The sequence below is a fragment of the Equus asinus genome, chromosome 6 (genome assembly GCF_041296235.1).
Source record: "Equus asinus isolate D_3611 breed Donkey chromosome 6, EquAss-T2T_v2, whole genome shotgun sequence".
Taxonomy (NCBI): domain Eukaryota; kingdom Metazoa; phylum Chordata; class Mammalia; order Perissodactyla; family Equidae; genus Equus; species Equus asinus.
The window spans coordinates 99752295-99820516 of record NC_091795.1 but is presented as its reverse complement, the minus strand read 5'-3'; the positions used below and the strand labels follow the sequence as shown (position 1 = coordinate 99820516).

Here is a 68222-nt window from a genome sequence, read left to right as displayed (position 1 = left end):
TCTTTCTTGAACAAGCTTTGATTCTTAATGTTCCAAGGAGATAGTCGCTTTTACATTAGAAAAGCACATTTAGCTTTAAGAATCTGAGATGCAATCTTAGCTTAGTAAATGTGGCTGGAAATCTTAGAGATCATGTGTTGTAATATCTTCAGCATTTTTTACAGTGCCTGGCCCACAGTAGATAATAACTGTTAGATTTGACACATGAGGAACCTGAGGCTCAAGTGGAATAAATTACCTGACCACAGCCAGATAATTTGTTGCCTGTGTGTGGAACGCTCCCCTCCCCCCCCCCACCCCCCCCTCCCCCCCATATTTCTGGTTAATTCCATCTCCTCCAAAGGCTTTGCTGACTTCCTAAGGCGTGAATCTCACCCTCCACATCCCTTACTTATTTACATATGGTGTCAATGCAAGTAATCCACAACCAATCTATAATCAAAATTGGGGTGAGTTGATCATGAGCCACATCTGAGGACCACATAGCCCAGGAGAGTCCTTTCACAAAGGAAGGGAGCACTCCAAAGAAGCGGAGTGTACAGAGCAGCTATATATCATCAAAGAGCACATATCACATGTGATTGGAATGTCTCTTATCCAACAGTCACAAGACTGCCCTGTTGGAACAGCAATTGATGGACAAAGCAGGCAGCAGGTCTGCCGTCTCGAACTGAGTGGTCACAGCGTGAACCATGAAATCAAATCCTAGCTTAGGGAGACATGCTTATCCTCAAGGAAATGCCGACATGGGGGGACTGACATCTTTATCTCAAGGGCATTTGTCCTTGTCTTTGGGGCACAGCAACTGCTTAAAGCAGATGTACAATGCATGCTCAACAGCCACGTCAGCCCGAATCAGTCGGATTCCTCAACTACCCCAATACACCCTATTGCTTGCCATTTATTTATCAATGTTATTACAGCTTGTCACTATATATTTGCCATACTATTTATGGGGAGTCTTCCCTAAGCTGCACTCTCCCTGCGGGCGAGGATGCAGGGGGTGTCCGCGATAGCTGGCACCCAGTGCGGTATCAGCACAGAGCGCAGGCATCCTAAGCCACTCGTGAACTAAGTTTCCAGTCCCTCTAGGGCAGGGCCGTCTTCTTCACACGAACGGGAAGCGGAGGCAGGCAGAACCACGCGCTTTGTCAATAAACGCTCCCGAGCGCTCTCTCCGCGGGACCGCGGCCGGCAGGACCGGGGTCTGCAGACGTCTCAGGACCGCCCGCCGCACCCCCAGTCCACAGGGGAGGCACGTTTGTGGCGCGAAGACCCGCGGACGCACTCGCGCAGCACTGGCTTCCGCAGAACTCTGACGGAGGGGCGCTGGCATCCAAGTCTCTGATCCTTTTCATCGCTTCGGCGGGAAGTCAGCTTCCCCGGGCTCAGGCCGCCTTCTTTAGACGTCCTAGCTTCGCGGGAAGCCGAGGGTGCTTTTCTTTGGCCCAGACCTCTCGCCCTGATCCCGGCCCGGCCGCCTAGCTCCCGTCTCGAACCTCAGAAGCCGGCAGAAAAACTCCCACGAACCGCGCCGGAAAAGAGACGCCCAGGGCGGAACAGCGTAACCGACGGACTGGTCCCCCGGAGCCTCTTCCTGGGACTCTCTAGGCTTCCACCCTTTCTTAGCGGTTCTTCCGGTTTCTCTCCTTACACTGTTCCCGCCTCTTCCCTTCTGCCGCCGGGATTTGACGGGTTCTCGCGATACCTTGGCCTCTTCCCAGGCCGGCGCTCACCAAGGTAGGTCTGGGGCCTCCCGTCTGCCAGCACTTTTCTGCCGACTTTGAGGAAAACGCGCTTCGGAGTCAGCCCTGGAGCGGCGGGCACTGCTCAGCGGGCGGGGATACGGCCGATTATCCGGCCTGTGATCCCCGATGGCTTCTGCGGGGTGGGCCGGGAGGGGGGTCGGGGCCGGCCCGGGGGCGCGGAGACCCGCTCAGCGTGGAGCGCCCTGTGCTTGCAGGAGAAGGCCATGTTCAGTTCGAGCGCGAAGATCGTGAAGCCCAATGGCGAGAAGCCGGACGAGTTCGAGTCCGGCATTTCCCAGGTGAGGGCCGGGGCAGCGCCGGGCCCCCGTCGCCTGTCCCTCGGTCGCGTGTTCCGGGCGGGGGGCGGCGGCGTGTGTGGGGGCCCGGGGTGCCCGCACGTGGGTGCCCGCGAGGCTCGGGGCGGGCGCTGACGTCGGCCCTGCTCCCTCTGCTGCAGGCGCTCCTGGAGCTGGAGATGAACTCGGACCTCAAGGCCCAGCTGCGGGAGCTGAACATCACGGCAGCCAAGGTAAACTGAGTCCCGGTCGGGCCGGGCCGGCCGGGAGCGGCGTGAGCGCGGCGGAGCCCTCAGCCCGGCTCCTTAGCGACCTCCGAGGCCCTGGGGCCGTGGCCGGGCGGAGGCGCGGGGCGCGGGGTCTCCGGGATGGAGCCGGGGGAGGAGGGGGTCAAGCCCCAGGTGGCTCCGCAGGGGCTGCCAGTCTGTGTCCCTTTTTGTCCCTGGAACAAGAAAAGGTGGCAGAGGTGAAATTCTCCCAGGCTTGCTTTTGCCACTAACTTGCAAAAAATTTGCATAAAAAACTCACGCTCCAGGTTAGACTTTTCTTTTGATTTGACTGCAGCGTTTTCTTTCGTAGTAGTTGTCCTGATTCGATGTCTGCTTAGTGTGCAGGTTATTGGGAGTTAATTCTTTAAATTCGTGTGTTTAATTTAGAAGTTACAGCGTATTTGTATAGCACTAGGGTTTGCGAAGAGGCCCGTGCGTAGGAGAGCCAACCTCATTTTTGGTTGCAAACAACTTAAATTTGCTTGCCGTCGTTGTAAAATGTTACCCACCTGTGCCTGGTTTTCAACACGTTCACAAGCTGAAAGTTGTGTGTCAGATTTGTGGGGCGGGAGAAGGACGCACAGTGGAGTTGTACGCGGCAATGAGGGATGAGCTGGAAGATGCTGTAGGATCGCTCTGGGATTCAGGTGTCACAGTTACGAGTGTTCACGTGGAATCTTGTCAGTTACTGTTGTACTTGCGTGGGAAGAATGGGGATTGTGAAATTAAAATAGTGTGGTTTTCTCTTTTTCCTTTAGGAAATTGAAGTTGGCGGTGGTCGGAAAGCTATCATCATCTTTGTTCCTGTTCCTCAACTGAAGTCTTTCCAGAAAATCCAAGTCCGGCTAGTACGTGAATTGGAGAAAAAGTTCAGTGGGAAGCACGTTGTCTTTATTGCTCAGGTAGCTGTCGTGCTGTTAAATGTTTGTTTTGTGAGTTTTGTTAAAGTCACTGTGTTTAGACTTTGTGTGGTAGGCAGGATAATTAAAATAACCCCTTTGTGAACACCAGGAAACTTCTGGGGGGGTGGGGTGCCGACAAGGTTGTGCTTCAGTGGGCTGAACAGTGCAGTTGCTGTTAATACTGAAATGGTTTTCTGTGTCGACAATGCAATAAATGTAGCTGAGTGCTTACACAAACTAAGGTGTGTGGCTGGCCTGAGCCGTGATTTTTCTGTGGGACAGAATTGCCTGTCTGAGGTTCATACTGGTTAGGTTAGTCAAATGTAGACTTTGGGAGGAAAAGAGATGCTAAAGAATAGTTTTTAGGAAAAGGAGAAAATAGTCAAGAAAGGTTTTTTTTTTAAAGTTCAGGTGCCTTGGTGCAAACAGAAGTCTGGGAATTAAGTGCCAGACTGATGAGGACTAAAAGGAACGGTATTCTGTCTCAGTAAGCACATTAGTATCTGGTGGGTAGTGGGCCTGCCTAGATGTGGAAAGGTGTGTAATATTTGGGAGATCAGGCAAATCTTGAAGCAACTGGCTTCTTGCAATAACATTTTAATGCAAGCTGTGGGTTCTGAATGAATTACTGAGAAATCAGGAAGTACTTCATTGAATTTCTCTGTGGGTTGTTTGATGTTCCTGGTTAGGCTTTTCAGACTTTGAATTTATTCCCTTACTACGTCTGTCTGCTTTTACAGCAGTGTGACTGTTCTTTGCTTTCTGCCAACTTAAGGTCCTTTTTTAAAAAGTTTTGTTGCATGATGCTTTTTACCTTACAGAGGAGAATTCTGCCTAAGCCAACTCGAAAAAGCCGTACAAAAAATAAGCAAAAGCGTCCCAGGAGGTGAGTATTCAGCATCAGAAATGTGTGCACCATGCTCAGTAACCACTCTTGACTTGTGTGGGTTGTTTATGGTAAGAGTTGCAGGAGGTGTCTAACACAGATACCGCTCGTTTAGGAAAGCCGTTCACATGGGCATTTGTATAGTAACTTTTGGTTTTCTCTCTAGTTAGATGTAAAGTGTTTTAAAATTCATTCTGAAGGTGAGAATTACGTGTATTCACATAGATGTTGTAATAGGTCACTGCTGTCACAGAAGATGAGACTCTTGGCTCCGGTTCTTGGGGCGAAGGAGAGGAGGGGGAGGAAGCTTGGTTCAGTGCTGCGGGATGAAGCGTGCCATGCAGTGGGGTGGGCGGGATGTGTCGTCCTCACTGTTTGCTGTGAATTAGGGTTAAAAAATGGGGCAGATTTTCTGTTGCTGATGTCACAGGTGCGGAGTGTCGTTGCGGGTAGGTGCCGATGGACGCTGGATGCTATTGTGTGAGCTTGATTCACTCACAGCCTGTGGGTGAGAACTCAGATGTTGCTGGTTCTAGGCCTTCGGGTGTTTTGTGCAAGTCTGGTTTCACAGACTTGGATTATTGGATCCCTGCAGACCCTGCCCTAGGGACCGGTTTGAGAAAAAATGTTCTAGTATCACCAAGTGGCACATAGGCAACAACCTTATGAAGTGTGTAATTTGTAGCATTATCCCTCAATGCATGAGGAAGCTGACCCAGAGCTTGGAGAACTTGCTCAAACAGCCGCTGATAGTATTGCTGGGATTTAAAAAGCTCAGTCTTGTTTCTGAAACCATTAGAAATAGGAAGTGATGGGACGCCCTTATTGTGGGCAGATCTTGTCATCTCACTGGTGGGTAGGAAGGAAGGGAGCAGAGGCTGAGGCTGCGAAGGCCGGTGCCCTGTTTTCTGGAACTGGAGTGACACAGGCTCAGCACCTGCAGCTTGTTTTATGGGCAGTGGGAGTACCATAAGAATTCAGAGATTTTTTTATATTCTAGGTAATTTGTAGGAGGTTAAGTACAGGAGATAATGAAGAACACTTAGTTTGTTAATCATGATACTTTAAAAAGTGTCTTGGTAATCTCATTTCTGAAAACCTGCACTGGCACTAGAGTATAAAAATAGGTCCTTTGCTTTGCACCCAACTATGGGACTCACTCCCAAATTTATAGCCTTAATTCTCCCTCTTCCCAAACCTGCATTTCCCACGCTTTCTCAGGTACTGACGCCCCTGCTCCTAGTGCCCTGGCGTGGACATGTGGGGCCTTCCATTCCCCCTCGCGCGGAGATCTGGGGTGCGGGCCTAGTGGTTCTGCACTGTCCAGTCTGGTTTCCTGCCTTCAGGTTTGTTTTCCTTCAGTAGTTACTCTTTCTCCTACAGGCTGAATGCTGAGATTGACGTTTTCTTTGGCTTCTAATCTGTAGCAGGGTTTCAATTATTTTTCTTGTGAAGCAGTTCAGTCCCTGTGGTTTATGATTAGTAAAGCTACATTTCCATTGCTCCCGCTTTTGAAAGACTGTAGACAATGTTGGAATGTGAGAGATGAGTCTAGGACTAGCTTTGATTCTATTCTAGTTTCTCTTTTATTTATTTTTTTTTGTTTTGTTTTGTTTTTGTTTTTTTTTTTTTTTGGAGGAAGATTAGCCCTCAGCTAACTACTGCCAGTCCTCCTCTTTTTGCTGAGGAAGCCTGGCTCTGAGCTAACATCCGTGCCCATCTTCCTCTAGTTTATACGTGGGATGCCTACCACAGCATGGCTGCCAAGCAGTGCCATGTCCGCACCCGGGATCCGAACCAGCGAACCCCGGGCCGCCGAGAAGCGGAACGTGCGAACTTAACCGCTGCGCCACCGGGCCGGCCCCCTAGTTTGTGTTTTAAAGGAAAAATTGAACAAAGTTCTGTATTTGTTGTCTTAGTACTGTGAGAATAGATGCTTGGTTAATGGGTACCAGTGGTCAGTTGGGCTGTCTGTCTGGTTTGCTATCTGACAGGTGATGAAGGCTTTAGGAAGTGGGTTTTCCTCGAGCTTGCTCTCTGGCCGTGGGACAGTAAACCGTGGCAGTCATTTGAGAGCCCCGAGGAAACGTTTATTGTGTGTATGGGAACTGCCAGATAGGAATACACATGAGTGGAATGCAGTGTCTGACCTGCTGAGGGGTGAATGAGGCGTAGATAGACGTGTTCGGATATCAAGGTAGCTCCGTAAACCCTGGAAATAAGAACTGTCTCCTCGTCCGCTCATTCCTGACCCCTCGTGGTGCATAGCAGGTGCCCTACAGTTGGGAATTAATTGGACCTTCTTGTCGTTGGCAGCCAGATGGGTTGTGAACTTGAAGTGATATTTAGGAGAGGAGCAAGAGTCCATTTGCAGTTTGTGTGATGGAATGAGTTGAAAATGGGGGACCCTCCTAGGAGGGGCCACTGTCGTAGAGCTGGTGGTAGGACGGGATCTTTCAGGATGGAATATTGGCTCATTCGATCGTAGAGAACAAGGAGTTTTGGTATTTTGGAGGCCAAGGAGAGCTCTTGAAGGATCTTTAGGAGGTAAACTATGTGATCACATCAGTAGTTTAGATTAATTTGACAGCATTGGAGGGGATGGTTTTGGAGATGAGCAAGACTAGTCAAGAGGTTGCTGCAGGGGCCGGCCCTGAGGCCTAGTGGTTAAGTTCGCTCGCTTGGCTTCGGCGGCCCAGGGTTTCGCTGGTTCAGATCCTGGGCGCGGACATGGCACTGCTCATCAGGCTATGCTGAGGTGGCATCCCATGTGCCACAACTAGAAGGACCCACAACTAAAATATACAACTGTGTACCGGGGGGATTTGGGGAGGAAAAAAACAGCAGAAAAAAAGATTGGCAACAGTTGTTAGCTCAGGTGCCAATCTTTAAAAAAAAAAAGCTTACTACAGTGATTTAGTTGACGAATCATACAAGTAAAGACAAACCTAAAGATACATATAAAAATAAAAGTCCTCATCACTCCCTCCTTCCCTGGAGATAATCACTCATAATGGCTTCGTGTATGTGTGGTTTGTAAGGACCACCTTTAAAATACATGAGGTTTTTGAGATAAATTAATGGGGTGTTACCTGGTTCTGGTTTGGCAACAGCTCTGGTGTGATAGGAACGTAAGTAGCCTGTTTGAACTTCAGCTAGTGTTAATTTGATTTCAGGAACCTGGAATTTATCATTTATGCTTTTGACTACAAGAGGGCAGGCGGTCGTGGGTTTCTCACTTTTGTCACTATGTTCTTTAAGCCGTACTCTCACAGCTGTGCATGATGCGATCCTGGAGGACTTGGTTTTCCCAAGTGAAATTGTGGGCAAGAGGATCCGCGTGAAACTGGATGGCAGCCGGCTCATAAAGGTCCATCTGGATAAAGCACAGCAGAACAATGTGGAACACAAGGTACTGGTTAGCTCTATCGTGGAAGGGCCCAGACACAGAGGAGGATAGAATGCAGCATGATGTGCTCTATGTACCACCAGAGCAATCATTGCAAACTCACAGCCAGCTTTTTTTCATCTCTATCTTGGCCGGTTTTAAATTGGGGGATTTTTAAAAATTGGAATTCTCTACCTTTTGGGTTAGGGAAAACAGAAGCAGAGTAGTTGCACGGTTTGACTTCTGTTAAGGCTGTGTACTCTTTAGGGGCAGGGTGGTGGTGCTGATAGAATCTGGGAGAACTGTCGCTTTCCTTCATCCGGGTAAAGCGTAACTATGGACGACCCCTGGGGGCCCCCAGGGGCTCCACCCGTGGGGCCCAGAGGAGCGCAGCTCAGGTGCAGTGCTGTAGCGTCCTGACCCACGACGTTGGAGATGAGCTGTCTCAGTCTTGGGACTGCGGAGGACATGTCCTGTATATTCCTTGTCTTGTCAGTACCTGCTTGCTGAGGAGAAAAAACATGTAGGGCACAGTTGCAAAATCATTAGGCTTTAAGGTGAATATGTGTATTTAAAAGTTTGGTGATGAATTTTTTTTTTTTCTTTTAGGTTGAAACTTTTTCTGGTGTTTATAAGAAGCTCACGGGCAAGGATGTTAATTTTGAATTCCCAGAGTTTCAGTTGTAAACAAAAATGACTAAATAAAATACATTCACAGTATTCTGTCTTCGGCCTGTTTTTCGGAATTTCAGACATGGATGCATAGCTCTACGTTCTAAGTAGCTTCCTGCACAGGCTGGAAGATTCTGAATAGAGGGTTCCTGAAATTTGTGCCAGAAAGTGAGATGCGTTTGAGGGTATACTTGTATACAGTTATGTTGTAATAGTTGTAATCGTGTGGAATTACCAAGAATGGCCAAATATTGGCACTTTTCACGTGGTCCAACCTAAAAATACACACGTGTCAGCGATGTGGATAAAGGAGTAACTTAAGCCTTTGTCTCAGCTCCCAGCACAGTGCCGTAACCTGGCAGGAACCCTGTGTCTTCTGGGAAGCCGCGCTTAGAAGTAGTTCAGGTGAGAGGAGGAGGACAGGTTTCAGAAGGACCTGAGAATAGGCCAAGGAGAGTTCCTTGAGAGAAAGTTTTTTTCCAAGAGCAAAATCTGATGAGAAAGTAGTGTTTTATTCATTGAATTTGTTCTACTGTGATAAAGAACATAGAAAATTTACCGTCTTACTTGTTTTTAAGTGTACAGTTCAGTAAGTAGCCTAAAGTATACTTAAGGTTGTGGAACTTACCTCCAGAACTTTTCGTCTTGTAGAACTGAAACTATGCCCATTAAACAACTCCCTTTTTCCCTTCCCCCCGGAATCATTGAGTTTGCATACGTAATTTTGTGTTAGGCCTTAAGTGGACTTTGGAAGGTCAGGTGTCAGAGTATGATTAGGTAGATTTTGCTAGACTAAGTGGAGTGTAAACTTGGGGTGGGTAGCCTGTGAAGGCTTTGCGATGAGAAGGGAAGCGAGGCCCTGGAGCGGCAGTAGGTGGCCACTGCAGAGTGGGGCAGAGGTCTTCAGTTTTGTTAGTGCCAAGTGGCTTTCAAGGATTGCTAGACCTTAGGGTTTCCTTGAAGACCTGCTTGCTTGTTTGTATAGGGTGAAGGAACTTTTTTAAGGAAGGCAACCCCAAATAACGTTGTACGTCAATTTAGCCCTGTGTGTAAAGTAGCTTGTTAGTCCCGGTAAGCCTGTGAGGGGAAGCGGTGCTAGTTTCTCATCTTGCAGATGAGACCAGGCCTCGTGAGAGTTGAGCCTGATCTCGGACTCCTGACGCTGTTTGAGAGGCGAAGGTGCGGGCACCCCGGGTGTTTTAAGCCTTCAGTAAGGGCTCTTGATGCTGTCCCTGTTTGGTGGCTGAGGCCTTCGTGGGTGAATGAGGAAGGCCCCCCTCTTAAGCAGTCACCAAAAGCTTTGCTTTTTATCCTTAAAGAAGCCCGTTCGCCCCTTCCTCCGTCCTAGTACCTGTCCCCTACTAGTCCCTGTCAGGTCAAGCTCGGTGGCTCTGAGGTTGGCATGTATGATTTTCTGAGGCCCTGGAGGATGTGCTGCACGCCCACCTCACCCTTCCCCAGCACGAAGCTGGCTGTTTCCTGGGCTTTGCCTGTGGTACCTTTGCAGTAGCCGCCTCTGCCTTAACGATTGTCATCCCCAACAATGTCTAGCGTATATTTGGTCTTCAGAAAATACCAGATGAACGTAACGGAGGAAATTCAGTTTTTGTGGCCATAATCTAGAAACTGATCTGATGAGTTATAGGGAAGATGGGTATTTTTGCTTTATGGAGCATATCCTAAGACTCTAGTATTATGGTGTCACTATTCTGAGCCTGTTTTCTCATCTGTAAAATGAGATTTTATTACTTTAAAACACTAGTGAATTTCTTTTCTTTGTTGACGAAGCTTTGCCCTGAGCTAACGTGCTGCCAGTCTTCCTCTGTGTAGTGAGCTGCTGCCACAGCATGGCCGCTAACAGACAAGTGCCGTAGGTGCATGCCCGTGAACCAGGCCCAGGCCCCCGAAGCAGAGCGCGCTGAACCTAGCCACTAGGCCACTGGGGCTGGCCCCGTACGGAATCTTCAAATAAACTAGCTAAGCAGTGCCAGGGATTTTAAGTGTGTGCTTCATCAAACCGCACTTGTTAGGCCTTTGGGGTCAGCAGCCTGGGGGTGTCGGGGTCTGGAGCTGCTCTCCCAGAGTGGCATCTAGGATGAGCCTGAGGGGTGGGAACGGGAAACGAATTCGCTTTAAATTACAGAAGGTGACGGGAATTAAACAGTATGGAGGAGCTGATGAGCAAATTCAGTCTTGTTTTCAGCTTATAAAGTACTGCTGTTACAGGTACCCGGTTACGGGGTTCTATGGGTTACGTGCAGTGGTTGAATCTTTGAGTAAGATGGGCAGTGGTTGTGAAACTTGCTAGTATTCGCAGGTTCATTGGTCGGTCTATGGGAAATGATTTACAAGCTGCTCTGGAATGTTGGGCATTTTTCTTTTAAACATTATTCTGATTTTGTTGATTTCTCTGTACTGCCAAGTAGCTATCAGTAGTATACCTAGTAAACAGAACAAAAATTTGTCTCCAAGAAAAGAAATTTTAACATGTGAGAAAACAGTTGTTTTTGAAATTAGTTTGCAGTAAGCATATTTAAGATGGCCATTGGGGAGCGTTTCCATTTTAGGTACAAGTAATGTGTCGCTTGTAAGATATCTGCATCCTATAAAACCTTGGATATAGAGTATTCCAGCCCGTTGAAAACTTACAGAGAGTGTCAGTTGACTTTGAATTCATTTGTTAGAAATTTAAATATGTGATACCTTCCAGTTGCTTTACAGCAACAAAGATTACCATAATATCAGGAAAGAGAAAATTTTGGTTGTTTTCAACAAAGGCATTTGCACAATTCGTGAGTAGGAAGTATAGCCAATGATATGCTTCCTTTTGTATCTTTTAAAAGGTCTTAAAAAACCCATTTGTAGTGGAAATCTTGCATCATGTACCCCAAAGCAGAACAGAACAGCGTCGTGAGCTGTGCGCCCGTCATCAGCCTCACCTGTCCGTATTTCTCTAAGTTGTTTTGTCCAGTCCCACTCCTTTCTCAGCTGGAGGTTGTTGAGGCAAATTCTAGACATAGTACTTAGGAGTCTTTTAAAGCTGTGATAATTGTTAACATCCAGTATCAAAATAAACTAAACTTAGAACCAGTTTTTAAGTTGCTATATCACAAACTATTAAACCAAGATTTTAAAAATTGAGTCAATTGCATTCTTTCACTAAAATTAGTATTTTGGTGAACAAAAAGGTTTTGTACCCTTCCTATTTCTATCCATTTAGAATTTCCTGTTTTTATGACAACATCTGTACCCTTTTAGTGTTGTTGTGCATTCTATAATATGTCAATAACTATGCATGTATTGGAGATAACGTGCTCAAAAATTTTACATGAGGTTCACAACAGAATGGTTTGGGGACTCGTGTGCTAAACGATGTTACCACAGTTTTCCTCAGCAAACTTGCTGTCAAAAGAAACTAAAATATAGAATATTTTTGAAAGGGTAGGTCCAAACCTGCAAGAATGAATGTGTTTGCATTTCTTAGGGAAAATGCTTGTTTTAAAATCTCTTTCCTTTCTAGTGATGTATAGTCCAATCTTCTCGATTTGTGCAATATAGTAAAAGAACTGAGGTTACACATGGTTGCACATTCCTTAGTACTAGAACTCTGAGTTTTTGAGTCATTGAGATGCATAATGTTAGATTTCTAAAGTAGGTGTTTGACTTGATATTTACAAAAATTTATAATAGTACAATACAAGCACAGTCTGATGAAAATAGAGACATTTCTTACCAGAGATGGGGCCTGGTTACTAAGATGATGATTGCTGGAGAAGCTGTTAATGCTTTTAACTCAGTTGAATTATTCTCATTACAATCAATAGCAGCAGCAACAGTGGGTGAGTGATTATAACGAAGTTTATTCTGAATGCCTCTTTGGCAGTTTCTTTTTAGTCACAATTCCTCACAGATAAAATCAGGTTTGTGCTCTGTAAGAACATAGTTAAGTGAGGCTGCCATTTCACCTAGTGTGCTCTTGTGCGCCTGAAGCATCCGGGCCGCCCCCTGACACTGGAACATCACTCCCTATTCCGTCTTTCATCATTTGACAGAACCCAGCGCGCCCCGTGAACAGTTAGCATCCTGCTAATTTTGTTCATCACTGCACTTATTTGGCGTTTTGCAAGCCTGGAGTACCTGAGATGTTATGTTCCAACTAGGGCCTTAAAGCCATGCTGACGGCCAGTCAGTGTTTTAATCTCCGCTGTTAGGGTCTGTGCTTAGAGCTCGTCATGGAGGTCCACTGGTGGGTGGGCTCGCTCCTTCCTGCGAGCTGTGGGCTTAGATGAGTTGCCTCATTTCTCTGGACCTCACTTTTCTCATTTGTAAAATGAGGGGTTAGAGATCACTTGAGTCTAATAGTCCCTTTAATTCCAGAAGTCGTTGACTTTAAGTAATAAAAAGTCAATGCAGGGGCTGGCCCTGTGGTCTACTGGTTAAGCTTGCATGCTCTACTGTGGCGGCCCAGGGTTTCACCAGTTCAGATTCTAGGCATGGAGCTGGCACCGCTCATCAAGCCACGCTGAGGCGGCGTCCCACATAGACAAACTAGAAGGGCCCACATCTAAAATATACAGCCATGTACTGCGGGACACTGGGGAGAAGGAAAAATTTAAAAAAAAAAGTCACTGCAGACTACTTCCAGCACCTGGCAAAGAGGTGTATGTGCCTGGCACGTCGTAAAAACTTAATGTTTGTTGGAGAATGAGTGAGCTTCCCTGTCCTAGAAAACCAAATCCATTGTAGAATCTTTGAAAGGAATGAGAATCAGTGAATGATGAACAGTGACTGTGAATGCCTGAGAATTATCTCAAAGACACTGGAAAACCAGATGACGAAGAGCCAAGCCTGCAACTCTTACATCAGTGAGTGGAGCAAAGGAGGAAGTTCTCAATTTTATTTGTGTTTTCTTCCCCCCGGCCCCCACACACCCTTGCGACCTCCCGGTGGGTTGAGTGGACTTCCCACCTCCCCACATTGGGCATGACCGTGTGACTTGTCCTGGCCAATGGCATGAGGGTATGAGTGACCAAGTGCTGCTTGGGAACCTGGGTCTTAAGAGACCTCATCCATCTCCACTCTCCCTCTTAAGCCTCTAGCAACATTGTGTTTTCATTTGGTTGCTTTTCCACTTCACGCTTTGTGGCTTTCCTGGAGTCTTGTAACTTCCCTGCGCCTCAGTGCCCTCTCGATAACATGAGGGGATTGAATAAGTTATGCTCTTAAAATCCCAATTGCTCCAAAGTTAGGTGGCTCTATGAGGTGGCTGGGAGATCCTCTGCTCTTAGCTGAGGGTCTTAGATCGAGGACTTCTTAGGGGAAGCAAAGAGATTAGATTGTTGTGTGTGTCTGTGATGGATGTATTTCAGAAAAGATGTTACTTTTTTTTCTCTTGTGAGGGAGATTGCTAACATCTGTTGCCAATCTCCCTATTTTTGCCTGAGGAAGATTGTCCCTGAGCCAACATCTGTGCCAATCTTCCTCTACTCTGTATGTGGGATGCTTCCACAGCATCGCTTGATGGGTCATGTGTAGGTCTGTACCTGGGATCCAAACCTGCAAACCCAGGGCCAAAGTGGAGCATGCAAACTTAACCATACACCACCAGGCAGGCCCCAAGATGTTACTTTTGATAAAGCCTTTTAGCTGAAATATCCCTTCCTTAGTTCCAGGTTTTTCCTGGGATGTATTTAGTGGTCAGTATGTATTGATGACTTTGGTGTGAGGATTATTGACTTCACAGCTGGCCTGCTCAGTCTCCACTTGTAGTCTTCACTATCAGATTCAGACTCACAGTCAGATTTGATGCAACCGCAGCATCTAATGAAGACGAGGGTACAATTCACCCACTGTCAGGTTGTGGGGAGGCGTGCTTTCAGGGCTTACTACATGCCAGATCCCGTGGTAGACCCTGGGGACGGGAAGATGAACTAAGTGACACCCTCTGCCTACAGGGTCTCAGTGCCCAGTAGATGAGATGGATACAAAAGTGATAATTATAAAACAATACAGCATAGACTTCTAAATTACTAAAGTGTGCTGTAAGAAGGCTTATTTTCCTTGTGGTTTGCAAATCCCATTTCTTTGACTTAGCTTTACCCCATGCGTGGTGCACAGGCCTGTCTTGGGAGATGGCTTGGGAGGGACCGAGAAGAGACTAAGGACGCCCTCCCCCCCGATACACACACAGGAGTCCCTTATGTGATGTTACCAGTTTTTACATCTGCCCTTGCTGTTCATTTTCATCCTGTTTTCCCCACTGAATGAGGAAACCTCACTGGGGCACTCACCTTGGGCCTGTTGATGGGCGTGATCTTGTGGTTATGCACTTCTTTTTTTTAATTGAGGTCACATTGGTTTATAACATTGTGTAAATTTCAGGTGTACATCATTATACTTTAGCTTCTGTATAGACTGCATCGTGATCACCACTAATAGTCTAGTTTTTATCTATCACTGTACATATGTGCCCCTTTACCCCTTTTACCCACTGGTAACCACCAATCTGTTCTCCTTAACTATGTGTTTGTCTGTTTATCTTCCACATTTGAGTGTAATCATATGGTATTTGTCTTTCTCTGACTTATTTTGCTTAGCATAAAACCCTCAAGGTCCATCTATGTTGTTGCAAATGGGATGATTTCACCTTTTTTATGGCTAAGTAGTATTCCATTGTATATATATACCACATCTTTCTTACCCATTCATTTGCTGATGGGCACTGAGGTTGCTTCCAAGTCTTGGCTATTGTGAATAATGCTGCAATGAACATAGGAGTGCATATAGCTTTTCAAATTAGTGTTTTCATGTTCTTTGGATAAATGCCAGAAGTGGAATAGCTGGATCATATGGTATTTCTATTTTTAATTTTTTGAGAAATCTCCATACTCTTTTTCTTTTTTTTTTTTTTTTTTTTTAAAGATTTTATTTTTTTCCTTTTTCCTCCCCAAAGCCCCCCAGTACATAGTTGTATATTCTTCATTGTGAGTCCTTCTAGTTGTGGTATGTGGGACGCCGCCTCAGCGTGGCTTGATGAGCAGTGCCATGTCCGCGCCCAGGATTCGAACCAACGAAACACTGGGCGGCCTGCAGCAGAGCGCACAAACTTAACCACTCAGCCACGGGGCCAGCCCCCTCCATACTCTTTTTCCATAGTGGCTGCACCAATTTGTATTCCAGCAGTGTATGAGGGTTCCCTTTTCTCCACATGCTCTCCAACACTTGTTGTTTCTTGTGTTTTTACTAATAGCCATTCTGAGAGGTGTGCGGTGATATCTCATTGTAGTTTTGATTTGAAATTAGGGAGTGCGATGCCTCCAGCTGTGTTCTTTTTTTCTCAGCATTGCTTTGGCAGGCCCTTCTTCACTGCTCCCAGGTGGCTGCTGACTGGGATGGTTCCACATCCAACAGGGCCTTCCCTTCAGCCAGGGGTTAATTCATTGATTTGCAGTTTCAAGTTCTGTGCTGGAGCAGGAACGTGCAGTCTCGTGGGGAAAACAAGCTGGGGGCAGGGCAGCAAAGGGGAGGACTCTGAGCAGTCAGGCGCCGGGGTAGACTGCTGAATGTGTTAACGAGGCCCGACCGTCACCCTGTGACGGAGGCAGCGGTTCTGACTGTGTCCCTCGACCAGCAGCAGCAACATCGCTTGGAAACTTGTTAGAAGTGGAAACACTGGGGTCCCACCACCAGCCTTCTGAGTCAGAAACGTTAGGGGCGGCCCCAGTGGTCTGTGTCTTCAGACGTCCTCTGGATGATCTGTTGCACGCTCAAGTCTGAGATCCTCTGGTGTTAGGTTCTCAGTGATTCTGATGACATGATGTCATCAGGTGTTGTAGTGTGTCATCCTATCTCCGACGGGGTTCTGTCGTCCGTCTTGCTGGTGAACTTGGGTGTGAAGCCAGAACTGGAGCTGTCGACACCATGGGGCGCTGTGTCTCCAGATTTCGAGTGCTGTGGCAGCGATGCCTGTACTCTGGGGCCATCTGGGTGTGTGTCCACGAATGACCAGGCAGAGAGAAGTGTCCTTGGAGAGGATGGGATAAGTCAGTCCCGCAGTGTTGGGGAGGGGGAGCTAGGGTTGCTCTGCACTTCCAGGGAACTCTGGAGAAATGAAGGCTTCAGTCACGGGGAGGGAGGGGTGCCCACGGTTAATGTCCTTACGGACAAAGTGTCCCAGAGATACGGCTACATGACTGTGCGACCTCCAGTGAACATTCCCATCCAGAGACAAACGGGCTGGATCTGGCTCTTGTGTCCAGATTTCTCAGTTATCTCTGAGAAATGTAAATATTAATTGGGAGGGGTGCCAGATTCTCGTCCCGACCCACTGGATGTGGCCAGGCTATTTGAGAGGGTCAGAGTTCATGAGGGAAAAGGTTGTTCCCAAGGGCCGTGACTTCAGTGCTTCAAGAAAAAGCTGAAGGGAAGGAGAAAAAGTGGGAAGAAGGGACGACAGAGAAGGCCTCAGAGGAGAAGAACCCAGTGATTTCTGATGACTTTTTGGTGTAAACATGATATATAATCTAAAAATGGCTCTAGGGGCTGGCCTGGTGGCTCAGTGGTTAAGTGCGCACATTCTGCTTCGGCGGCCCCAGGGTTCGCCGGTTCGGATCCCGGGTGCGGACATGGCACCACTTGGCAAGCCATGTGTGGTAGGCGTCCCACATATAAAGTGGAGGAAGATGGGCACAGATGTTAGCTCAGGGCCAGTCTTCCTCAGCAAAAAGAGGAGGATTGGCGGCAGATGTTAGCTCAGGGCTAATCTTCCTCAGGAAAAAAAAAAACTCTCTAATTTACAACCTACCTGAAATAGGCAAGTTTAATATTATCACTTATTTTTGTAACTGAGAGTAATTCTCAGATTGTTGGTACTTTTCCAAAAAAAGCCCTTAACATTTCAGGACACAAAACAAAAGGAAAGTGCCCCGTGTCAGTTGTGCAACAGCAGCGAGGCGGGTAGGAGGGAGGTGTGGCCGTGGGACGGGCTCCTTGAGTGCTGGCTGCCTTCCCACGTGGTCTGCAAAGCACGGCTGTGGTGAGACAGCTTACCTAGGTGGACTGCGGCCGGCACGACCCCAGCGATGTGTGGCCTGGCGCAAGTGCTCCCATTCTCTGCCCCGTCTCTTGAGCTCTGAGTGGAGCAGTAATGCCTTGCTCCCAGGGGTAGTGGAGAGGACCTCGTTAGTGAAGGGCAGTGATCCTAGCTGACACCTGGGTGCTGGACCTTCATCCCAGTTTGCATTAAGTTCATGCGAAGGGGCTGCGTGGGCATGACGTGGCTGCGCTGTCGCTGTCCTCCTGTCCAGGGGTGCTGGAGTCGCAATGGGCATCTCTGGCATCCGGCTAAGGGCTCCCACCTCAGCACTCTTGGCATCTGGGTCTTGATTATTCTCTGTGGTGGGGACTGTCCTGTGCTTTGTAGGATGTTTAGTGGCATCCCTGCCCCCGCCACCCGCCCACAGTGTGACAACTCAGAATATCTCCAGAACACTGCCAGATGTCCCCCGAGCAGGAGCGGGGGCAAGGCTGAGTTCAGCGGGGATCGTACTGTCTTGGATTTAAGTTGGTTCAGTGGTTTGCAGTGATTTCCTTGTCTAAAGAGGTCATCGATTACAGACTGGACAGTGGTGTCGTCGATTCAAAGAGTCCGATTGCTCTCTGCACGAAACAAACAAGCTTAAAATGCCGGAAACTGAACACCTCGTATGTGAAAGAAGTCTGATGGAGGTGCTTCCAAATGTGACCACCATCCTGAAAACACACGTGGCATGGCAACAGTGGCTTATGGAGCTGAAATAAACGTTTGTAAAGCTACCAATGAAGAATTCAAATAACCATGCTAGGGAAAATACTGAGTTATCGTCTATTCTTTCTATAGAAAATTATTTTCATGGGAGGAGCCAAATAATATAAAACAAAAGAAAGAAATATGAGGGAGTGTCAGGCAGCTGTTTTTAAATTAAGCTTCTTATTTTGAGATAATTGTAGGTTCACATGCAGTTGTGCGAAATCGTAGAGAGCGAGCCTGGGTACCTGGTTTCCCCAATGATGACGTCTTAGGAAACTGCAGTACAGCGTCCTCACTAGGATAGTGACTTTTTGTGCCAAGTTACAGGATGTTGTCCTTTATGGTCCTCTCATCGCCACACCCACTTCCCTCGCCCACTTCTCCTCAACCCCTGGCGACACTAGTCTGTTCATTTTGTGGTTTTGTCGTTGCAGTAACATTGTGAAAATGGAGGCAGACAGTCAGGAGCCTTTGTGGGATTGGCTACTTTCGCTCAAAGTCCCTGGAGGGCCGTCCAGTTGTGGCCGTGTCATGGCTTGTTCCTTTGGTTGCTGAGTAGTGTCTGTGGTGTTCGTGTGACCATTCACGCATCGAAAGACACCTGAGCTGTTTTCCGTTTGGGGCTGTTATGAACACAGCCGCTAGAAACATTCACGCGTGTTCAGGTTTCTGTGTGAATCTAAGTTTTCGTTTTCTAGGGATAAATGCCCAGGAGCGAATTGCTGGGTCACATGGTAGTTACATGTTTCGTTTTTAAAGAAACTGCCAAACTGTTTTCCGGAGCAGCTATCCCGTTTTACATGCCCACCAGCAGTGTACGTGAGGGATCCAGTTTCTCCGCATCCTCGCCAGCAGTTGGTAATGTCACTATTTTTAATTTCAGCCGTTCTGATAGGTGTGTGGTGATAGCTCATTGTGGGTTTAATTTGTGTTTCCCTAATGGCTAACGATGTGGAACATCTTTTTTTTGAGGAAGATTAGCCCTGAGCTAACTAATGCCAGTCCTCCTCTTTTTGCTGGCGGAGACTGGCCCTGAGCTAACATCCGTGCCCATCTTCCTCTACTTTATACGTGGGACGCCTGCCACAGCATAGTGTGCCAAGTGGTGCCGTGTCCGCACCTGGGATCCGAACCAGTGAACTCCGGGCCACCGAGAAGCGGAATGTGCGCACTTAACCGCTGCACCACTGGGCCGGCCCCTGTAACATCTTTTCATGTGCTTATTTGCCATCTGTACATCCTCCTAGTTGAAATATCTCTTCTTGTTTATGCCCATTTTCTAATGGATTGTTATTTTACTGTTGAGTTTTGAGAGTTCTTTGTATATTCTTGATAAAAGACCTTTGACAGATAGATGGTTCGTGAATGTTTTCTCCCCTCTTATGGCTTATTTTTGCATATTAATAGGGCTTTCACAGCAAACTTTTTTTTTTTCCCTGAGGAATATTAGCCTTGAGCTAACATCTGTGCCAATCTTCCTCCACTTTGTGTGTGGGGCACCGTCTCAGCACAACTGAGAAGTGGCGCAGGTCCGTGCCTGGGATTCAAACCCATGAACCCGGGCCGCAGAAGCAGAGAGCACCGAACTCAACCATGATCCCACAGGGCCGGCGCCACAGCCAACGCTTTTAATATTGATGAAGTCCAGTTTATCAGTTTTTGCATTTGTGGATTGTACTTGTGGTGCTATATCTGTTTGTCTAGCCCTAGACCCTGAAGATTTTTCTCCTAAAAGTTTTATAATTTTATGTTTTCGTTTACGTCCGTGATCTGTTTTGAGTCACTATTTGTATCAGGTGTGAGACTTGGGTCAGGGCTCATCTCGCTGCCTCTGGATGTCCACTTGCGGCAGCACCAGATGTTGAAAGGCTGTCTTCCCTCCACTGAGTTGCTTTTGCACCTTTGTCAAAAATCGGCTGTAGGCCAGCAAACCCATGAGAAGATGCTCAACATTGCTGATCATTAGGGAAATGCAAATTAAAACCACTGTCAGATACCACCTCACACCCCTTAGGATGGCTACTATCAAAAAACCCCAGAAAATAACAAGTGCTGGGGAGGATGTGGAGAAATTGGGACCCTTGTGCCCTGTTGGAGGGAAAGTGAAATGGTACAGCCACTATGGAAAACAGTGTGGCAATTCCTCAAAAAGTTAACAATAGAATGAATTACTATATGGTCCAGCAATTCTGCTTCTGGTGTATACCAAGAACTGAAATATTTGTACACTCATGTTCATAGCAGTATTCTTTTTTTTTTTTTTTTTTTTTTATTTCCCAAACTGCGCCCCCCCCGCCCCGGTACATAATTGTATATCTTAGTTGCAGGTCCTTCTAGTTGTGGGATGTGGGACCCTTCCTCAACGTGGCCTAACGAGCAGTGCCATGTCCGCGCCCAGGATCCGAACCCTGGGCTGCTGCAGTGGAGTGCGCAAACTTAACCACTCAGCCACGGAGCTGGCCCCCATAGCAGTATTCTTAATAGCAAAAGGGTGGAAGCAACCCAAGTGTCCATCAACAGAGGAATGGATAAACAAAATGGGATGTATCCACACAATAGACTATTATTCGGCTTTAGAAAGGAATGAAATCCTGTCACATGCTACAACGTGGGTGAAACTTGAAGACATTAATGGAAGACATTGTGCTAAGTGAGGGCTGGCCCTGTGTTGTAGTGCTTAAGTTCAGTGTGCTCTGCTTCAGTGGCCCGGGTTCAGATCCTGGGCACGGACCTACACCAATCATCAGCCATGCTATGATGGTGACCCACATACAAAGTAGAGGAAGATTGGCACATATGTTAGCTCAGGGTGAATCTTCCTCAGCAAACAAAGACATTATGCCAAGTGAAATAAGCTAGTCACAAAAAGACAAATACTATATGGTTCCACTTACATGAGATACATAGAGTAGTCAAAGTCATAGAGACAGGAGGTCGAATGGCAGTTGCCAGGGGCTGAGGTGGGGGCTGATGGGGAGTTAGCCTTTTATTTTTTCTAATTTTTAAATTTTTTTTTCTTTTTCTCCCCAAAGCCCCCTGGTACATAGTTGCATATTCTTCGTTGTGGGTCCTTCTAGTTGTGGCATGTGGGACGCTGCCTCAGCGTGGTTTGATGAGCAGTGCCATGTCCGCGCCCAGGATTCGAACCAGTGAAACACTGGGCCGCCTGCAGTGGAGCATGTGAACTTAACCACTCGGCCATGGGGCCAGCCCCGGGAGTTAGCCTTTAACGAGGACAGAGGTTCAGTTTTACAAAATGGAAAGAATCATGGAGACAGATGGTAGTGATGGTCACATGATATTATCAATGCATTTAATACCACTTAAGTGTATACTTAAAGATGATTAAGATGGGGCTCGCCTGGTGGTGTAGTGGTTAACTTTGTGTGCTCCCCTTCGGTGGCCTGGGGTTCACAAGTTTGGATCCTGGGTGAGGACCTATGCACTGCTCATCAAGCTATGCTGTGGCTGTGTCCCACATACAAAATAGAGGGAGACTGGCACAGATGTTAGCTCAGCAACAATCTTCCTCAACAAAGAGGAAGATTGGCAACAGATATTAGCTCAGCGCCAATCTTCCTCAACAAAAAAGAAAAAAAGCTCCCTCCACACAAAGATGATTAAGATGGTGAATTTCATGTTATGTGTATTTTACCGCAATAAAAAGACTTTTAAAAAATTTGTTGGGTATATTTGTGTGAGTTCCCTGTTCTGTTTGTTGTGTAATAAATAAATCTTGAAATTGGGTGGTTTCAGTCTTCCTACTTTATTCTTTTTCAAAATTGTTTTAGCTATTCTGTTTCCTTTGCCTTTTCATATAAAGTTTAGAATAATCTTATCTATATCTACAAAAATTCTTGCTGCGATTTTAACAGGAATTGTGTTAAGCTTGCAGATCAATTTGGGAGGAACTGACGTCTTCACTATGTTGAGCCTTCCAATCCGTGAACACATGTCTCTCGAATTGCTTAGATCTGGGCTTTTCTCATCAGTGTTTTGTGTTCCAGCACATAGGCCCTATGCATGTTTGTTAGATTTACACCCAAGTATTCCACTTTTTTGAGGGGTTGTGAATGGTAATTGTTTTGAATGTCAATGTTTCCATGTTCATTGCCAGCTTATAGAAATACAATTGAGTTTTGTATGTTTAACCTGTATTCTGAGGCCTTGCTGAATTCGTTTAATAGTTCTAGGAGTTTTTTGTAGACTCCTGGGATTTTGTAAGCAGACAGTCATGTCCTCTGCGACAGGCACTCTTGCATTTTCTCCTTTCTGATCTATGTGCCCTTTGCACGGGCTGGACCATGCAGCGTGATGGTGAGTAAGAGTGGTGAGAGTGGACGTCCTGCCTTGTCCTTATCCTGGGAGGAAGACCATCAGTCTTGCCCCTAAGCATGATGTTAGTGTAGGTTTTTAAAAATCAAGTTGAGGAAGTTCCCCCTCTATTTCTATTTTTCTGAGAGTTTTTATCATGAAAGGGGGTTGAATTATGTCAAATGCCTTTTCTGCATCAGTTGATATGATCATGTGATTTTTCTCTGTTAGCTCGTTAGTATGGTGGATAACGTTGATTGTTTTTGAATATTGACCCATCCTTGCATTCCTGAAATACACCACTCGGTGACAGTTTATAAATCTTTTTACATATTACTGAATTCTATTTTGCTAACATTTTGTTAAAGATTTTTGCATCTGTATTCATGAGGGTTATTGGTCTATAGTTTTCCTTTTTTCGTACTGTCTTTGTCTGGTTCTGGTATCAGGGTAACACCAGCTTCATAAAATGAATTGGTAAGTACTCCTCCTCTTCTGTTTTCTGGGAGAAGTGTGTGAGAATTGGTGTTAATTTTTCTTTAAACGTTTGGTAAAGTTCTCCTGTGAAACCATCTGGCCTGGAGATTTCCTTTTTGGGAGTTTTTAAATCACACATTCAAGTCCCTTAACTGTTACGGGGCTGTTCAATTCTCTATTTCATGTTGGGTCCATTGTGGTAGTTTGTGTTTCCCCAGGAAGTGGTCCATTTCGTCTAAGTTGTCAAATTTATTTATGCGGTCAGACAGTTTAATAAACAATCCATTCTTTTTCATGGATTTTGTGATGTGTGTGGAATTTGTCAGTTTTTACACATGTGATTTGTTATGACTTCTCTTTTCAGTCTAAATAAATATTCACCTTTGAACCTAACTTTTTATGATCATAATTTTATATATATCTTTTTCTTAAAGAAGTCCTGTTCCACCCCCCCCCCCCCAATTGTATCAGAGTTGGGCTCCTCAGAGGCTGGATCCACCCAGCCCATCACAGAGATGTGTTTGGGCGTGTGTTGTCTTTGAATGAAACTTCAGTGAGTGGCGTGAGTTTGGGGTCTCACCGTGGGTTGGGTCTCCACAGGCATTGGACATGCACTCAACGCTTTTGAACTGAAACCCCGGACGGAAGAAATGAAGAGACATGTCAGCCGTATTTAGCACCAACTGGTGTGATTCCAGGTGATAATTATCACTCTTCTTTATACTTTCCTGACTTTCTACAATACTCATGCTTATTTTTTCAAAAAAAGAAAAAGAGAAGAACAGAAAAGATATAAAGAAGAGACAGGATGAAAAGGAGATGGAATTGGGGTGTTGGGGGTGAGGAGTTAGAAGGGGCCTCTTGAGGAGGGCCCCACACGCCTCCCTTCCTGGGAGAGCCCTGACATCACGGATGTTTCCAGCGTTCCCACACTCTCCCACCACCCTCTCAGGACAGCTGAGGATTTCAAACAGGAAGTGGTTTGCAGATAACACAGCAGCCTCCCGGCCTGATTTGCTGGGCCGTCTGATGGCCCAGGCCCATGCCTGCTCGTGTGTGCGCTGCGTCCGTCTCTGTAAATAGCAGCCATGAGGCTCCCGGGTGCAGTGTCCCCACGGGCTCCCGACGGTCAGGACGCCCCCCGTGCCTAGTGTGCACTGCAGGTCAGGGACACTGCCGTTGGCTGCAGCCCTGGAGAGCAGGACGGCGGTTCCCCAGCGGGAAGACACTGAGACAGGAAGGCGAGATTCCAGACAGAGCCAGAGGTAGGAACTGGGTTGAAGCGGAGCTGGGAATCTGTTCCTAGATTGGCCAGAGTCTCGAGTCTGTCAAGTAAATCAGGCACCAGAATTCCAAGGTTTGGTTAAGTCAGTAGTTCATGGTGGAAACTTCCTGGAGTCGACTGAGGAGCAGGCTTAGATCTGTCAGTTACTAGACGATTGAGTCAAGCCCTCTGCGGTTTACACAGATTCACAGAGGTGAAGCAATTCCTTTCCTAATTCCCAGTCCTAGTGTAAGAAGAGGCCACAGAACCAACCAACTGTCTGAGCAGCCAGGGCAGGGTCAGGTCGGCTTGTTGACCACCTGCAGATGGGCCACATGGACGACAGCGGTGATCTGTCCTCATTGATCACCTGCAGATGGGCCACGTGGACGACAACAGTGATCTGTGGTCAGTGACCAGTCGCTCTGTTTTGGGCTCAGTGCTGGGAATGTCAGGTGTGGGGGAAGGTGGGACTTGAGAAGACAACTTTCAAGGGCAAATGGGGTCATCTTACACAGAGTAGGGGCATCTAGTCTCCCAAACTGGATGAGACAGAAGTGTCACAGGGCGACCCTTCCTGCCTTGATCCCTGGCCCTTAGAACTGGCTGCCCTGCTGGGCTGAAGTTAGGTAGTAGCTCTGAGTTTAAAAGATAAAGTGTTAAAGCCGTTTCATGGTATAACTGGATTTCTGATTTGGTGGGAAACACTTTGCCTGGTGGAGGCGAGCAGTGCCCCCAACTTTCACAGCTATTTGATTTCATTTACAATTTTGAAAAGTCTATGTACTAAATAAGAGAGCAGACAGATGATTTGCATCAAGCTAGGACAAAATAACAAGGAAAAGGCCTTTTCTTACTTTGTGGTCTTGATAAAAAGAAGGAAAAATGTGTGCCATTGGGGTGGAAATCTGTCAGTGCTGTGGCCACTGGGGAGGCCCACAGTCACTGTAGGAAGCCACACAGCGGGGGGGGGGGGAGTAGCGGGGGGTGTTGGCCAGTGAGCCCCGGACTCCCTCATGCTTCTGGGGTGCGGCTCTCTCCAGTTATTCGCGGTGGCTGTGAGATGCTGGGCCCCACTCTAGATATTTAATGAAAATGTACAGTTGTATGTTTGGCAAATTAAGCCACATTTTTCTTCATTTGCTATTGTATTCTTATAATGTATCTCTGCTAAGAATTCCAAATTGAATCCCTTTTCCCCTCTGAAAAGCCAACCTCCTTGACGGAGAGGGCTCCGAGCCTCCTGGGCCCTGGCCCAGAGATAAGGATGTTGTTCTTTAAGAGGTCTGGGGGGCTGTGGCTTCTTCGTTTATGAAATGAAATTCCTCTTCTAAGAGGGCAGGAAAGAGCCGGGGCTCTGGGACGAGGAGGCTGTCACCCAGGGCCTGGCGCCCTGATTTCTGCAGCCAGGACCCATTGAGCTGGACTGGGAGCGGGCGCCTCAGGGCGGGCCGAGAGGGGCCTGGGCAGGGGGTGGGCATAGGTGTGCGAATGGGTGGCCGAGTCAGAGAACCAGTGAAGGAGTGAGTGAGGAACAGCAGCTTCGGCTTATTCTGGGTTTTCCTCTCTCTGTCGCCTCCTCTTGTAACTGATCCTCCTGAAGCTGCTCTTGAGGCTTCCGCAGTGTGAGAGTGTTAAGTCTTGCTAAGCGACACAGTGGTTTCTAGCTAGAGAGGAGTTCCCTTGTTAGCTTCTGACACCTGAGACATTTAAAAATCCAGTCAGTTTGCGTCCAACAAATACCAAAAAGCAAGTATCCATTTGCCTGAGCACAAAAGTAGGTGTTTGTTGTGACTTTTAAAATTGAGATGTAATTGACATACAACATTATCATTGCTTTTAAGAGCTATATCCTGGAAAGAACCAAAATATTTCCTGCTAAAGCAGCAGCTAAGTTCATTAGGGTTAAGAACACAAGACAGTGATCAGTTTAGTGGCTGCAAACTTTGAGGTGCCCCTTTGTTCCAAAACCTAGGGATTCCAGGACAGCGACAGGGGCACACTAATCCCATTGCAGGGCCCTCTGCGTGTGCCCCTCCCCCGTGGATCTGCACAGGTCACGTGTCGACGAGCTGGCCCTGGGAATGCCGTGTGGACATCAGGCATGGCAAACACTCTAGAACATGGAAGAACGATGAGCAGGAGAAGAGCATCGAATGCCGCCTGCGGCATGTTGTGGCCCTCGGTCCATTCATTCCTTCACTAGTTCCCTTTTCTTTTTCTTCTTCTCCCCAAAGACCCCCAGTACATAGTTGTATATCCTAGTTTTAGGTCTAGTGTTATGTGGGACACCACCTCAGCATGGCTCGATGAGTGGCACCATGTCCACAGCCAGGATCCTAACCGGCGAAACCCTGGGCCACTGAACCGGAGCACGTGAACCTAACCACTTGGCCAGGGGCCGGCCCCTCGCTCGTTCTTTTGTTCGCTCAGTCAGTTTAGTGCCGCCAAACTCCAGGCCCTGAGTGCTCGGGGCTCTGTGCGATGTATGGACTGTGGCGCATACATCTGCCTGCTTCCAGTACAGATTACTCGCACGTGGACCCACAGCGGAGACGACAAAGGAGAATAAAAGGGGCACAGCTCCTCCCTGGGGCCCTGGAATGTGGGCAAATTTGCGCGTCCTTTTCCTTTTCCTTATAGTTCTAATATTTGTGTGAGCGCCGGCAGGCAGGGGTGGGGAGAGGCAGCGGCGGTGTGAAGAGGTGGGTTGGCGCCAGAGCGTGTTTAACGGTCCAGCTGTGCTGTGTGGCTGGCCATGCAACCTCTTGCTGCTTCATTTCATCATCTTTACATGAGGGACCATATATTTCACAAGGGGTTTGGGGAATTACATATAAGTGTCCACATTTGTGATGCGGTAAATATTGGCTGCTTTTCTCTCCACCAAACATACAATAATACAAAATAAAATAAAAGCCCATTACCATTGTGATTTAAGGAGGAGGATGAGCCCTTGCTTTGATGCATGAGAAACTGACAGTTGGGCAGAACGAAGAAAGAAGTCAACAGCAGTAGGAGACCCAGGTTTCAAGCCCATCGTCACCACTTACTAGTTGTAAATGCTGGGCAATTACTTAATTTCTCTTACCTTTGGTTTCCTGGTCTCTGCCATGAGAGATGTGCTATCTCTGTGGGGTATCATATGGGTGTTGTATTTTTCCCAAGTCCAGTGGACATTTGTCTTCATCCCTCGCCCTTCACAGTGTCTGTTCCATGACCACACATCGGGAAGCCAGGTCCTCACTACAGGATGTCACAGAATGCAAATGGTTTTCACCTGTGCCCGTTTCATGGCCGACTTGGCTAAAGCACAGGCACTTTACAGGGAGTACAGAACACTCTCAGTTTAGAAACTCCAACTCCCGCTCTTTCCTTTGTCTGGGAGCTGTTGCTGGCCGTGGGGCCACCCCACAATGTGTGATAACAGTAACATGAAAGCTGTCATTGAGTGAGTACTTGCCACGAGCCAGGCACTGTGCCCAGCTCTGTGCATCAGCACTGTTCTTCCTCAGAATAACCCTAGGGGTCTCACCTCCACTTTAAGATAAGGAAACAGGCTGATAAAGGAGACGCGATTTGGCCAGGACATTGGTACAGCCAGATGAACAGCTGTCCCCAAACTCTATGCCATCCACTATGCCATAGACAGACATCTAAGTCCCATGTGGCAGGGCTCTGCGTGCTGCTGCCAAGACTCCCTCACTGGCCCGTGGGGGGAGAATCAGCGTGCCTGCTCCCCACTGTGATGTAGGACTGGCTGTGTCCTCCTGTCCCTTCCAACTCCTACCCCATCCCACACTGGTGCTCTCTGTATTAATGGAATTAGATAATCAATAAGCTACAGCAGCACGTAGCAGTGTGGGTGGCTCCTGGAGCAGAAGGTAAGTCACAGAAGACTATACACAGTGTGATATACTCTCTTATGAGGTTTAAGAATACATCCATGTGTCGTGATGCTATTTCAGAAACAGTGAGAGAATGGTAAGTTCACAGTTGGGAGAGCGGATCCTCCTGGGGAGGGGGGGGTGGGGTGGGAACGGCCCCCCGGGACTGCAGCACTGGGCAAGGCCTGACTTGTGAAGCTGTCTGGCTCTCCAACATGTGTTTTGTGGCTGAGCATCACAGTTTTCCTATAACTATAAACACGCCTTTGTGTGTATTAAACACTAGTGATAAAGCAGTAGAAGAGAATCTGGACTAACACTTCACGAGGTGGTGGTCATCGTCTCAGCCGGCCACAGAAACTTCTCGGGGCAGGTTTAAGTCGGCACACGAGTGAGTGAGGGAGAAAGAGTGAGAGAGACACCAAATTGATGGGAGAGGTTCCACAATGCTACCAAGAGCCCCGGCCCCACAGAGGGGTGGCCGTGAGCCCAGCTGTGGCCTGCACACTGTCACTCGCTGTCGCCAGTTTTGGAATTCCCGTCACTGTTTATTCCTTCCTTCATTCAGGAGTCAGTGTCCTGCGAGTGCTCATTATGAAGAGAGGTCTGGCTCTCATTAGCCTGGCCTTCCTGTCTCTGCTCCCAGCTGGATGTCCTCAGCAGCCGGCGGACGACGCCTGCTCTGTGCAGATCCTCGTTCCAGGCCTCAAAGGTAACCTCCTACTCGGGCCTCCTTGGCCAGGGCCTCCCAGCAGTGGCCGGCGGGTGGGCGGGGAGCCCGTGTGTGGCTGACACAGGGGTGGTCCCAAGTCCCGAGTCCCAGTGCCAGCTCAGGGTCTGACCTGGGGCAAAGCTGCCTCCTCGGCGGGCCTCAGTTTCCCCATCTGTACAATCAAGGGTTGGACTACATGGTGTGTACACTCCCTTTGGCAGAGGAATCCTGTAATCCTGAAGCTAGCCATTCGTTTACAGCTCATCCTCTCTGCTAGGACCCTGTAAAGGCAACTGACATTTGTTCCAGCACTGACTGGGTCACCTCGAGTGACCCACAGGATGAGGCGATCTCATCTGGTCCATTTGCAGATGAGGACATTCGAGGCTCAGGGAAACTTAGCAGTTTGCAAATTAGGTCACACAGCTCTGAAGACTGCACTCCTGTGCTGGTTCCTGAAAGTTCTTTATTCCTTCTTCTAAAACCCAAAGTACCTTTTCTCTTGTTGCTTCGTCTATAATTTACTTCCAGAAGAGCTGGCTCTACACCAGCACAGGGGAAGTGTCTGAGCGCTCAGAGTGGGTTCTTCACCTGAGAAAGTCATTGGTTCTATAAATCACAGGCAAGAGATTCCAGATCTTATGATTTCTAAGCAGGACCAGCTCCGTTAGTCCAGGGGCCCAGTGCAAAATGAAATGTGGGCCCCTTGTTCAAAGTTATAAAGAATTTCAAGACAGGGATGGGGCACCTCCACCATGTGCTCCTAAGAGCAGGAAGGCAGGGATGCAGAGGGGCCAGCCCAGGACTCAGCATACATTGCCTCCTGCATCCCCAAAGTCCATTCTGTCCTTCCCCTCCCCATGTGGGCTGCCCCTCCAGCCTGGACTCTGCCAAGTGGGCCTTTTGTGAGAAGCTGCAGGCTGTCCTTATGGAGATGTTGGAGAAAAGCAGACTCACATTTAGGCGCTGTTGACCATGGTGAGAATGACTTCTGCCAATGACAGAGCCGGTCATCTGGGGATCAGGCCCTTGTGGGCACAGAGGCAGCAGGCTTCAGCCAAGGGCAGCCGAGGCCAGTGTCCTTGGTGAGCAGGAGCACAGGGCGGCCAGCGCTATCTCAGGGGCGCGCTGGTCCCTGCAGGCCACCTCTGGGGTGATCAGGGCAGCCAGCGTTAGGACTGTCATCAGGAAAGTCAGTGCTGATGGCCAGGAGAGTCTTCAAGAGGGCAGCCCTACTGGGGAAGGTCTTTTGGGACTGCTGTCACTCTGCTGTGTGGAAGCCAAGAACACAATCCTGCAGCCCAAACGGCCTCCTGGCTGCGTGGTTTTAATTATGAGAAGTGTGTTGACCCTCTTTAAAAACTTTTAATTATGTTGGAAGAAGCTCAAACTGTCTGACTTGTGCCACTCGCTCAAAGTTTTGATGAAAGAGGGATGCTGGCCCCGGGCTTTGTAGTGATCTGCTGTGGGTTTGTGAGCGGGGCCTTGAGTTTTGAATTTGAAAATGTGGCTGTGGGAGAGAGAGCAGGACTTTCCACTGTGGAATTTGCTTCCCCACCTGGACGTGGGTGGACCCCCTGGGGTCCTGAACATTGCCTTCCACTCTGGCATCCGGGAGGGGACACCCTGAAGTGTCTGTGGCCCCCGCGTGATGGGGGCACTGGGGTGGGCCCAGGCTTCCGTGCATAGTTCTCGTCTATTCTGTCAGTGAAAATCTCTCTAGATGCTTTTCAGAAGTGCTGGATGGGGAACCGCCCGTCTGTCCTGGGCCCAGGGATGTTGTTCTGCCTTCGTGTGCCTGTGCGGCCCCTCTTTCTAAGGTGATGCAGGTAGTGCAAAGGTGCAGCCTTTGAGGTACAGTGGTCTGAGTTCAGCACGTGCAAGCCACTTGTGTGACAAGTTGCCTGTCCTCCCCAACCTCGGTCTCTCCATCCGTCAACGTGGGAAATGACACAGCCTCAGCGTTCTGTGAGGATTAAATGGCGGCTATGTTTCTGGAGCACATGCTTGCAGGTTAAGAAGGTTGGTCGTTCAGTCCAGACAGCCATTCGTTTGCTGCTCCTAAAATCACGTGGGCGTCCTAAGCACACAGCTCCTGACTCTAGAAATCTCCCATAACCTGGGAAGCACACGGAGGGAGGAGATATCAGAGAGCGGTTTAAATGTATATTTGTCGTTACAGAAAGATTCAGTATGTTCTAAAGCTAATACAAAACTTCAGTCTCTGTAATTCCGTTAAAAACATACAAATACATAGAAACAGAGAAAAAAACTAGAAGGAAATATACTAACAATGGTGGTTATCTCTGAGTGTATAGTTGTGTCTAAAAAAGCTCAGAGAGGCAACTGTCCAGGTTTTCTACCGTTTGGCATATTCACAGTTTAAATATAAAATTAGGACAGTATGGATATTCAGCTATCTCTGGGTTGTTAAGCACATCTTGAGGGCACTTCTGAGAAGAAGCTTTTCAAAATCTGCATCGGTGACTGTTTCTGCTGAACTCAGACATCAAACTTGTTCTGGTTGGTGTGCTTGGCGGAGGCCCACTGGGTTCTTTGCTCTCCGAGGTGTGGTCCACTCCCAGGGACACTGCATCTCTTCTTATCAGTGAGTTCCCAACACTGAACACCGTGGTGTTGTAGTCAGAGATGAGCCACCAAAATTGCCCGGAGAGAGCATGGTCCCCAGGGGCTGACTTGGTATGACTCTGTTTGTCCTTCATGCATACTGACTGAGCATCTGCTCTGAGCAGGTTGGGTGCAGGCGCTTTAGAGGGAAGGCCCCAGTGGATCCGCCGGGCCCCTGCTCTCCCAGGACTTACAGAGGAGCCACACGGCCCCAAGGAATGTGGCGGCTGTGTGGCAAGCTTTGAGGCTGTGGACGAAATACAGACCACATGCTACAGAGCCCACGTTCTAGATCCCTGGATTCAGGTGGCAGTGTTGTTTCATAAGTCTAGTTCCCCTCTAGCCTGTCAATACTAAAGGGACAGTTCGAGTAGCGAAACTTCTTAATATCTTTATTAAAGCCCTTAAAATCTGGATGTCTTGTTCTCTTCTATTTCTAGCTTTATTGAGGTATAATTGACAAAGGAGTCGCTATATCTTTATATTCAAGGTGCACGACGTGATGACTGAACATACAAATCCATTGTGAAATGATCACACGTCTGTCACCTCACGTAATTGCCATTTTGTGTGTGTGGCGAGAACGGGGTGTCCTGTTTTGACGTAGAAACGTGGGGACAACGTGGGTTCCTTCTTTGTGATGGGAGCCCCATTTCTTCAGAGGAGGAGTTTTCTTGTTCCTCTGTTTAGATGGGGCGCCAGGGGGAGGGTGCAGGAGAGAAATCTAGGGTAAAAAAGCAAGTCCGGAGCCTCCAGACAATAACAATTCAGGAGGATGCAGGCTTTTGCCCACCACCAAGTGGACAGACTGGTATCAGGGAAGAGCCCTGCCTTTGGATCTGCGCCCCCGTGCCAGTCGGCGGTGTGGGCTGGTGGGGCAGCGGCTGCCGCGAGGCCCTGCTCGGTCTGCGCCCTCTGTGCGCGGCCTGAGGGGCGTCGGCCCAGCGCCCGCCCCGCTCAGCTCGGCCTTGTAGGGGCGTGGATGAATGCCGCCTGGCTCCTGCGGAGTCTCTTTCCTGTAAAACCGGGTTCTCAGATCCGTCTCCGCCCTCGCAGACATCCTGCGATGCTCACACGATACAACGCCCCCTAGCGAGAGGAGGGGAACCCGCCGTGCGGAAATGCGAGGACCTTTTCCATCCTTAGGTTGTTGCGCATTCTTTCAGTAGGGGTTGGAGAGAGTGTGACTTTTCATCGCAGGGTATGTGGCGTGGGCTTCACCCGTCACCTTCAGCTTTGGGGCACACGGTGACGATGGGACCCTGCCTGCTTCCCTCTCCTTGACAGTGGCTCACCAATCACTAAGTGTGCACTGGCCACACACAGAAGCAGGGAGAGGATGAAGTTCACACCCGGCATACAGTCGACCAGAATGAGCGAGAATGGTCTGGGACTGGATTTATTACATCCAACGTGTTGGGAATTGCCTTAGTCGGTGGAGATAAAAATACACAATACAGGCTCCACTCTTAAGATGAAAGAGGCACGTCAATGGCCTCCATTCATTCATTAGACAAACATTATTGAGGTCTACGAGGGCCAGGCTCAGCCCGGGAGGAAGAAGCCATTACCCATCTCCTTTCTTCCTTTCTTTCTTTTTTATTTGTTTGTTTGTTTTTTTTTGGCAAGGAAGATTGGCCCTGAGCTAACGTCTGTTGCCAATCTTTCTCTATTTTGTGTATGGGACGCTGCCACAGCATGGCTTGATGAGCAGTGTGTAGGTCTGTGTCTGGGATCTGAACCCGCAAAGTCCAGGCTGCTGAAGCAGAGTGTGTGAACTTAACCACTACACCACTGGGCCGGCCCCTGCGCATCTCCTTAAAGACCCGAATGTGGAGGTAGCATGCAGTCTGTGGGAATACAGCACACAGGCCTCCTCCTCGTGTGCCCTGTGGATTCTGGTGTTTCCTCTACTGAATCCAGACTGGGCTTTAGAGTCTTTCTCAACACAACTCTGGGCAGCCAGTATCCACTGACCAGTGTTGGTGCTTGAGATGAAATTTATTGCTATTACAGGCCTAATAATAACACATTATCCTTGCATTTGAAGAGAATAACACCTCCTTTTGATGGGAAAAACAGTCTTAGTGGCTAAAAAAGTTGATTGTCGGTAGGAAAACATTTATGTTAGCAAGCTGGCTGCTCAGAAATTTTGAAAGGGCATAGTTGTTCTTACGGGTTTTATTGAATTAGCTTAACGACATTGTGAAGCCTGTGTGTGTGGGAGTCTCTCTCTCATGAGAGGGGCCGTTGCCGGGCCTGGCTCCTCTCCTGCAGAATGAGCCGTTGGCCTCTCTGTCTCTCCCCTCTGACACCCGCTGTGCTTGCGTGCTGTGGCGTTTGCATCCGTGTGCTGGGCAGGGGTGACATCTGCTCGCAGACTGATTTGTTCAGCCATGGAGGCAGGTGTCACAAGAGTTGAGGAACACCCATGGCACCTCCTCAGCCGGCTGCGAGTCAGCAAAGTATCTTGAGCTCTGCACTAATGGACGTGGCTCGACAATCACCCCAAATGAAATCTGGATGAGAGCATTTTGCTCATAGACTTGGCGGTGATTTGCAGGGAGGCAAGCAAGAAGTCAGTACCACCCACGTGTTCTGTGTTTCCTCGAGAGAGGAGAGAGCGGCTCATTAATGAGCTAGCCAGTTGAAATGCTAGCCTCTCCTTGTAGAGGAATAGCTTGTCATTTAGAATTCTGTGTCGTAAATCTGCCCCAAACCGATACCTGATGAAGACAAGGACGTAGGAAAGGCTGCTGTGCTCCCGGGCGTACATTACGGAATGCACATGATTTTTGAGTGGAGAGGTTTATAGAAATACTGCCTGGGAGTGATTACCAGCGGGGCCATGGATCTTTATGTCCCCTGGGAGTAGCAAACAGTGAACATTTCAAACCCTGCCAAATGTGAACAGTGCTTGAAAACCGCCTTTGTTCTGAAGAAGCACGTCTGGGACTGGTCTCCAAGTGGGAGGTCAAGGTCACTGGGAAAGAATGGGACCAGGAGGCGATCCTGCCAGAGAGGGTCTCTGTCATCTTTGGCGTTGCCTCTCCAAAATTGGGATGCAATGATAGGGAGAGCAGCTAACTTTATATCAACAGCCAGCTTGGTGTTTTCCAAGACAGAGGTCACTCCATCCTCATCAGAGGCGAGGACCTGGAGGCTGGGGTTGTCATAGCCCAGGTGGTGAGCAGGCTTTCTGACTTCGGCTCTGGATGCCCCACTGCAGGAACAATGGGGCGTTCAGGGTGCCTGCACCCCACACTGGCTGGAACGCATTGACCCCATGCTGATACCGTCATACATCCATTTAGCAGAATCCTTAGGAAGAACAGTGTTTAAGAGCATTTTTGACCAGCTGAGAGATGTAAGGAAAACCTACGGGTCCCACTCTTCAGTCTTATTGTTCTTAGGAACGTCTCATTCCTCTTTCCTGCCTCAGTAAGGAGACCTTGGGGCACATGGTCATGTTTGGTGCTGTTCAGGGTCTTTCCGTGCCTCGAATGCTAACTACGGCCAGTTGTTTGGTCAGCCTGGTGGCAGGCTGGTGGCAGCAGGTGGAGACGGGGCAGGAGTCATGGCAGGTGCTGTCCTTATGCTTTCCCGTCTGAGAGGAGGGTGAAGTAGGGTAGGCAGTGCAGGTTAAGTGATGGTCTGGTTATCCTACTCGGACTGTAGTTAGGGTTTTAATGCCCTGGGGAGGTGTGGTCAAGACCGGAGTTGGAGTGGCGGCTCCACCGAGCTTGGGCTCATCACTGCGTCTCCTGGCCTGGGTCTCCATCTACAGAGTGGGCATGATCCCTGCCTCACATGTTGGGGAGAGGTTCAGTTATGGAAATAAGTGAATCCCATGTGTAAACTCTAGGAATCATCTTAACCAACATAAGAACAGCCAGCAGGTATGCTTAGTGTTAATTTTCTACTAGTATTGACAGAGCACTTGCATGGTCAAGGCCTCTCCCAGGTGCACCAGGAGAGCCAGAGCTGGGCGAGATGTGAACCCTGTCTTCAAGGAGCTTCCAGTCCACTGGGGGAGATGGGCTGTGGGAGCAGACTGCTGCACATAGATAGGAATAGGCGCTTGCCTATAGCCTGGACTATTGCAATAGTATACTTACTGCTCTCCCCCACGCATGGATCAGGTCATGTTATCTCCCTACGAAGAGTGTGTCGGTGGCTTCCCATGGTCCTTAGGTATGAAGTCTGAGTGCCATCTTCTCCCGGCCCCTGTGGGCTTGCTTGGACCAGCCCCTTCCTGTCTCTCTACCTCCCCTGGGCTGGTGTGGTCCCCCTTTCTCAGAGCACTTTCTCCTTGCTCTTGGCCTGGCTACATCTTTACTTGTTCAGCAGGTCTCAGTGAAAAGACGCTTCATTGGAGAGGACCCTTCTGATCTCTCAATCTAAATTATGGCTCTTTTGTTGAAGTTCTTGCCTCGTTTTATTCTTGTATCCCGTGTGGCTAATAAGAATTCTTATGTCAATCCGACTCTCATTTGTATGCATGCAGTCTTTAAAAGCTCTTTTTCCTCTTGGGTAGCTTATGAATTTTCTCTTTATTCTTGATGTTCTGCGATGTCAGTCTGACACGTCTAAGTTATTTCCCCTCATTTTTCCGGCGTGGTGCACCGTGGGCACCTTCATTGTGTTCTTTCATTCCTTTCCTTAGGACCGGGAAATCACAGCTATTGAATCTTCACAGCTTTTAAGGCTTCAAATGGCTAGTCTCCCTTTCTGGAATTCTTATAAAATAAATATTGGAATTTGGGGGATTTTTCTTCCACTCTCGACTTGGTAACTTCAAACCAAGCAACACTTTCAAGTTCCTTATCTCTTAGTGCTGCACTGTGAAAAAAATCTTCACCCTACTCTTTTGTTTCATGCGTTAGCTTTTATCATTCTGTTACTCAGCCTATCTATAGGTCAATTTATTTTAAAAATTAATTTTGTGTACAGGATCTCTAGTTCGTTCTTCTTCAGTTACTCTTGTTTTCTCTCTTGTCATTATGAGGATATTCAGTCTCTTATTTCAGACTCAGATTCTGGCTGCCCTGTGAGTTCTGTGTCCTCTCTCGTTATTCTCTTTCCTGCTGTTGGTGCTCCTCAAATGTCTGCTGAATCTTGATGGTGAGTGCCTTCTGTTAGTTGGTATTTCTTGCTAGACTATCAGTGCTTCTCCAAGTATTGCGATTGTAGTAATTTCCTTTCTTCTCAAAATATAAGAAAAAGATTGAGAACCACCCAGAGTTTCAGGGGCCATGTGTGTGTGTCAACCCATGGGAGGTAACCCACTCTTCAACAGGTGCTTGATGGAGCCCTCACAGCTATGGCACGGGGATGACAGGGATGGGCCAGCTCTGTCTTCTAGTTTCTGTTGGCACTCACTTTGCTTTTCTTTTTGTTTAGTTAAGTTTAAATGGAATGTCCCTCCTTTAGGCCACATTATCAGTTTGAGGAGTTTCATTGGGGAATCTGTAACGTCAGTTAAGTCTCTCACCAACTGAAGGGGTGATGGAGAATTATAGAGAACTGAAGTTTGCTTGAATGTTGGCCGGCAGTGTGCACAACCGGGAAGGTACGTTGGCCCCACATCAGCATCCACACACACACTCAGAGGAACAGCACAGCAGTCAAGCAGAAGAGGCCATATGAAAATGACTGCGATATGGAGGAGGGTCCCAGTCACTGGAGAAAAGAGGGATCCAGAGAGGGAATCAGGAAAAGCTTCCTGGAGGTCAGGTGAGGAGGTGAAGCCTGGACAGGTGGGCTGATGATCAGGGCAGGCGAGGCAGAAGGGACAGCATGAGAAATGACCTGGGCTCCAGGAGAAGGCCTGTTGAGGAGGATCTTAAAACCAGACGTTGTTTATAATGACATTTAGCCCATTGGTGGTTTTGCATGTCTTTTGAGAAGGGAGACGACATAATCAGGTTTGTGTTTAGGAAGATCATTTTGGTGTGGGTTAGAGCGGAGGGGCCCGGGAGGGGCCTTCATATCTCCCCACAGGCCTCCATGCTCTGTGCTCTCGCCACACACCCTATATCACTTCTCACAGGATGTCTGCACTGTTTCTTCCCATCTCTGTCTCCTGCACCGAGCAGTTTGAGGGTAGGCTCAGTGGTCCATCTGGCTCCAAAGCTGCAGAGAAGCAGATGGGCATGCCCCAAGTGCTGGCGCGCCTGAGGCAGGGATGTGGATGGGGAGGAAGCGGCCGGCTGGATTTCACAGAGCTGGGCAGATGCTTGAATGTATCCGATGAGGGCTTAGAATCTGGTAGAATCAATGTGTCAACACCAGAACCAAGAGAGTCTGCAGAAGAGACTCATGTCTGGGGAAAAAGCATTAGGTTGGCCCCGAGCAGGAGTGTGCACCCTTGGGGGACCTTGTGCTGAAGGGATGAGGGGATGCTGATGCGAGCACCTGAGTTTATTCTTCCCAAGTGTATCAGCCAGACAAGGGGCGGGAGAGGCCAGGAGGGACACTTGGCCATCTGCCCAGCAGGGACGCTCATCCCTCTGCCCAGGAGGGATGCTTGGCCGTGGGAGGAGACTTAAGATGCTTTCTCCCTTCATGTTGACATCCAGGTGGTGAAGGGCAGTGGAGTAGTTAGAGTGGGTCTTGGGGAACACTGGCGCCAGAGGGCGGACTGGGAGCAAGCCCTGAGGATAACTGGAGAGAGGGACAAATCCACTCCCAGAGGGAGGAAGTAGGGCAAGGAAGCAGAGTCCTGAGAAAGACCTGGGAGACTTGAGTGCCTTCTGCGGCAGAGGTCAAGGGATGGGAGAGGGTCCCGAGGAAGGGGTGAAATCCCCAGGGGCCCAGGGCTGGGGAGAGGAAGGCCAAGGGGCCTGGCTGGTGCACTGACAGGGTGAGAAGCGTTCTCCTTGTTACTCCTCCACGTACCAACTGGAAGCCTGTGCTCAGAACGAGGTCCTAAATGCATGTGACTTCTTCCACAGGGGATGCTGGAGAGAAGGGAGACAAAGGCGCACCAGGACGGCCTGGAAGAGTGGGCCCCACGGGAGAAAAAGGTACTTGCCACCCCTCAGGCCCCACCCAGGGCTCGCCCCTCTCAGCCCCTCAGGGCTCTGCACCCGAGGGCACAGCTGGTGCACTGCTCCTGCAGGAGCTGTCGGGGGAGAAGAGGGCCGGGGGATTCGAGAGGAATCCGACTCCTGTGTAGCTCTCAGGAAGGCAGGAGGCCTGTCAGTGAAGCCAGGTGCAGAGAGGGCTCCTTACACAGTGCTCCTTGGTTGTAGCCTGCCTGGCTCCAAGCAGCTAAGTATTTCCTGGGAGGAGTGTGTAACGGGCTGAGTACGTTCGTGTAAACTCAGTGCTGGCTCGGCCCCTGACCAGCCTCATCTGCAAAATGGAGATCATTTGTGAGCGTTACAAGTATAAGTGCAATTGTGAGGGTGTGCAAGCAACTATGAAGGTGTGCAAGCAACTATGAAGCTATGCAGACAACTATGGAGGTGTATAAACAATTATAGAGGTGTGCAAACAATATGGAGGTGTGCAAACAGTAGGGAGGTGTGCCGTTATGGAGGTGTGTGAACAATGTGGACGTGTGCAAACAATATGGAGGTACGTGAACCAGATATGGAGGTGTGCAAACAGTATGGGGGTGTGCAAACAATATGGAGGTGTGCAAGGAGAGTGCGCACAGACTTGGTTGGAGCATTAGGGGATACAGTGGCTCCCCCACTTGTGGCTAACGGACCCTTATCACTTTGAACCTGTTTCTTTGTTAGTGAAAGAGTGTGAGTCCACCTGGGGGACCCTGGTCACAGTCAAGAGCCAGAGCGTTTCTGTCACCACCCTTTGCAGTCGGTCCCTCCATCAACCCCAGGCACTGATTTTTATTTCTTATTTTTTCCTTTATTCATAGAAAATTAATTAAAAAAATAAACAAACTATTCTCAAAGTCCAAAACGTACAGAAACTATTCACGGCGAACAGTCTCCTTCCCGTCCCACCCTCCCGGGTGCCCTCCCCGCCGACACCACTGTCAGGTGTATTTATCTTTACAGAGATCCTTTACGAACAGCAAGTAAATTTATACTCTCTTCCTCCCCGCTTTCGTATGAACAGTTGCACGATATACGTATCATGGTGCATTTTGCTCTTTTCACGAAACACTGTGTCTTGGGCTTTATTCTATGTGAGGATGCGGAAGTTTTCCTCACCCTCTTATTGAGTGAAGTGCTGTTCCATGGTACGAACCTATCAAGCTTTATCTAACTGGTCTCCTATTACTTGAGATTTACATTTTCCTAGGGGTTTGCTGCAGTGAACAATCTTATATGTGTCATTTTTACTGTAGGAGTATAGCTTGAAGATAAATTCCTAGCAGTGTAATTCCTAGACCAAAATGCACGTGTTTTTGAAAGTTTGGTAGCTGTTGCCCTTCAAAAGGATTGAATCAATTTACCCTCTCCCAGGCAGTGCACAAGAATGTGGTCCTCCGAGGCCCTCCCCAGCCTAGAGAGCTGGTCTGACAGCAGGGAAATGCCACGTCAGCATGGTTTCACTTTGCTTCTCTTATTCTGAATGAAGTAGGTCATTATTTCATGTGTTTAGAAGTCATTTGTATTTCTTTTCTGTCTTTTTTTTCTTTTTGAGGTTGTCTTTTTCTGTCCTTTTAAAAACTCTGTTTGGGTTCTTTTTCTTCTTGATGTGTAAGATGCTTTTGTGCTTGCATTTTCTGTACATAACTCTGAATATTTCCCTAGAATAAGTTGCCAGAGTGGAATTATGAACTTTAGAAAAGGCCATCAATACTTGGTTCTTCTCCTGGTGCCTGCACTTGCCACTCTGAGTAAGCAGTCCTCTTGCATTTTTCACGTCCCATCCGTGTTTGCTGGGAAACACGGGGGTGAGCGAGGCGGGCACTCTGCTGGGCCCGGCCTGGAGCGCCCAGTATGCAGGACAGTGGCTGGCACAGCTGACCATGACGAGGAGAGTGGACCAAGAGGGCCGGCAGTGGCTCTGAGGGTGTTTTCCTATCTATGGGGTGGGGCAGACAGTGATGTAACTGCTTCATAAAGTTCTTAGGTTAAAAGTATCTTAGGACTAAAGTGCTTATGATTTTTACCTTATTACTATACTTATAAAAGTTGAAAGTGCTAGAGCTGTATCGTGTTATTTTATTTTGAGCTATAAATTATGAAATTTACATGGCAGTAAAATGGATGTTCCTCAGTTTTCCTGTGCGGACGATTTCATATTTCACAATTAGAAAGTGAATATCTCCTCTGTTCTAGGTGGCCACACATTCATTTTCTTGATGCCATTTCATGGATGTTTTTTCAAAGTAACGATGTTTGAGCTCAGTGCACCAGTGGCAGCAAATGCCTAATTTCACCTTGACATGGACTCTTATCTGCTGTCTCATCTCTGTCATCTGTTATCATCCGCACTGGCTTTCTTATCATCACCATTCTTCTTCTTCTCACTCTCGAAAAGGCAATGCAGTCACCAGCGACTGTAAAAGCTTTCATCACACCTTCTGAATCTCTCCATGAGAGTGGACGTGCTGGGCACTGAGGCAGCCTACCACATTGCTTTTCCCCATCATTTAACTACTAATTGAGCGCTGTTAGGTGTTCCAGGGAATGCAGCCTGGAGCCCCGGACCAGTAGAGGAGACAGGTGTGTGGACACGTGAGGGTAAATTCAGGCAGAAAGCTGGGCAATGAGGGGATGAATTTGAGCTGGATCAAGAAACTGCCTTGTTTCAGATTTTTCTAACATATAACAGTAACATATGCTCATGATAGAGCGTTTACATACAGTGTTGTGCCACATAACGACATGTCGGTCAACATCGGACTGCATATACAATGTGGTCCCATGAGCTCAGTACCATCCAGCCTGGGTGTGTAGTAGGCTATACCATCTAGGTTTGTGTAAGCACATCCTATGATGTTCACACAGCAAAGGTATCGCCTAACGATGCATTTCTCAGAACGTGTCCCTGTCGTTAAGGGTCACATGACTGTATATCTAAAAGTGGTGAGAAAAATCATCCATAATAAGGTCATGCAGAGATAACCACTTATTTTGGTCTACTTCCCTTTTTGGTGCCTTTTTTTGCTTTGTGGTGATTATGTTGTATATATAAATTTTCATCCCACTTCTTAAATTTAACATCAAGTTTTAGTGTAAGCATTCTCCATGCTATAAAGTCATTTTAACGGCTGCCTAATGTCCCGAGTAACTTAAAATTCCCCCCGGGGCGGTGTGTTCTAGAATGGAGTCCTGTGTGGGCTGAAGGCAGGAGAGAGGAGCCTGGACCCGGCTGTTTACAGTCCCATCTCAGCAGCAACCCGTTAACGACGGCTCCCGTCCGAACACGCCAGTCTGGGAGTCGATGGGGGATTTCGGGTTTTCTAGGGGGCTGGCGTCGTCACTCACAAAATGAGAAGCTTTGGTTTGGGGTTTTTGCTACTTTGCAGAATACAGAGAACAAGTTAACGCAAGTGGGATTTATTTGGATTATTGAATAGTGGAAGCAGTTAGAAATCCAGGAAATATCCTTTTTTAGGCAGTCTTTAAGAAGAGGATTGGCCATGACATGATAGAATGCAAGAGAATAAAACAGGATACAAGAGCAGACATCTGAGTAAAATGTTTACAAAGGACAGAAAAAGGATGGGAAAGAAAGAAACCAAAATATTAATTGTAGATATTTCTGGATTATTTTTGGATTATAGGTTATGGACATTGAAATTTTCTCTGTTCTTTTCTGCACTTTTGGTATTCCCGACAACGAGCAGGCTCTGTATGTTTGATGTTGGCACCTATTTTTAAAGGTGGCTGTGACTGCGGCCGGTGGACATGCAGATTTACCTGGAGGCCCAGGTGTTTGTTTGTAGCCTCTGGCCGTCTCCCTCAGACATCCCACCTGCTGATGGCCACGTTCACGGTCAGCGTGGGTGTGCTTCGGCTTGTCCGTGCCCAGACACTGAGAGCTGTGGTCACCCTCAGAAGCGCTACACTCAGCTTCCAAGTGGCAAAGCATGCAGCAGGCCATGATCTGGGCCTCAGATGGGCAGGGAGAGGGGACCTCAGCTAGCATGGCCTCCCCAAGGTCCTCACTGGAACTGCGCTCTCCAACAGGAGCTTTGGAGGATTCAGAATTCTCCTCTCCACTTCCCGGCCCTCCCCCTGCATTCCCTCCTGTTCGTGAGGCTTTCTAGCTCAGCGACGCGTTTTTAGCTGATGGCAGCAATTGCACAGGTACAGTGCTCCCTGAGTTCAGTCACTGACATCTGTGGCTTCCAGAAGACTCTGCTGCAGTGAGGCTCACACAGAGAACAGTGACCATGGCAGGGACCGAGGGGCCGGGGACTTCCCTTGTTTCAGCATCTCTGGAACTGCCTTGGTCTAGGGCAGTTGACTCAGTTTCCACTGGGAACGGCAATGGGTTGGATCTGGATTTCTGTGGAAGTGCTTCTTGAAAGGAGGTTCCTGAGGACGAGGGCACCGTGAGCCATAAGAGCAGGGGTGTGGGTGGGACAGACGGTTCAACACCAGCCTTGCCACGTACCCGCTGTGACAGCTCCAAACCCTAGCTTCCAGCCCGTGAGAGCAAAATAATACTTCCGACTCCGATTGTTCCCGATCAGTGTTTATCGAGGGCTGGAGCGAGAGAACACAGACACAGCCATTCCTCAGTGATGGCCCACGGCGGGGTCGCCTGGGGATCTTTCTAAACTGGTTACATCCTCCTAGAGGACAGTGCAACATCTTCCTCAGGGCCTACACTGAGCCGACTTCAATCCTGCATCACGGCTACGCAGTGCAATTAAATCACTCTCGCTTTTTTTAGAAATTATTTTCACTGGGATCATTTTTTTCCTGCATAAATCTTACCAGAATGCTTGAGCAGTTTTTAAAACTTATTTTATTTTTTAATCTACATCGAATTTTCCCGACCGTGGCTTCTGCCCTTCTGAGTTTCCTGTTGTGTCATTGTTTGCACCAGGTCTAACTGCCTGGTTGGGATTTTCGGTTCTAAACTGTGTAGACATGACTCTCCCATCAACTTTTAGTTAATGACAATTTTTTCCCTGTGTAGTTTTAGCCAACGTCAGTTTTATTTTGTGATGGTTATTTCTACCAGTAATATTTTTAATGAAATCATTAGAAGAAGAATAGCTCTGTTTACTTTTTTGCTAGTTTATGAAGGAAGCGTGAGGAATTCCCTCCTTTAGATATTTTAATATTGCTCTATTTTCAGAATTCCTCACACACTTCACTTGCCACCTCATTCCCGACTGAAGCTTCATGTCCCATCAAGGACACCTCCACTGGAGGATGCTCTGCCTCACCCTGCTCGCCGCCATGTTGCTGGGTGCCCTGTCCATTCTCACCACTGATGGCTCCTTGAAGATGTGTCCCATCTCGGGGAGAACAAGGGCGTGGCTGGTGCCACAGTTGTGTCGCAGTCCCAGACACAAGACACTGCAGCTGGGTGGGTGGCTGCGGAGCCCTCAAATGCACAGCAGAGCAGAAAGCCGTCAAGACATCTGCCGTCATGACCGTCAAGGGGCCGGAACACCATGCTTCCTAGCAGAGGACATGATTCTAGGCCCCCAGACTCACTGCATCAGGGGTGCAGGGCATGAGAGCGGGCATGTTGCAGAAGCCCCAGTGACCGAGGCCAGCTTCACGTGAGCAGCGCAGCTCTAAAGCCCTGCTCCGTTGGCTCAGACTCCAGCAGACAACCAGTCCTGCCTCAACTTGTGTCCTGGGCCACAGGTGCTGGGTTCTTCCGGTCCATCCTAGCTGTGCACCCGCTTGGACACAGTGTCAGCCCTTCAGCTCTTAACAGTGGCTGTGGAAGGTGCCAGAACCTTTCTCCAGCCTCTTGGCTTTTTTTTGTCTAACAGCAGCAAAAATGATCAAATTTATAGCCACGTCTTGCCGTCAAACTCTTTCAATCCCCTTTTTACATGTGGGTCTCCTGGCCCTGAGTTGCGTGAGTTCTGGTAACCTCCGAGCCTCCGCAGTCCTGCTAGCACATTCTCTGGGGGATTCCCTTCCCTTCTTTTTCATCACCCACAGGGTGGATCCTTCCTCGGATGACGTTAAATCATTTCCCATAAACGCTCTAGAGCAGGGCTTCCTTCCTTCCTGGAAAGTCCAGGGGTGGGATGGATCAGTGGTCCCAAATCAGGTCTTCTGGTCTCCATTGCTCTCTTCACATCTTGGACCCACTCATTTTAAGAGGGAGCAAAATGGCTGCCAGGAGCCCACGATGCAGGTCCTGCTGCTCCCCCTACCCAGAGAGAGAGGCCCTTCTTGTGTGGAATGCCCCCTGGAGGATCCCCCACCCACCCTGAGCTGTCACTGTGTTGCTGGCTGCTGACCTCCGGGCAGGTGCTCCCCCACCACACCCTCCTCTGTGAGGTTCTCAGTTCCCCAGGGAACTGGTGCTTCCGCCGGCACCCCGGACTTGGGGTTTGCTTCTGGAACTGCACTTACTTCACCCTTTGCTCCACCGCAAGCTCTGTCCCTCTGTCTCTCCCCATTCTCCTGTTTTTTCCTGCTCTGTTTAAAATCCAACAAATTACGTTTCACTCGCAGAAAATTTTGGACAGGAAAACAATACTATATATGTTTACATATATGTATTATTATATACTATATATATATAAGCTCAGGTTATTTAAATGAAATTCACACTCTCAGAGCTGGTGTGTTCGGCAGGGTGACCTGCAAAGGTAGCTTTGGGTTCTGACATCAATGGCAGAAGGAAGACTCAGCCACCTATGTCAGGGATTCTTGATTTGTTTTGTAAAGCAGTAGAAGTCGTACAGAGCACAGAGCAGGTGAAAGTGCAGCTCAGGGACGTCACGGACCCGCCCCACCTCCAAGCCACCTCCTACTCTTGGGGCTTTGCAGGGTGCCAAGTCCGTGGGACTCAGAATCCATCTGGGAAGATGCATCAGCTGCCTGTGACTCACAGCCTGTCCCTGGCCTTAGGCCCGAGGGACCTTTCTCGGGAAGTGGCCCTGCTGGTGACTGGCATGGCACGTCCTGACAGGTGCGTGTGAGCCAGGCTGGCCTGTGGCATGGCATGCCTATTTCTTTAGACATTTGACTCCAAGACCTGAGCCACTCACTTCCATCTTGGTGTGTCCAGGACCTCGTATGGGACCCGGCACTTGGAAGACCCTCAATCAATTGTTTGAAAAATATCTTGAAATTCAGTATCTTCAAACTTTTGAAAACTACGGGTGACACAGCCTATGGTCAAGGGCCCCAGGTGTCATGTGTGTGCTCCCTCGTCCTCCCCAGGTTCTAGAGAGCAAGTCTGCGGGCTGAGGCTTCCGCCACACCAGGCTGAGTTCCTTCTCCACTGTCCACGGAGCAGAAGGCTCTGTTCCATGGACGCTTCTCAAACCCTGGTGTGCACAGGCACCAGTGGGGTGCTCGTTACAATGCAGCTGCGGGTCGAGACGGTGGCCTGAGCTGCAGCACTTCCATCAGCAAGCGCCCAGGTGGTCTGATCTGGTGATGCCGCTGCAGGGCCTGTCCTGCAGGTTGGTCTCAAGGATCTGGACACCCTCCACCTGAGTGGCCTTCTCACCTCACCTTTCAGGAAATGCAAGCTGTGCCCACGTGGGTCCTGGCTGCTGGGGGGCCTGTCTCTTGGGCTAATGTGGCCTGTGTTGAAGGGTCTCTGGCTGCACACTGAGTGGCCCCCCTGCTGGGGAACTCAACAGCTGCAGGAGAAAGTGCATGCAAACTGACAGATTGTCTTTCCTCAAATAACAAAGACAAGTCAATGGGTCCGGCAGAAACCTCCTGCTGTCCTTGGTCCTTTATTGAAATAAGAATAATTTCCACATTTGTAGCCTACACAGCTGTCTGGAAATAGTACAGAGTTGGCTTTGCTGACACTACCTGCTAAAAGTGTGTCATCTCAGCTTTCAAGGTGTCTAGTCCCCAGACACGCAGCTAAGACAAGAGCAGGGGGGCCCTAGGCCCCACGTCTCAGAAGCTGGGGACCCTCCTGGCACAGGAAGGTGGAGGGCGACCCCACATCAGCGATGGGCTTCCTGGGCTCTGTGATGTGCACATTATCCTTCGTTAAAAATCGCTGAGGAAGCTGAATTCCAAGTGCTCTTTCTGCCCTGTCTCCACTTCAAAGGGCTGTGTGATATCTTCATTAAAATTAATAAGAATTACCTGCCTGCTGCGAGCTGCTCCCGCTCCTTGTGCGTGTCTAGAGGACAAATGTGCGCTCGCACACTCATTAGTGGAGCGGGACTGGGGAAGGGGCCTTCCATCAGCTCACAGCTCTCTGGGTGCCTCCCCCAGAAGCTGCTGAGACTTAAAGGGACAGGATCTAAGTGTGTCTACTGCATTGCCAATCATCTCACACGATCCAGGGAGGCAGATTTGTTTGCTTTTTGCAAAATCTTCTTGTCCTTGGGAGGCGCAGGAAGACCTTCTTGGCAGAGGAAGAAGGCAGTAGAGCTCTTCTTCTTGTCTGCTCGCCCTCGAGAACCTCTGCATTTGTAACCACACGTTGGAACCTCTGGGTTTTCTGCCCATGGGCTAATTTCCAAGAAATGTCTGCAAGTTAAAACCACCCCAGATTGCTATAAAGGAGAGGACGTGTTGGCAGTTTCATGGAACTTTAATGGCTCTCACCTTTTTCTTCTCCAATACACCCCAAAGACAGAATATTCCTATTAGAAACACCTCACACCAGCGATAGTTCTCAGCGTGCGTGGGGGCTGTGGTGGAGAGTGAGTGTGCCATAGGAGGAGGCTCCTCCCCAGGGTGCTCTGGCAGCCTAGGGTTACACCCAGCTCGTGCGTACCAGCTTGACAACTTCGAGTGGTGTAAGAATAAAGGTATGCTTGTGCGTGTGTGTGTATGGTGTGTATGTTTTATGTATTTGTGTATGTGTGTTTGAATAGGTGCATGTATATGTATGTATGTTAGCATGCCTGTGTGCACACATAGGGCGTGCATATATGTATGTTAGCATGCCTGTGTGCACACATAGGGCGTGCATATATGTATGTTAGCATGCCTGTGTGCACACATAGGGCGTGCATATATGTATGTTAGCATGCCTGTGTGCACACATAGGGCGTGCATATATGTATGTTAGCATGCCTGTGTGCACACATAGGGCGTGCATATATGTATGTTAGCATGCCCGTGTGCACACATAGGGCGTGCATATATGTATGTTAGCATGCCCGTGTGCACACATAGGGCGTGCATATATGTATGTTAGCATGCCCGTGTGCACACATAGGGCGTGCATATATGTATGTTAGCATGCCCGTGTGCACACATAGGGCGTGCATATATGTATGTTAGCATGCCCGTGTGCACACATAGGGCGTGCATATATGTATGTTAGCATGCCTGTGTGCACACATAGGGCGTGCATATATGTATGTTAGCATGCCTGTGTGCACACATAGGGCGTGCATATATGTATGTTAGCATGCCTGTGTGCACACATAGGGCGTGCATATATGTATGTTAGCATGCCTGTGTGCACACATAGGGCGTGCATATATGTATGTTAGCATGCCTGTGTGCACACATAGGGCGTGCATATATGTATGTTAGCATGCCTGTGTGCACACATAGGGCGTGCATATATGTATGTTAGCATGCCTGTGTGCACACATAGGGCGTGCATATATGTATGTTAGCATGCCTGTGTGCACACATAGGGCGTGCATATATGTATGTTAGCATGCCTGTGTGCACACATAGGGCGTGCATATATGTATGTTAGCATGCCTGTGTGCACACATAGGGCGTGCATATATGTATGTTAGCATGCCTGTGTGCACACATAGGGCGTGCATATATGTATGTTAGCATGCCTGTGTGCACACATAGGGCGTGCATATATGTATGTTAGCATGCCTGTGTGCACACATAGGGCGTGCATATATGTATGTTAGCATGCCTGTGTGCACACATAGGGCGTGCATATATGTATGTTAGCATGCCTGTGTGCACACATAGGGCGTGCATATATGTATGTTAGCATGCCTGTGTGCACACATAGGGCGTGCATATATGTATGTTAGCATGCCTGTGTGCACACATAGGGCGTGCATATATGTATGTTAGCATGCCTGTGTGCACACATAGGGCGTGCATGTATGTATGTTTGCATGCCTGTGTGCACACATAGGGCGTGCATGTATGTATGTTAGCATGCCTGTGTGCACACATAGGGCGTGCATGTATGTATGTTAGCATGCCTGTGTGCACACATAGGGCGTGCATGTATGTATGTTAGCATGCCTGTGTGCACACATAGGGCGTGCATGTATGTATGTTAGCATGCCTGTGTGCACACATAGGGCGTGCATGTATGTATGTTAGCATGCCTGTGTGCACACATAGGGCGTGCATGTATGTATGTTAGCATGCCTGTGTGCACACATAGGGCGTGCATGTATGTATGTTAGCATGCCTGTGTGCACACATAGGGCGTGCATGTATGTATGTTAGCATGCCTGTGTGCACACATAGGGCGTGTATGTATGTATGTTAGCATGCCTGTGTGCACACATAGGGCGTGCATGTATGTATGTTAGCATGCCTGTGTGCACACATAGGGCGTGCATATATGTATGTTAGCATGCCTGTGTGCACACATAGGGCGTGCATATATGTATGTTAGCATGCCTGTGTGCACACATAGGGCGTGCATATATGTATGTTAGCATGCCTGTGTGCACACATAGGGCGTGCATATATGTATGTTAGCATGCCTGTGTGCACACATAGGGCGTGCATATATGTATGTTAGCATGCCTGTGTGCACACATAGGGCGTGCATATATGTATGTTAGCATGCCTGTGTGCACACATAGGGCGTGCATATATGTATGTCAGCATGCCTGTGTGTATGTGGCTGTATAGTGTGTATTGTGTGCGCATGCGTATGTATGTGTGTATGCACGCACATGTATACACACGTGTGCACACTGCCCAGCACCAGCAAATGGTGTCTGTTCTCATTCCGCCTGATCAGAGCAGGTCCACGAGGGGGTGGGAGCTGTGCATGGAGAGGCACTGGCCCCCCAGCTGTGGCATCTCCACACCCCCCCAGGCCTAACTGTCCCCAGTGCCCGGCCCTTCCCTGCAAAGACCCTCCTGTGAGTCCATCAGGGTGTGTTACATGACCAGGTCCTCTCACGTCTGAGGGCCTGCAGAGTAGGCCTCAGGGAGGAGGCCGTAGTTTAGGGCAGAAGGACGGAGCAGGGACAAGCGAGGTGGGGGCCTGGCAGCCATCCTGATCCCCCACTGATCCAGTGCCCCAGGCCACAGCCGACCAAGGAGAGCGGGCTCCTCAGAGGCTCTGGTGAGGCTCTCCGCCCTTGCTGGCATCTCAGCGTCCCAGTGCCTGCCTTCTGGGCTCTGAGGGAGACCTTGTTTGTCTTCTCTCGAGCCTGCTGCGTGCCTTCAGCCCCGGGTCTCTGAAACGCAGTCTTCCAGTTGTGGCTGGGTCTGTGGAGAACTGCTCTGGCGTCAGGAAGACCAGGCCACTGCCCCACAGCCCAGGCTCAGGGTCTGGAGCCCTGGACTTGGAGGCAGGTGACCTCAGTCTGAGTGAAGCCTACATCATTGTGTGGTCAGTGACCCGAGCCGCTGAACACCACTGTGATGTCATTTTACGGATGAAGAAACTGAGGCTCAGAGAGGATCGTAACTTGTCCAGATTTTCATGGTGGAGGATCAGGATCCAGGTCTAGTTTGCCTGATTGCATAGTCTGTGCTCTGGGTCATTGGACAGTGATTGCTTTTACTAGCTTGCTGTGTGACCAGCGATGAGTGGCTTCACCTCTCTGAATTCCAGCTTCTCTTCTGGGGCAGAGGGAAAGTGCATTAGTCAGCTGGGGCTGCATAACAAATACCACAGACATTTATTCTCTCACGGTCTGGAGGCTGGAGGGCCAAGCTCCAGGGGCTGGCATGGTGGTTTCTCCTGAGACAGCTCTTCCTGGCTTGCAGACAGCTACCTTCTCACTGTGTCCTCTTGTCTGTGTGTGTCTCCCCAGCATCTCTTTCTCTGCTTATAAGGACACCAGACGTATGGGATCAGGTCCCCACCCCTAAGACCCCATTTAACCTCAATTACCCCTTAAAGGCCCCATCTCCAGATATGGTCACAGTGGGGGCTGGGACTTCAATACATGAATTTAGGGGACACAATTCAGCCCATAACAGCTGGTAATGACAATCATACTGTGAGGCTGAAACCCATCGATACATGTGAACGTGTTTTCCTGGCACCCCGTGTACCCAGGAGTATTCTTATTTCTCTCTGAAAGATGGAAAAACAAGCAGAACTGCCCAGGATCGCCGGCACCACCTCGGTAACTCTAGGTTGCACCTGGAGCCCACAAAGGGTAGGTTGCGGTGGAGCCTCAACCAGCATCAAGGAGGGCTGTTCCCACGGTCTGGGCCCATCCTACGCCAGCTTTGGGGCCCTTGAGAGTCACCCGGGGACATGTTAAAATGCGAATTAACATGTTAAGTGCTCCATCTGGGGCGGGGCCTGAGCCTCTGCATGTCTGTGCTGCTCCAGTGCGGTCGTGTTGCTGGGCTGCAGACCCCCCTTGACGAAGCAACTCCTCAACCCTGACAGTTTCTGTGTCCGACTCACAGTCACTACAGCTGACACTTACGTCCCCCTGCCACCTGCCAGACGCTGTTCCTGATGTTGCTTGTGCTTCCCAGAACCCCCAAAAAGAGGGCACCATGGTCACTATTATTATCTCCATTTCATAGGTCAGGAAACAAGCACAGAGAGCACACAGCTGAATGACGGAGGGAGGACTGAGCCAGGCTCCAGGCCCCGCTCTAAGCACCGTGCAGACAGTGCCTTGCTTGGGGTGGGCAAGCAGAGCTGAGTCCTGGAGGCACAGCAAATCCAGAGAGTAGGAGGCGGTGCGATGCTGTCTCGTGCAAGTCTTTATTATAGGACACCATTTTGCAGATGAGAAAACTGAGGCACAGAGAGATTCAGCCTCGGAGGGCAGAGCTGGGCACAGACCTGGGGCTGCCTCGCTCCCACCCCAGCCTTGACCTGCACACACGGCCTTTCTGCTCCTCCAGGCTTCTCCCATTCCACACCTCAGGTCTCAGGCGTGGCTCCTGCGCCAGTGACATCAGCATCACCTGGGAACTTGCTGGAAATGCTCCACCCCAGACCTGCAGAGTCCACTCTGGGATGGAAGCAGTCATCGGTGTTAACAAGCCCCAGGGACTCAGCCCAGGTCTCGAACGCTGCCCTCGGTTACTCAGCTGGCGCATTTGCTCCTCCCTTGGGCTTGGGCTCAGTGACTGCCTCCTCGAGCTGAGCTGCTGGGTATCTCACCTGGCTTCCGATTTTCTGCATTCATGCCCGGTTTCTCAGAGCCCTCTATGGCAGAGTCCTTCTTCTCCAAGGGCAGGAGCTGGGCTCAGTACCGCTGGGGGCAGGCGCCACGTCTCCCCAACAACCTTGAATTAACATTAATGTTCGGCTGTGCAATTCAGAGATGGGCCGAAATCCAAATGCTGGCAAATCATCCTCAGGTGATGAGTTATTTACAACAACAGGATATGTGCTAGACTTTTCCTGCATCCTTCAGCTGATGAGATGAACCGCTAATTAATTATCTGTTAAGGTGGGAAAGCCTGTGTAGGGGAAGCTCTTTGCCAAGGACGTTTTTGATCACAGGTGTCTCCCCTCCAGGGCTCTCCAGGACCCTCTCGCCCCTTCTCCGGCTGTGCTCCGGGCTGGCAGGAGCTGTGTGGGGGAGCGGAGGGCAGGTCTTGCTAGAGCTCCTCTCTGCAGGCTCTCAGGGAGTTAACCCTGAAACTCCCTTCCTGCCTTTCCTCGTCTTACAGCTTCTCTGTGGTGTTCATGCAGTTGGTCCGCTCCTCACTGAATGCTTGGCCTCAGTGCCTATGCTCTCGCCTTGTTCCTCTCCTCCCACCACTCCCCTCAGACCCCTGAGCGCTCCTTCCTTCAATGCCTGTGCCCGTCCGGTCCCACTGGGGCCTGCTCTTCCCGCTGCCCGCCTTCTCTCTTCTCTCATCGCCATCGACACGCTGATGCCCCCCAGTCTCAAGCCCCCTCCCAGAGCCAGTCTCCACCGGCCTTCTGGACCTCTGCCCTCTCATGACCCTGGGCATTTCAGCCTCAGTGTGTCTCATCTTCCTGTTGCTGCTTCCTCCTGCCTTCCCAGGCCCGGGGAGTAGCACCCTCCACCCCCGGATGCCCAGGCCAGAAGCTTGGGCACCATCATCCCCTTTGTCCTCACCCCTCACATGGATCGTTTTCACAAGGTTTTGTCAATTCTGCCTCCCAACTATTCCTCAAATCTGGACATTTCTTCCATCCTCCTGGACACCACTTCACTGTAGCCCCCTTTGTTCTCCCCTGACTGGCCTATCTTTGCCCCCTTCTAATCCCTCTATGAGTGTAACTGGATGCGTTTAAACTTGAATCTGATCTTGTGACCGTCTTCTTCTTATCTCCCCACCGCGCGGTGTATGCGCCGCACCCTCTCGGATGCCTCCTTGAGCTCCCTAGTTGGGTTCAGGGCCCTCGCCTGGGCTCCCTTAGAGCCCTTTGCCCCTCCTGTAACAATACTTCTACTCATGTTACAACTGTCTGCTCGTCTCCCCACAGACTCTCACCCTGTCACTCTAGCGTCCCCAGCGTGCAGCCCGCAGTATCTGTGGGGAGAATCCCTTCCTTCCCAGCTGGACAGGTCCTTGTTCTGGGCGAACCGTTGAGCCGTCCGAGCCCCACCTGTGCGATGGGTCCCTCTATGACCTAGAGAGGGAACGCACGGGCGCGTGAAGAAACTTGTGAACAGACACCTCCTTTTTATGCAAATGGAGGCATTTCTGTGGGGGTGTGTTTCTGTTTTAGCTGTAGCTAACCCCTTAGCCTGCGTCTGTCCTCTGATCTCCATCCATTCTGAGTTCAGGGACTGTCACAAAACCAGGAGTTCCTGGCAGGGACATCCTCAGTTTTAAGGAGCGAGGTGGTGTCCCAGCGGGACCAGTACTGTCTGTAGGCAGCACTGAGTCCTTCCGACCACCCTTCTCTGGCAGAGCTGCTTACACTGAATTTCATTTAGTTTCTACAACAATGCGGGTTATAAATGATCATAAAATCACAATCACACATGGACTTGTCCACGAAAAAAATGATAAAATTAAATCTGATTGTCGTCCTCTTTTTCCAAGTTTTCGCAGTGTCTTGGTTTGTGTTCGCTGGCTTGGCTTGTGGTCTGTGGTGATCCCCAGCAGGCAGGCAGGGGCGGCTGCCAAGGGTTTAAGATCGCTCTGTGGGAGGAAAACAGCGTTGAGAACATTCTCTCTATGACTTGGTTTGCTCTGGAAATGGGTGAAGACGGCTGATCTTCGTCTTAGTTGGGGCATCAGAGCAGACAGCCCTGTGGGATCCCGGCGTGGGAACCAGCCACAGTGCCATCTTGTTGTGATGAGGGACAGTGGCAGGGGTGGGGGCAGGGCAGGGCTGGTGCCCTGCCAAGTGAGCTGACAGACGTCGGTGGGCCAGGGGGAGCCAGGTGTTCCTCCGTGGGGTGGGTGGCACAATGAGGCATGGAATGAAGCCTTCCTGGGCCTGGCTGCTTCTTCCTTCTCTTCCTTCTCCTCCAGCTTCATGTTTGAAAGAGGCGCGAGCTGCCTGATAGACTCCCGCCTCTCCTTGGAGGGTGCTTCTTCGAGGGCGGCTCTGCCGCCGGCCCGCACAGCCTGCCGCAGGCATGGGTGGCCTTGTTCCTGAGATGCCGTTATGCCTGTGTTACAGGAGGTGGCTCCTTATTTGGTTTGGGGGGCAGGAATCAGAGCTGGGAAGCACCATCTTGCTGGGATGGAGGAAAGACAATCTCTCCTTCTCTGTAATGGCAGAGTAGAGGGGCCCTTGGTTGAGTTCAGGACTGACAGAGGTACCATTTGGCCTCCTCTGTTCTGTACTGTGTGTCTTTTAGGGGAAGTGTGTGTTCCTTTGGAAAAGATATCAACAAGTGACTGGTATCAATCATATACATGACCTTGAAGAGATTAAGATAAGACCTATAATTTTTTAATCTCCTCTTAGGGGTGTGTGTGTGATGTTAAATGGGAGGTATACTGGATTACGTGTCCATCAACCAAGGTGATCTTATTGTTCTCTACAGGAGATGTCGGTGACAAAGGACAGAAAGGCAGTGTGGGTCGCCATGGAAAAATTGGTCCCATTGGTTCGAAAGGTATTTCCGATGCACTTCTTGCCTCATGGTCCCTTGCAGGCCCCCAGCACCCGGGCCCTCTGAGAATGATCACAGACTGAACGGTCTCCCCTGGGGGTCTTGTTTATTTTTGTGTGCTTTATACATGATAAAGTCTGTCCTGGTGTGTGCATTTGGGGAGGGGTCAGAGTTAACTGATGGCTTTGTGCCCACCAGGGCAGGACAAGTACTTCCCAGTCCGCAGGACTCACGTGCCGCCCCAGGGGGAGAATCAGGAGCCGGTGCACCTGGGCAAGACTGACTTTCCATCTGCCATTTCCTTAACCAGTTTAATAAAACCACTAGAGCCCCATTTGAGTAACAAAAGGACAGTGCTCCAGAAACACTGTCTACCCACCTCTGGCTTTCGTGTCTTAGACTTTCTGAGACCATGGGGCCGTTCTCAGTGAGAGCGAGGAACAGGAGGGCAGCAGCGGTGCTAGTGACAACACGCCTGCGGTTTCCAAATGGTGTCCATCTTGTGACCTCGTCTGACTCGCACAAGCCTGGAGGGGGGCAGATCAGGAGACTGAGGCCCTGGGCAGTTAAGGCTCGGCTCAGAATTGCGCAGCTCTCCCACCCTCCATCCTCACTCCGGCAGCAAACGTTTTCTGAGCCCTGGATGATCCCTTACCCATGCTGGGCTCCAGAGGGCACAGCCGGGGGAAGAGTCAAGGAGCCCCAGTCCGTGAGCTCTCAGTGAGTGGTCCCTTGGAGGTCTCCCAATAGGTCCTGCCCTGGGTGCTAGAAATGAGGAGATCGGGACAGGGAAGGCCAGTGTTGGTGCAAAGCTGCCGAGAAGCGGAGGCGAAGGGGGATCTGCCTTGTGGTCTGCCCAATGCTGGAGCCTCATTAACCTGCCTCAGGGTTTGAGCTGTGATTGGGTTCAAGTGGTTTGTTCTGATTGGTTGCCACAGACCTCCCCGAAGCCCAGCTCATCCCTCACAGGAGGGGGCCTGGCCAGGAGTGTAATGGAGAGTGCGGCCAGCTCAGCTGAGCTGCTCGCTCCTCCTGGCAAAGCTGTAGGCGGCACGTGTCCCAGGGATGGCTGACTCACTAACGAGCACAGATACGCAAGGTGTAAAGGGGGATACGGATGCTTTGCAGAACTTTAAAAACATTGTGGCAAAATATTTGTAGCATAATATTTGCCGCTTTAACTATTTTAAGTGTATAACTCAGTGATATTAAGTACATTTGCCATATTGTACAGTTATCACCGCTATCGACTTCCAAAACGTCTTCATCATCCCAAAGAGAAACCCCAAACTCATGAAGCAATGACTCCCCATCCCCTCCCTCCAGCCCTGGGAAACCGCTACTCTGCTTTCTGTCTCTATGAATTTGCCTATTCTAGGTATTTCAGCTAAATGGAATCATACCAGATTTGTCTTTTCGTGTCTGACTATGTCACCTAGTATACTATTTTCAAGGTTCATCTGTGTCGTAGCATATGTCAGAATTTCCTTCCTTTTTAAGGCTAAATAATACTCTATTGCATCGATGGAGCACATTTTATTTATCCATGCATCTGTTGGTGGACATTTGGGTTGTGCCCACCTTTTAGCTATTGTGAAGAATGCAATGGATATTGGCGTACGAATAGGGATGTGTTTGCTTTTAATGTACAGCATGTGCTCTGGATAAATGTCATGTCTCACCAAGGGAAAGCGTGCTAGAAAGACCCTTATTCCGCTTAGCTTACTTGATTTGCTTCATCTTTGAGATTTCCATCCCAGGTCCTGGTCAAGTTGACCTTTCAGTGGTTTTCAAACCCCTGACGCTGATAAAAGACCACAAAGGCATCAGTTGGAAGGAGCCTGCCAAGTGCGCTCCCTCCCCAGGGAAATGGACTATGCGTCTACATAGACAGAAGAGTCGCTGCCCCCTCACTGTCCCATGCCAGCTGAGACACTCGGGTTCTCTCAGGGAGAAGGAAGACAATGCTTGAGGACATTCCTGTGACTTTAATATAACTATTCACGTTCTAATTTTAGAATAGCAAGAAAGCTTAGTTGCAGGATTTCATTCAACCCCCTTGTTTTAGAAGTTGGCAGACATGGAGGGCAGTGTCCTGTCTCAGAGGAGATGGAGCCCAGGTCTCCCAGTGGCTGAACCCTCCTAGGACGCCATGTGCCTCTCAGAGAGGGGTCAGGAGGACTCCGACCTCAAAGGTCATGGGTACTCTTTACTCTGTCTGGACTAGATGGTCGCTAAGGTCCACTCCGGCTCCACGATCACATGTTCCATCTGAAATTTCCTGCTGTAATGAGGGACGGGGACAGAAGTGGCATCAGATTTAGCTGCTACTTACTCATGGTGTTAAGGATTCATGACATGATACCTGCAAAGTGTTCCATGAAACATCTGGGATTTTCCAGAATTGGCTTAAAGAATGATCGTCTGATAATCTCTAAAATCCCGCGGTATGTATATGTTCCACATCACATAAATAGAGCCTGAAGAATTAATTATCTATAGATCATCACTCCCTAAGTTCACAGCAAAAAGAGGGTCTGGGAGAAATCTCTGGGCACTGCACACAAGGAAAAACAGTGCTGACCTTGACTCTTTTGAGCTCGTGAACCACGTCCCAACTCTGCTTGGTGACTCTGACCTCAGTTTTCTCTTTCAGGTGAAAAAGGAGATTCTGGTGACATTGGACCCCCGGGCCCTAATGGAGAACCAGGTATGACATAAAGGGTCCAGGGATTTTTAGAACACAAACTAAAAAAGTGTCACTCGTGACATAAAACTGCACTGGGCTGGAAAACGAGCACATGTAAGTGCCGTGCGCTCTCCTGCCTGTCACACCCTCTTGTAGATGATGTCAGTGTCCATCCCCTTCTGCCTGAGGATTTTCACGTCCTTCCTAGGACTGTAGCCTGCTTTCCAACTACAGATGATCATGCCTCGTACGCAGTTCGGCTCAGATACTCCCGTGCTAGAGCTCGCTGTTCTCATTTCTGAATACCTCTCTGGCGCCACAGGATCTGCCCCTTCCTCTGACCACCAAACCGCTCAGAACAGTCATCCTTGCAGCCCACTCCCTATTCCCTCCACTGAGGCTCCCCCCAGAGGTCCCCGGGGACCCAGTCCGGCTCATGGACTTAGCCCGCTTCCCTGCTGACCATCCCTGCCCAGTGTCCTTGAGACCTGGCCACAGGCAACCGCCCCGTCCTCTCTGCCTGCCCTCCCATTGCCACCACTGCTTCCTCTCTTCTTTGCAGAGCTGCCTGCCACCCTCTCCTCTTTCTGCACGTGGCCGTCACCTCCATGGTGGCCCTCACAGTGCAGTCCCATCGGTCCACTTGCCTGCATGCCTCTCCTCTCGTCCTGCTGCCCGCACCTTCCCTCAACCCCTCTCCCTGCAGGGGACGCATTTCCCATGTGGCTACGTAGGCCGGCCATCCTCCAACAGCCTCTCCTTCCCCAACCGTGGTGTCGCCCGCCAGACTGTACTGCACGGCTGTCCCTTTTCTTATTCCTGCTGCCACCACCTCATTCAGGCTCTCATGACTTCTGGCTGGATGACTGAAATACCGGCCTAACTGGTCTGTACTTTCCAGTCTTCTTTCCCACGAAATGTTGACCACGAAAGACGCTTAACAGATACTGGATTTAGAAGGAAGACCCGGTGTTTGAATAACTAGAATATTCTCCCAGTTAGACCCCAACCCTCTTTTCTGCCTCCAACGGATATGCTCGCCAGTCAGGACCCACAAGGAAAACCAGTGGAACCCAGTGTGGTTCCCAGTGGTGGGGTGGTGACTGTCCCTTCCCGACTGATGTGTCTGTGGGGACGTCCTGGTGTCCACTTGCTGAGTCAGCCTGTCTTTCTCCCCCTCCCACATATCGTATCTCCACTGGATCTCACGTTGTCAGTGCCATTCGGAAAGTGGTCTCTGCGACAGGTTTGACTCTCAGAAACCAGGGGAAAAGAGGCATTAGATTTCAGAATAAAAAGCCCTTGTTTAAAAAGCTCCCACACCACCGCAGAGACGAAGGGGGGGAATGGCGGCCTGAGGAACGGCTTTGCCCCTGTGAGTTCAGTCCCTGGAGGTGACAGTAGCCTGCTCCCGCGGCCACGTCCCGACACTCAGCACATCTGAGTGGGGAGAAGAGGACCCGGCAGCACGTGAGAGGTGTGACGGGGAGCACATCCCTTGGATGGGCCTATACTGCGAGATGAGGGGGCCAGTCAGGCCTCCACAGCTCAGACACTTGGAAAGGAAGACGAGGACACGAATGCTGGCTTCTCTCTGGAGAGATCACTGCAGAAAGCCTCAGTGCCTCCCACCTCAGTGAACTGCAAGACAACATTGATCTTTGATAAAACTTCCATTAAGAAAACCCAGACCCAAGCCCAACAAACGTTGTTTCAAATGCCCACATGTGCAAAGGACCTTTGTGTGTGGGAAGTTGTGGGGGGCGGGGGGCATGTTTTGGACTCTAAGAGATGGAGGATGGCTGAGATTTTGGAAGATGGGTTCAAACTTCCAACAGACATGTTCCGACTGGAAGGCTGGGCTGAAGGTGGGAATTTGGCAGGAAAAGATGACAGGTCCGCAGGCAGGCTCACAGCAGTCAAAGGACAGGGCCTGGGAGCTGGGCAGACACTGCTCCTGTTCTGGTGGAGAGGGTGCAAGCCAGCAAGGCCTGGATGGACCCCCGCACCTGTGAAGGCCCAGCGAGGTTCCGAGCAGGCTCTTGACAAAGTGGAGCTCTTCACAGGAGGAAGACTAGGGTCCTCTCCAAGGGGCCGGGAGAAACCGCCTCATCTGAGGACGGCTGGCAACGCTGGGATAAAATTCAGCTTATTAGTCAGTCGGTAGGACCTGTTGAGGGGCCACGTGTCCTGGACCCTCTGCCCCAGAGGGATCAATTTTTTCCAGGGGTTTCTGGTCTAGCCAGAGTGGCACAAACGTGAGATTTTGGAACTAGACTCACCCAGATGGCTGGGACTCGCTGGCCCTGTGATGTTGGCCACGGTGACCAGCATTTTACGGGCCTCAACGTCCTCACCGTCAGACAGGGAAGACTCTAGTACGCAGTCATCAGCCCCCTCCTGTCATCATTTAAATACAGTCACGTTTTTCCTACCTTCAAACAAAACAGGATTTGGAAGCCCGCCCTGACGCCTGGCCCCTCTAGGGGCGCCACACCGGGACCTCGGGCGCGCACGCTTTATTCGGGACTTTCACATCCTGTCCCCCAGTTTCTGCCCCAACGCCCCCGACACTGCGCCTGCGGAGAAGTCCCGGCCGCTGTGCGGTTGCCTGGAGGGGCTCTCTCAGGCCTCCCCCACCTCATCCTTCCCAGCCCCGCCCCTACCCCCGCGCATGCCCACAAAGCGCAAATCTACACCCCGCCCGACGTCGACTCCGATTCTCCGGGGTCGGTGCAGCGCTCCTGTTCCCAGCCCAGCTCCGGCTCCGCGATCGCAGCGCCTCCCTCTGAGTCACTCTGGTCCCTGGGCGCCTCCTGCAGCGCCTTCTTCCCGTTCACCCGCATAGTCAAACAATTACGCTCGAATTTGTCCTCTTGGTTTTCCCCACCACTTTTCTCAAATGTTTCGTCTTCTCCCCATCTTCACTGTCCCCCCTGAGCCAAGCCAGCACAATGCTCTCTCGGCTGCTGTCATACCCCTCCGCTGTACCCTCTGGTTCCTCTCGGGGCCCTGCGCCCCCAGTTCTTTCTTCTGTGGCAACCAGGGAGATGTCTTAAAACATAAGTCGGATCTTGGCTCTGCCTGTTAAAATCCTTCCACTGGGCTTCTCCTTGCCTTTAGGATAAAACCCGACATCTCCATCATGGCCTCGAAGGCCTACGTGGTCTCTTTGTGGAAATAACCTTTATATTCGGGGGAGGGGCGCTTAGTTCTTTTCTGAGCCCAACCCCTTGATTGATCTTCAATCTGTAATCACCGGCTCTCCGCAGGCATCCCATGTGAGTGCAGCCAGCTCCGGAAGGCCATTGGGGAGATGGATAACCAGGTCACCCAACTGACAACTGAGTTAAAATTCATAAAAAATGGTATGTCCTTCTCGATGCTTCCCCGCTCCCTGGCCCCCGCCCCCTGAGCCGCAGACATGGAGCTCTCTGCGCTGCCACCCGCCTGCTGTCTGTGTCTGTTTTGTGTGTGTGGCGTGCACTGAGTTTGTTTATAGAAATGCAAGTGCTCACTTTTCAGCACTGCCCTCCCCCGCAGCTGTTGCCGGCGTGCGAGAGACAGAGAATAAGATCTACCTGCTGGTGAAGGAGGAGAAGAGGTACGTGGATGCCCAGCTGTCCTGCCAAGGGCGAGGAGGCACGCTGAGCATGCCCAAGGACGAGACCGCCAACGGCCTGATGGCCGCCTACATCGCGCAGGCCGGCCTCGCCCGCGTCTTCATCGGGATCAACGACCTGGAGAGGGAGGGCACCTTCGTTTACTCCGACCGCTCCCCAATGCAGACCTTCAACAAGTGGCGCAGTGGCGAGCCCAACAACGCCTACGACGAGGAGGACTGCGTGGAGATGGTGGCCTCGGGGGGCTGGAACGACGTGGCCTGCCACATCACCATGCACTTCATGTGCGAGTTCGACAAGGAGCACGTGTGAGCGGGCAGCCGGCCTCCTGAACCTTCGCTTTTTGCAGCGTTGTTAGCAGGGCCGCTCCACGACGGCCGCGGCTGGCGAGCTGCCCTCTGTAGTCAGGAGAGCTCTTCCCGATAGCATCGTCCCCTCGAGAAGCCCAGAGCCTCCTTAAGTAAAAGGCTGTTTTTTTCTGAACCTTAGAGAGTGGTGTATGCTAAGGAGAAAAAAAAGTGTTTCTTGGGTGTTATTTCTGAGGAAGCAAAGTTTATTACTTGTATTTTAGCCAAAATTACATAAATGTTCATTCTTTAATTATTACTCAGAATTGCTCTTGCCTTTGTCCAAACTATAAAATAAAATCTTTGAACATTACGATAGTTAAGTACAAACAATGGTAGCGGGATCTTAAATTACTGTCTTCCTTTTAATTTCTATATGGAATAGAACCCACTTAACTTTGACCAATGTTTCTGTAAATTGTGTTAAAATATACATTCCTTTTCACTATTGTCCCAGTAGAAATAATTTTGCTTTGCTGCAAACCCAGATTTCAGGAAAAAGAAAAATAAATTCTCCAAACTTGACAGCTGAATGTGTGGTTTTGTTGGGTTCTCTTCATTTCTTCAGTAGCTGTAGTGGTTGCCTATTGCTGTATCCTGAATTACCCCAAAACTTAGTGGGGTACAACACAAATATGACCATCTCACAGTTTCTGTGGCCCAGGACTTTCCCCAGGGCTTAGCGGGGCCTCTGCTTCACGAGCTGCAGTCAGCCATGTGGCTGTGGGCAGGATTCAGTCCTCATGGGCTGTCGGACTGACAGCCTCAGTGCCCAGCCACGTGGACCTCTCTGTGGGCAGCTCCCCACATGACCCCTGGCTGTGTCAGAGTGGCAAAGAGGAGCCAGAGCGAGAGAGGAAGCACGACAGTCCCAGTCTTTTGTAACCTGGTCTGGGAAGTGACGTCCATCCCCATGGTCACCATGTTCTCTTTGTTAGCAGCCAGTCCCCAGGTCCAGCCTGCACGCTCAGGGAGGGGACTTCCTGAGAGGGGAGCACCGGGAGGCGGGATGCCTGGGGACATCCGGGAGCTGCTGCCATAGTCACCATAGTTCTTTTCCTTTTTGTACATCAGAATCTCCAGTAAAAAAAACAATAGACGTCTTCATTTTTCAAAGAAAACACAAACGTGCACATACAAAGGAAAACTAGTGGGGACTGTGGGGAGATGGTTCTCCAGGGGCCTCCCCTGTTCCTGAGGGTCTTTCGAGGGAGGCTTGACTGCCTGCTCTTCCAGACCATCCTCCAAGGGTGTTTGTATGGCGGACTGCCTGGGAACACCAGACGGTGTCTCCTCCCCCGGCCCCCGCAGAAAAGGGCAGATCTGCCGAGAGCTTCTAGGTCCATGGGCAGGCATGGTGACTGTCCAGCATAATAAAGACGCTGTCTCCCTTCAGAGGGCAGGGCTGCATGCGGCCCGCCCACTGGAGAAGGCTGGGTTTCCCTGAGCTCAGGGGCCTGTCCTGTAACTGACCCACTGCAGGTGTTAATGGGTCCTCTCCACATGCTCTGCAGGGGCTGGAGCTCAGCACACATGGGGAAGTGCTGACCCTCTGGCTGCGCTGTTACAGTAGGTAGCAGAGGGGTTAAAGCAGCAGAGTTCCGCTCCAGATTCCTGCTGAAGCCCCCACAGCCACCTCCGGGGATGGGAGGTGTGGGGGCAGGAAGATTGGCGTCACGGGCCTGTGGGGCAGCCTGGCATTCCCTATCCATTGCCCAATGGTCATCTGGCAATGAGCTGGCCTAGGTGCCCCACCTCTCATAGGATGGATGCCTCCCTTGTGCCCAGGGGCAGATCCAGTCCATGGGGGCCCAAGGCTTATGGGATGTAGGGGCCTGTTCCAGAAAACGGAGGCAGCATGGTGACCGTAGTACGGCAGGGGGGCCGGGGAGGAGCCTGAGCTCCAACAGCCTCGCGGTCATCGCCTCTGCCCGTGCAATGGCTTTCACTCACCCAGAATGGAGTGACTGCGGCTTTATTCTGGGCAGGTCAGAAGTGAGTTCTCCCGGCTTATGTGCTCACTGTGCGCCTCTCTGGGTCTCACTTCCTCATGTGTAGGTGAGGAGGTCACATGGAAACACCTCTGTGCTCTGGTATTGCTTTCAAATCTCACGTGAAATTGGAGGGAGACCAGTTGATCCACATGCCCTCCTGTCGCTCCCTTCGCTTAGCTTTGCTCCCAGAGATCTGTGTTAACAGTCACAGGGGAACAGCACTCAGGCCTTTGCTGGTACCCGGGTCACATGCCTCTATAGGATTATCATCGTTGTGAAGCAAACTCGATCGGATGTAAGCAACTGGGCCTGAAGTCAGAACCGTTGCCCCTAATTTAACTCCCCCAGCTTTCGGGAAGGGGCCTATCGTGTGGACTGCAGGAGCTGCTTTGCAGAGTAGGGGGAGGCGGGCTGGCTGAGGCGAGAGCCGGGGCTTATTAGGAGCTGCAATGAGCCGTGGCCAAAGAGCTGGTGTCCGTATTTTTTCAGAGCCCTCCGTGAAGCGTGGGCTGAGATGGATGAGCACAGAGACACAGCCTGGGGCCACCCGGCAGGTGACTGCAAATCTGCATGTCCACACTGCCATCCAGCGGTGAGAGGGGACGGAGGTCCCCAACAAAACCACATGGAGTTTGCAGTGCTGTGGAGGATTCCGAGGCCAGCTAAGCTGCCAGCTACACAGATGCTCCAGGGAATTCTTTTGGATGGTGTGTGTATGTGTGTGTGCGTGCGTGTGGATGTGTGTGTGGATGTGTGTGTGTGAGAGAGAGAGAGAGAGGAAGGGGGGAGGGGGGATCAGTTAGAGACCGAGGGGGCGGGGCTATGCGGAAAGAACAAACGGCAGCAGGGAGGGGACGAGGGACTCTGGACCCCAGACCCAGTGGTGGCACCTCCTTCACAAACACTGGAGCACGCTCCATGTGATTTCTCATCTTCACTCTGAGTGTGTCCCCAGGGTGGCAGCAGCCATCAAGACCCACAAACAAAAGACTCGTCAGGAAAAGGATTGACGGTTCTGACTGTCGGCGGAGAGATAAGCTCTCGGAAGGGGATGCCGTTCCTCATCTGGTCCACGTCCCTGCAGCACTGGGCACAGAGGCTGGGTGCAGGGGAGATCACGGGAGGGGCCTTCTTCAAGGGCAGGCTGAGCTCCTGACAGATGTCATGTGGCTCTCCATTGTTCTTGTCCCTGGGGCAGCCATTGTCTGGATGTCCCCCTCACCCAGACTTGAACAATGGCTCTCCCCGTCTCCCCATGTGGCTCAGCTACCTCTGGGGACGGGTTTGGACAGTACACCCACCTTGCTTCCTTGGGGCGGGGGGTGGCAGGTGAGGGCCAAGGGGCGATCATCAGGCATAACCCAATTCAATTCAGCAGATCTGAACCAAGGATAGAGGTGTTTCTTAGCTGTATCAAGAAAATCTGTGTCTGGCTAATTTAAGCGGAAAGGGAATTTGTTGAAAGCTTTTTGGGAGTTCACAGGAATTTGGGGAAGACTGGAAAACCTCTTGGTGCTCTGTGGAAGGGAACAAGGCCCGTAAATCATGCTTAAGACGGGCCTGCTGCTGCTGTTGCCGCTGCTGCCACTGTTGCCGTGGAAGGTGACTGTAGCTGCTGTCTCCCACCTTACTAGCTCCCCATTCAGAGACTGAGGGGTGGGTCTGGTTGGGTACCTAGGTCTCCAGGGCCATTTTGTGTGTCTGCACAGGTTGTGCACTGCACAAATCCAGAAGCACCACACATAGAATGTACCACATGCGGTAGCTTTGTATGTGTCTGTGTCCTGGATGTAGAGGGGGCTGGGGCAGCACAGTTTTCAGTGTCTATGGTGGGAGGAAAACTCTGCTTTCCAAGCGTGGGGATATCCCAACATAGGCATCAGTTAGCTTTTGCTGTGTATCAAACCACCCCCAATCTTAGTGACTTTAAACAATAACCATTATTTACTCATTACCCGTGGTTCTAGGGGTCAGCAATTGGGCTGAGACCAGCTGGGTGCGGCTGGGCTCACACGCGTCCCTGGGCAGCTGCTGACACGGCTGGCGTGGCTGGTCCAGGACACCTCGGCTGGAAGGCTTGTTCTACAGCTGTCATTCTCATCCTCAGGTGACCAGCCTGAAGATGTTCACAAGGTGGCAGCTGGTTCCAGAAAGTGAGCTTGGGTTTGCACAAGGCCCCCTGAAGGCTAATCTCACAGCTGGAACAGCATGGCTTTGTTGCCTTCTATGGTCAGGTCAGTCATAAGGCGAGCCCAGACTCAAGGGGTTGGGGAATAAACCCCACCTTGTGATGGGAGAAGCTACAAAGTCTTGTGGTAAAGAGATGCGGAGGATCGTGGCCACAGGTGCCATCTGCCACACTCGGGAAGGAAGTTCACATGTGGCCAAAAATAAGGACAGATGTCCATCGTGACAGGATTCTGGGAGAGGGAGGGCATTCCAGGCGGTCAGTGTGGGACTCGGCAGGTGTAAACAGAAGGGAGAGTGCCCATGTGGCCCGGCGAGCTGGCAGCTGAAGCATCCCTTGCCTCTCTCCCTGGAGGTGCGGCCAGCCCTGCGAGCTGGGGTAGGTCCTTTGGCTCAAAAATCTCATCAGGGCCTGGGAGGGGGTTGAGGCACAAGGTGGGTGTCGAAGGTGGAAGTTTCTAGTCTTGCCCTTGTGCTCAGGTGTGGGTGGTGCTCCTGGTGATGAGGCTCAGCCCTGTCTGGGCATGCCTCTGCCGTCTGCCATGCTTGCAGTGCTGGGCCCAGCCTTGGTGACCTCGAGGGGCACCTCCCTTCCTTTCCTCCCACTGGCAATGATGGTGCTGAGGTAGCACTCTGATGACGTCCAGCCTATTGTCAGCACATCCTATTTCTCCTTTCCTGGCTCTCACAACCTCTGGGCCACAGTTGTTCCAGTTCCAAACCTTCCTCATCTTTCATCCCACATCAGACTTCCCTGCCTGTGTCAGCTGTCTGCTGCTGCATAACAAATTATCCCACAGTTCAGCAGCTCAAAACAATGCCCATATATCATCTTACATAGTGTCTGTGGCTGGGGAATCTGGGAGCAGTTTAGCTGGTGTTTCTGGCCCAGGGCCCCTTGCAGGCCACAGTCAAGCTTCCACTGGGCTCTCAACTCAAGCCTCTGGTAAAGGATCTGCCATTACACCGACTGCCATGGTCCTCGGCAGGATTCAGTTCCTCGTGGGCTGTTGGTCAGAGGCCGTCCATGGTTCCGAATCTGGGAAGTGACATCCCACCACTTTTGCTGTACTCTCTTTGTTAGAAGGGGGCACTAGGATCCACTCACACACAGGGAGAAGGGGTTACACAAGATCAATGGCGTCTCTTAGAGTCTGCCTACCTCGTGCTTGGTACGCACATCCCAGAAGAGTGTCTGTGAGGGTAGGTAACTTGAAGAAATTGGAACCTTACAAGACTATCACAGTAATGACAGCACGGGCCTAATCAAAGGAACAGGGTCCCAGAGACCACTGACCCCTCGCGGTCGGAAACAGAAGGAAAGTGACGGATGTCACCTCCTGTGCCTGGGACAGCGTGCTTTCGTTGGTGCACACGAAGCCTGCAGCCCGCTCTGGTGGGAGATCAGCCAGTGGCCTGCTGCCAGCAGAGCAGCGAGCTCCCACCTGCAGTAGGAAGAGCAGGCAGAAGCTTGTCCCTGAGGAGCCAGCCATTTCGTTTCCCAGCGTCAGATCCATGCGTAGGGAGGGGCGCCTTCTCCAGCTAGGGGTGGTGTGGCTCTCTGGACGAGCCCACCCAGTGTCGCCAACGCCTCCCATGAATGCAGGCTGCATCTCCACTCTCTCGCCTCCAGGGAAACCTGGGGGACACATGGACAGTGGCCTCAATCTATTCCGTAGCTGCACCGTGTGCCCCGGCCTTCTCACCAGAAATCCTCTGTGTCCCGGCAGGACTATGACGGAGCACTGAGCCCCTGTGGAGCTCCAGGAATGGCTTCATCTCGGGCTTGGGCCACTGCTCTGGGACGACCACTGCTTACTCCTCTTCTCCTCGCCCCCACAGGGCTGTCCAGGAGAACGTTCTGCAGGGGTGGCAGGGCTCCGCGTCTGTGCTGCCGCGTGAGGCACTGAGCATGGGGAATTTAGCTAGGGAGACAGAGGGTCTAAAGTGTTAGTTTCATTTAACTCTCATCCAATTAATTTAAATTTTAGATGTAATTTTAAGTAACTATTGGCTACCATATTGGGCAGTGCGGCTTTGAGAGCCTGGTTCTCGGTGTGGTCCACGACGAGCACTCCAGCACTGCTCTGGAGCTCGAAGGAGCGAGACTCTCAGGCACCCCCTCAGATCCGAGAGTCAGAATCTACACTTTCACAGGGTCCCCGCGATTCGGAAGCACAGCAGCCTTCAGGAGCCGGGCTCCAGGCGCGGATGTGAGGGTCAAGGCAGCCTTCACTAGCCGCTGAGCATCCTTCTGTGGCTGTTCTCTATGCCGTGGCCTAGACGTAGTGAAGCTGAGGAATATAAAGGGGCCTCTGTGTTTTGCAGTTTCCTGGAGGCAGTGAGTGAGCAGGGAGCCCTGGCTGCCAACACGGGGAGAGGTCACGGGGGGCAGGACATTCACGATTGAGCGCATCTGTTAATTCATTAAAACACAACCTGCTACGTAGAGAAGCATGGGATGTGGCTTATGTTCTTAAGGATTTCATCTGGAAGGGCAGACAGAGGTGTCCACATGGGCCTGGGACCTGGCGGGGGCTGGCTGCTCCCACAGCTGGTGGGGCTGGGGGCGGGCGGGTTCCTGGGGGTGGCATGGGAGCCAGCCTTTCCAATGGTTTCGCTTTCATCAGGGAGGGATGAGGGTGCTGGAGGGGAGGAGGGCAGGCCACGCCCTGGGAAAGAGAAGCAAGGAAGGTGCTTGGCAGTGTCCTGACAGACTCTTCTACGTGCAGACCGCACCTGCCCATGATCACCTGTGCACACTCGAAGCCCACTTGGGTGTTCTGAGTTCCAGCTCTTGTCTAGCCACTCACGACTTAGCTGACCTTGGGTAAATCTCCTACCTCCTGAGCCGCAGCTTCTCCATCTGTG

The 68222-nt window shown here is 50.2% G+C and overlaps 2 protein-coding genes and 1 non-coding gene across 6 annotated transcripts; all 3 read left to right on the top strand.

Moving 5' to 3' along the window:
• Nucleotides 1–1114: 1114 nt before the first annotated feature.
• RPS7 (ribosomal protein S7) lies at nucleotides 1115–8209 on the top strand. The gene is made up of 7 exons (XM_014866791.3): nucleotides 1115–1740; nucleotides 1964–2047; nucleotides 2206–2277; nucleotides 3072–3215; nucleotides 4037–4101; nucleotides 7363–7513; nucleotides 8099–8209. Exons 2-7 carry the CDS (start codon nucleotides 1973–1975, stop codon nucleotides 8174–8176), a joined length of 585 nt encoding a protein of 194 aa, XP_014722277.1. The 5' UTR covers nucleotides 1115–1740; nucleotides 1964–1972; the 3' UTR covers nucleotides 8177–8209.
• LOC123286776 (small nucleolar RNA SNORA73 family) lies at nucleotides 7821–8025 on the top strand. The gene has a single exon (XR_006529579.1). It is a non-coding gene; the product is annotated as a small nucleolar RNA SNORA73 family (small nucleolar RNA).
• Nucleotides 8210–23712: 15503 nt separating the features above from the next.
• Nucleotides 23713–61703, top strand: COLEC11 (collectin subfamily member 11). 4 transcript variants are annotated; one of them, XM_014866789.3, is made up of 7 exons: nucleotides 23717–24004; nucleotides 28459–28602; nucleotides 38187–38258; nucleotides 54443–54514; nucleotides 57168–57221; nucleotides 60473–60568; nucleotides 60744–61703. In XM_014866789.3, the coding sequence occupies exons 1-7, from the start codon at nucleotides 23782–23784 to the stop codon at nucleotides 61133–61135; spliced, it is 1053 nt and encodes a 350-aa protein (XP_014722275.3). In that variant the 5' UTR covers nucleotides 23717–23781; the 3' UTR covers nucleotides 61136–61703. The 4 variants fall into 4 exon arrangements, with proteins under 4 accessions (XP_044627806.2, XP_014722275.3, XP_014722276.3 ...); XM_014866788.3 differs by having other exon boundaries at nucleotides 23720–24004; nucleotides 60726–61703; XM_044771871.2 differs by lacking the exon at nucleotides 38187–38258 and having other exon boundaries at nucleotides 23713–24004; nucleotides 60726–61703.
• Nucleotides 61704–68222: the final 6519 nt, after the last annotated feature.

Bases quoted from the DNA above. Each gene is read 5' to 3' on its own strand.
- RPS7 (XM_014866791.3), top strand. From the start codon at position 1,973: ATGTTCAGTTCGAGCGCGAAGATCGTGAAGCCCAATGGCGAGAAGCCG. The intron at 2,278-3,071 runs GTAAACTGAGTC...TTTTTCCTTTAG, and splicing joins TGAACATCACGGCAGCCAAG to GAAATTGAAGTTGGCGGTGG. The intron at 7,514-8,098 runs GTACTGGTTAGC...TTTTTCTTTTAG, and splicing joins AGAACAATGTGGAACACAAG to GTTGAAACTTTTTCTGGTGT.
- COLEC11 (XM_014866788.3), top strand. From the start codon at position 23,782: ATGCCTGCTCGTGTGTGCGCTGCGTCCGTCTCTGTAAATAGCAGCCAT. The intron at 54,515-57,167 runs GTATTTCCGATG...TTTCTCTTTCAG, and splicing joins TGGTCCCATTGGTTCGAAAG to GTGAAAAAGGAGATTCTGGT. The intron at 60,569-60,725 runs GTATGTCCTTCT...CTCACTTTTCAG, and splicing joins GTTAAAATTCATAAAAAATG to CACTGCCCTCCCCCGCAGCT.